Raw genomic sequence first — 72,089 nt, 5'->3', positions numbered from 1 at the left:
ATCAGAGCCTTGTTCTTTGAAAGAGAAGCTTTGTAGCTTTGAGGAAAGATCTTGAAATGGAAGACTAAAAGTTGGGAAAGATCATTGAGAATTAAGGAATTGAAATACAACTCATTCTACATCAACTGAATGAAGCAAGAGAAGAACTAAAGAAATCTTTGAAGAGAAAGAAGGAAATTGCTATTAAGGAGAATGATACGCAATATAGAGAGATGGACACTACTAAGCTATTTGCTAATGGAATCTCTAATAAATTTGATGCAACAATTGTTGATCTAATGGAAAAGAATAGAGCCTAAGCTAAGGAAATTAGAAATCTAAAGATAGAGCAAGAATCACAAGCCATACTACTCTATAAAGTGATTGAATAGAAGAAGAAAGCTATGGAAGACAAAGTCATGATTGAAGAAGATAAAATAATTTTGAGCAATAGACCTGAAGATAAATCATCAAATTTGACCTAGATTTCCAACATGCAATTGGATACTTTGAGTCAAATAATGAATGCTAACTATGAGCTGAATGCTAAGGACATTGATATGACAACATTGAAATTTCGGAATGAGCAATTGCAATGTAACTTGAAAAGGGAAAAGGAATTTTTTGAAAGTTTCAATAAACCAAATGAAGCCATCAAATACATTGAGAAATTATTGAGATCCCCTAGATCTAATATTGATACATTTGGATGGTGATACACAAGTACTAAAGAAGGAGAGTTATCCAAAAGTGCTGAACAAAGGAGAAACAGAGGTAAGAATTCCAAACCTACTTGTCATAATTGTGGTTAGAAAGGACATACCACTAATGTGTGTAGGAGCAAAATTGCAAATCAGAATGTCAAGCATAGGAAGATGGTTCACTGTCACAAGTGTTACAAATAAGGTCATCAGGCACATGAATGCAAAACCAAGACCATGCACACATAAGGATTTGGAGGATATTGTTAAAAATATCAAAAGTATGGACATAGAGCTTTTGAGTGTAGATCCAAACCCATGTGGTCATCAAACAGAAAAACAAAGGTAAGGAACAATGGGAACTCCTATAAATGGGATTATAATACAAGATATAACTGTCATTATTGTCAAGAGTATGGACATGTTCTTGATAATTGTATTAGGACACACTTCAGAGGTGACTACAAAAAGTGGTTGAGTCAAACCACATGTTTTAGTTGTTTAAAGACTAGTCACATCAACAGATATTGTCCAACAAGGTCAAAGGCACCAAGTTGTGAATTTGATAAAGGTAAAGGCAAGGTAGATGTTGAAAATATCAAAAATAAATGAACAATACATGGAAGAAAAAAGAGGATTGTAGCACATCAAGTGGAGAAGGGATCACTTCACCCAATAGGTCAAGTGATCACACTTCATCAAACTAGGCAATCAAGAGGTAAGTGGGAATCATATTTAAAGGTTATATCATACATCAATTCCAAAGGATTTAGTAATGAAAAGATTATATAAGCATGAAAAAAGATGCAAGATGTTATTTGGAATCCAAGAGAAATCTTTAAGTTTTTCATGTTACTGTCAAGCATGAAAAGTTTCCTATATGTGTCAAGTGAAATGCTAGAGGATGTCAAGCTAATAGACTAGCTAGTGGATGTCGAGCTTGTAATGGATGCTATATAAGATTGAAATTGGTTGATGCTGAGCTTATAGCTGTGTAAGCACCCAACATTAATTGAAATACTTCAAAGGGTATTTGATTGATTTCAACTCATTTTTTCATCATTTCAAAATCGAGAATGAGAAAGAAGAGAAACAAGTGATATGGAAATCCATCCAAAGTGATTGTAGAAGATTAGAGTAGTGATTCAACACCATTTCATTAGATCTTGTAAGGTATTTATCAAGTGTCGAGTAATGCTATTTATGTTTTCATAAACCATAGTTTCTTATAATGGTATCTAGCTCAAAGAATGTTGAGGGAAAGGAGACTTTGAATGTTCAACTAGTTAGTAATGAGGTTAATCAATCAATATTCAAAGGCATTCTTGATATTTCCTACAAACAAGATCCCTTTGATGCTTTATCTATGATACCACCGAAAGTTTTAATGGTGCAAGATGTTAGGAAATGTTATAACTAAAAAATTGGAAGTATTGGAGATATGGATATTAGGAAAGCATATGATAAATTCTATGAGAATGGTGTACTAAGGGAAGAATTTAAAATTGTAGAAAAGAAAGGGTTAAATTGTGCCTTAGATTTTCCAAATGCGTTCAAAACAAAATGGATTAGAATAGTATTGAGTAGGATACATGATAGTTCACTATGGTTAGACAATGCACCTATCAAAATAACCAAGCAGATAATCCATAGGATAATAGGGTATCCAACCCTAGATCAGCCTAAGACTCTAAGGAGTGATTCAAAAGAGGTTATTGAGAAAAAAATACAAGAGCCATGTGGAACAAGAGGGGAATGAAAATTGACACCATTACAAATCCATTAATAAATTTTTTAGTAAGGGTTATTTCACATAAGTTTTACCAATCTAGAAAATTAAATAGTGTGCCCTATACTGCAATAGATGTTGGTTACAAGATTGTGAAGAAATATCACACATATGATCTTTCAAAGCTACAACTACAACAACTGATTGAGAACTTAGGAGTTATAAGGACTAAGATTGCTCAATGTATATTTGGTTCTATTCTAATATACATTTTATTTTATTTTCAAAACACATTTCCCACATTTGGAACAGTTTCATGGAAAACAAATAGGTCAGTGGCAATATAGATTTGTGAGTTCATTGAACAATTAGGTGAAAAATTTGAGTCAGTTATGACTAGCTACTTTGAGGACTTTAAGCAGTCTATGAAGAAAAGACTGAGAATTCTAGTATCACTAATGGAAAAGCATTATGATGATATTTGTTTCCTAGTGGATGCTGACTACACATTTTTTCAAGAAACAACTCTAAGGGTAAGATGGCTAAGGCCATTAGGATATGAAATAAATGTAGATGAGGCCTCTCCAGCTATTACAACTTTACTTGCAGAAGATATAGACAAAATACCAAGGAATTTGGAAACTATGAGATGACTAAGTCTAAAATCACTATGGAACTAAAGACTTCCTCTTCCATCAAGAAGAAGGATAAGTTGGTAAAGAAATTGAAAGCTAAATTTGATGAAGGTGTCGAGCAAGAAGGGGATGAAGAAGATGATGAAGAAGAAGAAGAAGACACCCAAGCCCCACTTGCACTTACAGAAGGAATGGGAGAAGATCAAGAAGAGGAGGAGACATAAGTTGCTGAAGGTTCTAAGGGAGAAGAAGCCAAGGAAGCACCTACTCCCACTGATCAAAAGAAGAGAAATGCCAAGGCACAACTTATGGAAAGGGCTAAGAAAAATGCTAAACCAAGCCATCCCAAACCAACTGCACCTACTACAAGAGCTAGTGCATGTGTCACTACACAAAAGACCAAGAAGAAAGCCAAACCAATAGAGTAGGAAGGAGGATCTTAGAAAAATAAAAGGAGAAAATACATTGCACAAGCTAAATTTGATGAGGAGAAAATAGAATTAGATGACAATACCCAATTCAAAGTGGTGAGTCACAATCCACTATCAGATCTTGGAAACCTATGTGAAAATTTTAAGAATAGTGTAGATTTGTTAGGATTTACTCATGTTGATTTTGATAATCTTGGCAAAGTAGAAAATAATCAAGTAGATGAAGCTATATATGCCATGATGGAAAAATTTAAGAAAGCCCCATTAAAAATTGCCAACTCTATGCCTAAAAGTTTATATGAGAGAATTGAGCAGAAATGGGCTATTGTTTGAACTTGGAAAGATAGATAAGGGAGACTTCACTTGCACAAGTTATGCCCAAACCTAGTAAGGCACAAATTGCTAAGGCTACAAAGAAATATGCTATAAGGTTTTTTCCAAAATATAGAGCCTTCAACATTTTGCAAAATAATATTGAAGCTATTGTGAAGAAGTCCACATAGATGTAGAAGATCACCTATGAATTGCTATAGTAAAAGAAGGTGAACAAGAGCCTATTGAGGTTCAAGATGATGTGAACAATAAGGAAAATTTTGTGGGAGGGACATAAATGAACATAGATGACAAAGCAATAGCTGAGGTAGAGCAACAAGAAGAATAGAGTGTACAAGATACACAATTGCCTAATGTCAGCCTTCAACATATAACAATTGAGAATACTGAAAAAATCATAGTAAAGAATGTTTCTAATCTAGCTACTCAGAAAATCAATCCCCTTATAGAGGAAGATCTAAAAAAGATACTAGATCAATCTACATTGTAGGAAAAATTATGTGATAATCTTGTTTAGGTGAGTGTAGATGAACTAAAGAAAATAATGATTGATACTACAAGGGAAGAGGTGAATACAAAAGAACTGATGCAAAGCCACACCTTGGAAAACTTAGGAGGAATCAGTCACTCCACTAAGTTGCTTCAAGGGGCATCTACAACCTTCATGATCACACACTAAAATCAGATTCAATAAACAAAACTTTGAAAATAAAATCCCCCAAAATATCTTCTTGCTGCCTTCGGATAGACCTGCACTTAGACATGAATAAATTTCGAACTAAAAAATATTTACTCAATCTAACCATTTATATTTGGCATAACTAGGTTTCAAAAAACATATAAAAATTTGAGAGAAATCCAATGGTTCAAACCTGAGATATTGACCCCGCATCAAAGTACATTTTTTCTGAAAATAAATCTCCCAAAATATCTTCTTTCTGCCTTCGGATAGACCCGCACTCAGACATGAATAACTTTCAAACCAGAAAATATTTAATCAATCCAACCATTGATATTTTGCATAACTAGGTTTCAAACAGAATATAAAAATTTGAGAGAAATCCAACAGTTCAAACCTAAGATATTGATCCCGCATCAGAGTACATTTTTTCTGCAATTGTTATTCCCAAAACTGATTGCCATGAGAAATATATGAAGCATAACAGTAGAACCATAATCTTGCAAGAAAAACATAGGAGACCAAAGGAGACATAAAAATTCCCATTCCTCCCCAAGTTCGAATCATTTTTTTACATAAAAGATTGGCTTTTTAATAACCAAAGTCTGGCTAGCCTTGCTGTCCAGTAGTAATAAAAATGTTTTCTTTTCCATCTAAGAATAGGAATTTGAAAGACGTTTTGCCATCAATACCATGCAGCAATCATGGATATTCTTGTAACTGCTAAGAATAGGAATCATCAATACCATGCAACAATCATGGATATTCTTGTAACTGCTAAGAATTGGATTGGCTTTTTAAAGAAAACTGACTTTCCTCCAAATAGAAGGAATATGAAACGGTTTCTTTTATTCCATAGCCATTTTTTCATCATTATGATAACTCTTAAAATTGCCACCAACTTTCTGATGAGATTCTTTTAATTATTGACCACATGGCATTTCTATTACTAATTTTATCCTTTCTAAAACTAACACTAACATCATTAAACCTTTCCTCTAACTCTCTAACATATCCGACTAAAAACTATAACATTTATTTAATAAAACACCTAATTCTATCCACTAAGACATAATCCTAAATTCTTAAGATTGACCATTTAAAATATATGGAGAATCTTGGAGCTTTGAAATGATTTAGTAATGAGATGCGCCTGCATCAAGAACCACCTACTATCATCCCTCAACTCACTAATGTATAACCTTTGGACAAAATACCTAAAGCTACATTAGAAAAGGTTGATAGATTGAAAAGGTTGATAAAGTTGAAGCAGATAAAGTGGAAACTTAGGCCACTTCTGAAGAACAAAGTCAAATAGGTTAGATAATCTTATCTGCACCTCTAGCACAAGCACAAGGTGCATCACAAGGCATTGTGGAAAATAAGGACAAGCTTGAAGAGACCAAGTTGACATCAAAGGTGAAGGAGTTAGTATCCATTCAAGCTTTGGCAACCTTACCAGTATCTAGCACACCTTCAAGTCATACTCTTCAAAAGGCAAGCATAGATGCAACACCATTGTAGATCTTAGTGCCGAGTCCAAGCTCATCAAAGGTTGAAGAAGTAATACAATATGGAGATGTAAGCCTTGATGAAGAGATTGTGTTACCAAAGTATGACTATGACACAATGAAAATTGAGCAAATGGGCATACTACAAGAATCCCTAGCTAGAAAGAAGAATTAAAAAATTCTCAGAAGGGAGCACAAGCAGAAGTAGGCATTGCTAGATATCAAAGACATCTTTTTAGATGCATTTAGTCTACCTACTCCAGATGAGACCAAGCCACTCATTAAACAATTGGCAACTATATTGGAAAAGGTTATTGATGTAGACCTCGATACAAATGTTAAATTATTAGAATGGTCAGAAAATAAATTTTAGAATAAAGTAAATGAGAAGATATTACGTGACATAGCACTCACACAAGTTGCATTGGCAACAAAGGTAGAAAGTGTGAAGAAGGTACTTGGGAAATTTTTCTCACTATACACTAAATTGTGCAATCTAACACTCTTCACACAAGAGACAAGAAGTCACATTTTGAGCTTGGAAAGGAAAATTAATGCATCAGGTGTAAAATTTCCTATGAATCCATCTCAAGGTGAAAAGAACTTCATAACTTTGCTACAAAACCGGAGTCAATTAGTAGCATTGTCTATAGATGAAGCCAATATAAGGGCAAAACTGATTAGCATCCAAACAACATCCCCATCCCCACACATGGATATTTTGCACAAGGAATTAGGTTATGCTAAAATTCTTATGAAGAAAGACCCCAATCTTTCAACATTAGATGGCCTAGTCTACCTTGCTGCCGAGCTGACCATCCAAATCAAGTCTTTGAATGTAGCATGTAAAAATTAGGATACAGCTCTCAATATTATACTCAAGGTCCATAAATCTTTTCTGGAAAAACACACTATAAGTGTATAGCCCATTAACATCAGTGTCAAAAAGGGGGAGATATAGAATTTGGGGGAGATAGAGAGCAAAGGGGGAGATGAAATGAAAGAGTATCAGTTGAGACACATCTACTCAACAAGAGTCCAAAATTTTGAGTATAGAATAAGACCTATCAACTCAGGGGTAGTTATCAAATTTTAAGGACAAAATTATGAAAATTTGAATTTTTATACATATGCCGAATAAGAGATATGTTATGCTCATAAGGATAGGGATATTAATGCATGGCCAAGTGTTTTTGACACTCATGTCAAAGTGGGAGATTTCTGATCTCAACTTGGTTTTGACAAATGAGTGTCTACACACTTAAGTCATTTACTTAGTTCATACTGGACAAGTAGTACATTTCGAGCACAAAACATATATGATAGTGCATGCTGAGTCCATAGTGAGTGCTGAGCCACTCATGTGTCAAGTCACTGAAGTGTCAAGTAGATAGTGTATGTTGAGTGATTCAAGAGCAGAGAAAGTAGTTCATGCTGAGTAATAAAGATGTTGACTCATAGTATAGAAGATAGTGTATGTTGAGCATTAGAGACTTCAGATTCTGAGTAAGACAGTTTTGTCATAGTTATTTGTAATGGCACAAATAACTATGTAAAACATTTTTGAGCCAACTTAAAGATTTAATATGATATTTTGGAGATAAGAATGAATCTTAAGTTAGATTCCCAATGCATTACATGCAACCAATCAGAATAAGAGAAGGTTTAAGAAAAAAAAAGGATGAATCACAGCCATTGATTCATACCTAACCCTAAGTCACCTAAGTCTTCTTAAGGAGGACAAACCCTAAAATTTCTAAGGTGTATGAAGGAGAGATGAGAGAAATTTTCATGTACAAATAGAGAATTCATGGTGGTTTAGGAGTTATGATCTGAGATTGCATTGCAGAATTAGTTAAAGGAGAATAGGGGAAGAGAAGGGCATACAAAAAAGAGACATCTAATCAAGAACGATCGAGAATACATTAGTTTAGAGGTGATCTATCATCAAGCAATCAAGTGCTAACCACAAGATCATTGTTGAATCATTCTTGTTGGTGAATCAGTTAAATCTCTTAACATAGTAGTCCTAAAAGGAAGTATTAAAATCTTCTAACAAGGTGCTTACTTAATTGTGAGTTGGAGTCCTTTAGCAAGGCATGCTTCTAATAGGGTATTGAAATTCTTTAACAAGGTGAGACTTAACAGTCTTTGTAAGCCTTTAACAGGGCATACATTTCATAGGGTAGATCATGTCTCATGATCAAAACATTGTAACCTTCATTGGATACACTTTATTACTATAGCAATGAAGATTTGTGGGTGTCATCCCCACCCTAGTTTTACCTTCTTATTGCACGGTTTCTAGGTAATCATATTTGGTGTCATACATGTGTGAATTTTCACTTGTTTGCATATTTTAGATGTACATGCTTTATATGTTATTTTAGTTTACTTATTGAATGCATGAGATGGATGTGTGGTGAAAATTTTATGGGCCAAAATTTAAACTGTTGATTCACCCCCCTCCCCTCTCAAAAGTTTACCTTTCCTATTGTAATTCTAACACTTATATGCCCTAATAGGAAACCTTTATGTTGTAGCAGTGAAGAGTTTGTGGGTATTATAACAACCACAATTTCCCCTCTAACTAAGGGTTTCTATGTTACCAAATCATTGTGTCAATTGTGTTGATTTGGTGATGTATTTATGAGCTTATGATGAATTAGATTATATATGTTCACTTTTATTTTAGTTTATAAGATTATGACTAGACATGCAAATGCTAATAAGTTCTAAGGAGGGAAATAAATTGTTAAAAGGATAATAATTTTAGAAGGCATTGATTCACACCCCATCTCAACACATTACCTTTTCCTAAATTCCAATGACTAGTTCATTAAAAAGATTAAAATTGTTGTGATGAAGGAAAATGATCTACCCTAATATAAAAATGATGAAAAGAAGATCTTAATGCACAATATGTATACAAGATAAGAATTAATCTCTATCTTAATCTTTCTCATGAAATTTGAATTAGACTAGAAATACTTTATGAAGGTGATGAATACACAAAGAAGACTAGGTTATAGAGTTGGAAATGTAATCTTGAATATGATAGAATGTAAGAAGATGAATCCATAAGATCATATGCTTAGAGAAGAATTACCAATATTATCATGGGTATAAAGAGGTCTGGAGGAAAATATCATAAAATGAGGTAATGCTATAACTTTTTGAGATCTTTAACTCCGTATATTACTAAGGTGATTTCATTAGAAGAAGATATCCCTCTTATAGAATATTTAAAAAAAATTAATTTGATTTGAAAAATGTGATCATTTGAATCTACTAGGCTAGGAGATGATTTTACTAGAGTTGAAACTACTATACTTTCAAAACTAGTGTGCATAATAATAAAATTATACTAACAAAAATCTCAAGAACTAGAATAGACTATCCTAGAGATTTGGTAGAACTTCAAGAAGAAGAAATGAAGATCGATGAACTTTTTTCATTGATTGCAAAGAGAAAATATAAAGGTAAGAAAGATTTTATTTTTTGGAATTGTGAAGAATTTTGTAACTTTTATTTCATATGTCCAAAATAGAACAAAAAATTAAGCATATTGAATAGTGTGCCATGTATGGAAGTGGATGAAGCATGGAAGATAGTTATGAAAGATCATGAGTATGATCTTGTCGAGCTTCAAAGACTACAATTAGTAGAGAATTTGTCATTTATTAGAAAGACAAAGAACTCAATACATAAGTTAGGATCACTTCTTGTATATATTTTCTTTGACATCCACAAATATTTTCCTGGTGTTGGTGATATTTTTTGGGAAAAAAGAAAAATAGTGACAAAAATAGATAAGTGAATACATTACTCAATTAGGATAAAATTTTGAGAGTGCCATGGATTCTTATTTTCAAGAATTAAAGAAAAGAATGAAGATGAGATTGAAAATACTTGAAGAATTGATCAGCAGGTATTACAATGAAACATGTTTTCTTATAGTTACAATAACAAATTTGTGCAGGCAGTAAAGTCGAGGAAGGATTGGTTACAAATTTTTGATTATGAAATTGATAGTAATTTAGTGAGTGCAAACATTACTGCACTATTGAAAGATGAAATAGACACTGAGGTTGAATCTTTTGGAAGATATGAGGAAGCTAAGGCAAAAATAACTATGACTATCAAGATAGATTATAAAGGGAAGAAAAAGAAAAGAAATATTGAAGACCTAGAAGAAAAAATAGGCATGCAAGGCAAGGGAAAGGAATCATTGTAGATTACACAAGGTCTTGGAGTGGATGAAGAAGAAAATGGTAATGAGGAAGAAGTAGAAGAAGGAGACAAGGGTAAAGCCCTAGTTGTTGTCATTTTACCGAGTAAGAAGGCTAAAGGAACCAAGAAGAAGCTAGTAGTGAAACCCCTCTCTCCTCCACCACCAAATAAGCCAAGAACTAGGGCAACTACTAGTATTGAGCATATTGCAAAGAAGAAAGTAGTAGAGTCTAGAGAGACAAGTGCATCTAAACAAAAGAGAAGGAGATTGGTTAGAGGACCACCACATTTCAACACCCTATTAGAAGTGTTCCTAGTTAAATGACTTTAACTTACAATGAAGTAAGAATTTGGTTAAGAGATTTATGCAACGATCTACTAGAACTTGAAACCTATTAAGAGATTTTACTCATTCACCTGTAAGAATGTCTTAGCCTTGACCCTTCAATTAGCACTTCTTTGCTAGATAATAGATCACCTCTTTCTTGACATATGATTGATCCTCTCTCATTAGATGTATCACTTCTATTCTCTTTTCTTTTCTTTGTTCTCTCTAACTAATTCTACAATTCATATCTCAATTCATAACTCCTCAGTCACCATGAATGTTGTCTATGTATGCAAACTTCTCTCTTTGCTCCTTGTGATATTTTAGGGTTTACCTTCCTTAAGAAGACCCAAGTGACTTAGGATTAGGTAAGAATCAACATTTGTGATTCACCCATTTTGCCTCTTAGAACACCCCTTAATCTAATTGGTTGCATATATTGCATAGGGATTCTTAATGTAGATTCATTCTTATCATCTAGAATTGCAAAAGAATCCTTAGGTTAGCCCAAAAATGATTTACATAGGAGTTTTTTCCATTACAAATAACTATGTCCAACACTATTTACTTGGCACTTAAAGCCTCTGATGCTCGACATCCACTATATCTCCAATGTTGTAACTCTTCTTCTGAATGACTTAGCTTCTATTGTTCACTTAGCATCTAAATCACTCAAAATGTACTAACTTTGTTGACACTGGAGTGACTTGACTCTAACTATCTTCTCAGCACATATTGGTGCTCGACACATACTTGATAGTCTTCTCGATTTGCATTATCTGACAACTTGTCCTCGACATACACTAGTTGAATATGACTAAGTGTGTAGTCACTCATATGTCAAAACCAATCTGAGCTTAACAATCTCCCCCTTTGACATGAGTGGAAAAAACACTTTGTCATGCATCTATAATCTTGATTTAAGCATAACTTAGATAGTCTATAATCTTTACTCGCCCAACATACAAACTTTCATAACTTCAAAATCTTGCAAAACTGATGACTTATCAGTCAGATCTCAAAACTTCATAACTCCCCCTAAGTTGGTTTCTCTATGCTGTATTTTAATCTAATACTCCTACTAAATAAATTTGTATCAAATGTTGGCTTACTTTATTTCTTCTTGTACTCCCCCTTTGCATATTTTCTTCCTTTTCTGTCTCAATTTTCCCTTTTTTGACACTTATGTCATGGGTGGTACAGGAATAGTGTGTTCGTCCAAAAATGTTTGATGGACCTCCATTATAATTTTAACTACTGCATCCCAATTGTTTCACACTACCTCTAGAGATTGAATTTGAACATCTAGCTAGGCAGCAAGGTTCACTAAGCCTTCATGAGTAGAAAGTTGAGCATCTTTCTTCATCAATGTTTTTGCAAAGGCTAGTTCCTTTTACAACACCTCCATGTGTGAGGTCAACATGGCTTGAATATTTATCAAGGTAGCCCTTGTATTTGCACCTTGTGCATGTAATGTAGCTAGCTAGCCTTGAGTAGATAATAACCTTTGAAAATGAGTCTAAGTATCACTAGGAGACAAGTTAAGAATATTACCTATTGTCTTTAAATCTCCTTGCAACTGATCAATAGCCCTCTATGCTTCTTGTGTGAACAAGTTCACATCACAAAGATTTATGTATAGAGAAAATATATTCTCTAACACCTTTTTCACATCTTCCATCTTGATTTCTAAATCAACCTATCTGAGTGCAATGGCACTAGAAATATTTTCATCAAGTTTTGTTAAAAATATCTTCTCAAATGATTCTAGAATTTTGGTGTTTGTGTCAAGATCTACATCATTGATCTTATCCACTAAGTTCACCATTTGCTTAATAATAGGTTTATCTTTATTAGGTTCTAGGAGGTTGAATGCATCAAGAAATATGTCTTTGATGTCATATAACACTTCTCTTTTATTGTGCTCCATTTTGAGTAACTTTTGATTCTTCTTCCTTACTAGAGCTTCTTGCAATATGCTCATCTATTCTATGGTAATTGTTGCTAGATTAAAATCTTGAAGTTCATTCACCTCATCTAATTTGTCATCTCCATAAAATGTTCCTTCTCCAACCTTAGATGTATAGGACTAGGCCTTGATGATTGTAATGGTGTAGCATCTACACTCCACCTTTGAAGAGTTTGATTAGGAATAGGAGATGTAGAGCTTGGTAGGGTAGCCAATGTTTGAATTTCTATTTGTTCCTTTGGTTTCATAGTCAAAACTAACTCTTCAATCCCATACTTCTCCTTCTCTATGTTTTCTTCACCTTGAATCTATGAATTAGGTGCAAGGCTACCTTCCTAACCTATATGGACTTGTGTCCCATCCTTCTTAATTGTTAAAACTATTTGTATTGAAGCATTTGACACCAATGTGATGATATGTAATGTCACTATGTATTTTCTTTGGTATACCACAATAGTTATTGAAACATGAGTGTTAGAGGTGACACCCAATTGTGATTCTAGACTTGCTGTCTCTGTAGATGAAAGGGGTACAGTAGATGTGTTAGTGTTCTATTTCTTCCTTGTTGATACCTTGTTAATTTCATCTATACTAATTAATATAGGATTAGTGCAAAGTTTAGCAGCTAAATGTGAATCCTGTAGAATCCTCTTCAAATCATCCCCTATCAATGGATTGATGTTCTACATAGTTTTATCAAAAATATCCTTTAACTTGATAGTTTCTTGTTGATTTAATTGTTTCACATGAGGGGGACTAGCACTCGACATATGTACCTTAGGTACATTTTGATCTTGTTTCTACTCTTCTTTGGCTATTGCCTCTATATCTTCTTCATTTTTAGTGCCCCCCTCATGTACATTCTTGACAAATCCATGCTTTGTAATCTCCACTACCTCTTGGTCATCTTTTTCCTCACCTACCTCCTCAGGTGATTTCTCAATTTCCTTTTCTATCTATAGCCCATAGATAACTTTCTATATTTGGGTGCTCTATTTTACAACTTCCTCAATGTTGTTCTATAAAATGTTGAGAGCTCTATGTTTGGGAGAAAATTTTCCCTTGTATTTTCTAATGGCCATAGTCATAATCATAGATGGCTTATCCAATTTTGGCATTACTCTAGCTAGAGTAGTCTCCCTTATATTTTCTTTCAGTAGTTAAATTGTATTGCCACCTTTGCTCAAATTTGTCATATAAAATATTGGGTAAAGAGTTGGCAAGCTCAATAGGTGTGGTCTTAAATATAGCCATCATCTTGTACATATATTCCTCAACCTTATTCATTTCTACCTTTCCTAGTTTGTGAAACTCAACATGTGTGAACCCTGACAAATCTGCATTGTTCTTAATGTTATCACACAAGTTGTCTAAATTAGAAGAGGGACTATGGCTTACCACTTGAAATTTATTGTTGTCATCTGACTCTGTCCTCTCCTCATCTGATTCATCTAGAGCTATATACTTCCTCCTCTTTGGTTGATCTTGTTGAGTCTTCTCTATAGTAGCAATTGTTCTTTTGCCTTTGGGTTTGTCATCTTACTATGTTTTCTTTGTAGTAGTCATTGTGTTAGCCTTGGTGATAGGTATTGGTACCTTTTGTTATGTTGGCTTCATAACCTTCTTTTATTTCTTTTTTATTAGCTCCTTGGCTTTTCTTTTATTCTTCTCTATAGGCTTAGGTGCTTTACTGGCTTCTTCTCCCTCAACACCTTCATCATGTTCCACTTCCTTTTCTTCTTGGTCCTCTTCTTGACCTTGTGTTAGTGCAAGTGGAGCTTGAGCTAGTTTCTCATCTTCTTCATCCTCATCCTCATCCTCTTCTTCTTCTTCTTCTTCTCCCCCCCCCTTCACCAAATCTTTCTTTAAGATTCTTTACAATTTTGTTCTTCTTTCTCATTATAGAATCTATCTTCAAATCTATTATGATTCTAGATTTGGCTTCCTCCTAGTTGAAAAATTGGTTGCACTCTTATCTACTTCCCCCACAAGTAAATCTATGATGGTTGTTAATGTCTCATCTACATTTATTTCATAAGGTAATATCTTGAGCCATCTGACCTTAGGAATAACTACTTGTACATAAATATGATCAACATCAATGAGAAAACAAACATCATCATAATATTTCTCTACTAGTGACAGTGCTATCCTTAGTCTCTACTTCATATAATTCTTAAAGTATTCAAAAAAGCTTGTCATGAGTGACTCAAAAATTTCCCCAAGTTTCTCTATGAACTCTCCAATTTGAATTGCAATAGACCTATTGTTCTTCCAAGAAAATTTTCCAAATGAAGGAAATGTGTTCTGCACATAGAAGAATACATAGACTACTAATGAACTAAATTTTATTGCACACTCTTTTTCTTTCTTATGGCTCCTAAGTTTTCTAAAAACTCCTAGAGTTATAACTTGACAAGGTCATAAGAGTGATCCTTCTTCACTATCTTGTAGCCCAAATCCACAACCATACAAGATACATTGTTTAATATACTAGATTGAAAGGACTTGTGAGCAATTATTCTCACTATAAATACAATTAGGGGATCTAAAATTGTATCAATAGTCATCCCTCTTTTGTTCCATACAACCCTGATATTCTTCTCAATTACTTCCTTCACATGACTTCACATGGCCTTGGGTCTATCTAGGGCAGGATACCAATCTGCTAACCTACTAATTTCATGGCTTTCTCGACTTTTCTCCTAGTAATCGGTCGGACCCCTTACCCTCCATGGTCTGCCTCCCTACCACCACCGATTGAATCAAAAATGATGATTGGTTAGCCAATGATGTGGACTGTGCCCACATACCCATAAAAGGGGTCGGGTCCCCCCCATAAAATGATAGGCCATCCTATTAATTTATCTATATGGGGGGCAGGCCATACCCACCATAAAATTGTAGGGCCCATACAATTATAGGGGGCTAGAGACCCCCATAAAATGATAGGCCATAAAAGGGGATATAATAGTAGGGCCCATACCATTAAAGGGGTCTGGGGATGGATAGGATGGCTGGCTGGCTATAATAGTAGGGTAGGGTAGAGCCCATAAAATGGGTCCTTTTAGGCTAGGGGGCTAGGGGGCCCACCCTATTACTCATTGAATGATCATTTTAGTGATCTTGGTAGGGCTATTTTCCAACCATACTGAGTGATCATGTATTTTTCTCAACACTGTCTTAATCCATTCAGTTTTGAATACATTTGGAAAATCTAGGGCATGGATTAACCCTTTTCTCTCAACAATACTATTTTCCTCATTCAACACTCCATCAACACATAGTTTTCCATAAAAATCTCTGATTTTCATGTCTCTAATAATTCCAACATTACAAATGTAACAACATCTTACATCTTGTATCCTCAAAACCTATGGTGGTATCATCAATAATGCACTAGTTCGATCTCCCTTGTATACAATCTCAGGAATAGCTTAGAAGGGTGGTTATTTAATCTCATTGCTTATCAATTAAACTTTTTAAATTTATTTTCTTTCCTAAAATCTAATATTTTTGATGAGATCTCTATCTATATGGCTGATTTCTTAGCCAATGTTGCTATCTTTTATTTTATAGGTTTTTGGCCTTCTTTGTCAGACTTGCATGCATGGATTTCCCATTTTTGGGACCCCATCATTTCAGAGATAGCCCATATTTACCCTATGCCTAGGGGGTTCTTCATTGTTAAATTTGAATCTATTGTAGATAGAGATACCATCCTTCACCATGTTTTTTATTGGGAAGCAAAGTTTCCCTTGATGGCTAAACCTTGGCATAATGATTTCAACCCAGTGACAGAATCTTTTAATAAGTTCCCTGTCTGGGTTAGGTTGTTGAATCTTCCCCTTCATCTTTGGGTAGATCCTATTTTGAAGGAGGTGGGGAGATCACTTGGTGGATTTTACTTGATAGATAAGGATTCTTTCAACGTGTTTTGAACAACATATGCTCATATTTTGGTAGAGATTGATATTTCTAAGGGACTCCCAGAAATGATTTCGGTGGCTTCTACTTTAGGATCATGGAATATCCTTCTTGACTATGAGGGTATCTCCTTCTACTATAGGAAATGCCACATGGCTGGTCACCTAGCTACAGGCTACTCTGCTGGTAAATCTAGACCGAAAATTACCCCTTCTTGGTGGAAGGGGATCTCGAAAGATCACTACATGGTCCACAAGTTCCTCTCTATAGGGGATGATGACTCTCTTCATGATATTTTGGTGGAGGATTCTACTATTTTTCCTGGCATTTTGACAAAGGATCATCCTTTGGCTCCTTTGGTTGGAGCAGATCAGTCTTTGGATTCTGCTATCCCATCTTCTAGTGATTTGATGGAGGATCCTCCTTTGGCTCCTTTTGTGGATGTAGTTGGTATATCCTCTCATGATTTGAGGGCAGCCCCCTCTCTAGCTCCATCTTAGGTTGATGTTCCTTCTCATGTTTCTACTATAATTTCCTCTGCTGCAATTTTTTCCTTGGCTTTAGGGGTTTCAGGGTCTAGTTGTAGCTTTGCTAATTCATAGAGCTAGAAGGCTGCTGGTTTGGTGGGGGTTGGAAGGACCAAAGTAAAAGGAAATAAGGTCATTCCATCCACTTCTAATTTATCAAGGTCAGACTTTCTTGTGGCTCCTTCTCACATTGCAAATGTTCTAGTTGCGATCTCTTCCTTGGTCTCAAGGATTTTTGGGATTGGCTCTGGTGTTGCTGATTTACGTTGGTAGAAGGTTGCTAGTTTGGTGGAGGATGGATGGAACATAGTAAAAAGAAAAAGGATCAAGCCCTCCACTACCTCTTTTGATATGGCATTACATTCTCAAAAGAAGGGATCTAAATGCAAAGTCTGACTAGTTTTTTTGACTTGTTGTTCTTTATTTTTTCCCCAAGCTTTTGGCTAGTTGTTCTTTGTTGTATATCATGGTTGGGGAATTTTTCCCTTTTCTTCATTGAGTTTTAGGAGCCTAGTCAAAACCAATGTTGGTGGCTATTGTGTTGCCACAATGGTCACCTTTTGTTTGATGATCTATAGCATTGGCTTTTTGTTTGGTCATTATCCTTTGGCTGGGCTTTAATTGCTTATTTTTAGCCTTTTGTATTGTTTTAACTTGGGTTTCAAGATCCCTATAAAACTTGTTTATCTAATAAAAAAAAATAGTAGAAGAACTATATTCCATATCAAATAACTAGGCTTTGTGATAATTTAGACAATGTACCTTGACACATGATAAATACCTTATAAATCTAATGATTGGTGACAAGTAGCAACTAAATCTAGTTCACAAACACTTGAATTCTTCACCTCAATTCACCTTATGCTCTTTGTGCTCTCTTTTTTATTGAATGAATGCAAATGAGTCCAAAATTGACCATATAACCCTTAAATCTTGGCAATAAATGCTTAGTTCTTACACAATTGTAAGCTTGACTTGTTGTCTAGGGTAGAGTCAAATCAGTCCCCAAGTGGGAGATTGTTAGTTTGTGGTGATTGATCAATGAAGTACGATATATACTTTATAATTCTTTGGGGTTAAAAAATTTCTTCTCCTATTTTATCGTGCCTTATTTAGACAGGCATATTGTAACCCTAAAGTAAGAATATATTATATAAGATAGCTTAGGGTTAGCGATTTTTAGAATGTGATGTATAATGAGATAGGTTGTTCTTGCAGTGGTATTGAGTTGTAAGGTTTTGTACTATAATTACTGGATAATAAGAAAGTTTAGATGACTATGTAGGTGGGCATAGCCCAAGTTTTGGGTGAACCACATTAAATCTGTGTGTTATCTATGTTCTTATGGTTTTCTTCTTTTGTTTATGCATTTAACTATTTATTTATAGATTTTTCTAGATCTATCAAATCCTAACAATTGGTATCAAAGTGAGATTTGTTGTAGATTGACAGGACTTTTAGATTTGAATGAGAGCAATGGAGGATTCCAAATTCAAGATTGCAAAATTCAATGGCAAAAATTTTTAGTTATGGAAAATGTAGATGGAAGATTATCTGTATTAGAAGGATCTATGGATGCTATTAGAAGGGAAAGCTAAGAGATAAGGAATGATCATAGATGAAGACTGGGAGATCTTGGATAGGAAGGCATTGGGATCTATTCGATTGTGCCTTGTGCCATTTGTAACATTCAATATATCAAAGGCAAAAATGACTATAAAGTTGATGCAGACACTGGCTAAGTTATATGAGAGACCCTCAACTTTGAATAAGGTATTTCTTATGAAACATTTATTTAATATGAAAATTGGTGAGGGAGGATCTATAGTGAATCATTTAAATGAGTTTAACACAGTTACCAATTAATTATCATTAGTATAAATTTCATTCGATGAAGAGGTTAGGGCTCTCTTAATTTTATGTTCTTTGCCAAAAAGTAGGAATAGATTGGTTATGGCTATAAGTAACTTTGTCTTTGGTTCAAATACTTTGAAATTTGATGAAGTTGTTGGTGTTATCCCAAGTGAGGAAATGTGAGAGAAAAGCATAGGTGAAACTTCAACCTCATCAAGTTCTACATTGAATGTGGAGAATAGAGGAAGAACAAGTCAAATAGGAAAAGTCCCTTCAAATGAAAATTCATGAGGGAAGTCAAAGAAAGGACATTCTTAGATTAAAGGAAAGAAAGATTGCTAGTACTATGGAAAACTTGGTCACCTGAAGAAAGATTGTTGGTCTTGGAAAAAGAAACAAGGAGACAAAAATGAAGATGATAGTAAGGAAGCTAATGTTGCAAGTAATGATCTAAAAGATGCTTTAATCTCAAGTTTAGATGATGCTAATGATTCCTAGGTAATAGATTCTAGGGCCTCCTTCCATGCTACACCTCATAGGAAATATTTTAAAGATTTTGCTCAAGGTGATTTTGGAAAGGTATATTTGGGTCATGATGAGCCCTATCCTATTGTTGGAAAAGGAAAAGTAAAGATCAAATTGCCAAACATAAATAACTAGATTCTATAGGAGGCAAGGCATGTCCCTAATTTAAGAAGACATTTAATTTTTGTAGGACAACTAGGTAGTGAAGGTTGTGTAGTCATGTTTACAGACAATGTCTAGAAGGTAACTAAAGGTTCATTAGTAGTAGCTAAAGGTGCAAAGGTTGGCACATTGTACTTGTGTACTGGGAACACTTATTCCACTTTAGTTGTTACTAATATTAATAATGTAGGGAAAGCTACTGTAAATGTTGAAAGAACAGATTTAGTTGTGTGGCACCATAGTCTTGGGCACATGAGTGAGAGAGGGATGACAATTCTTAACTCTAAGAATTTATTGCCAAGGTTGTGAAATATTTATTTAGAGTTCTATGAAAATTTTGTTTATGGTAAACATAGAAGAGTTAACTTTCTCAAAGTTGGAAAAGAGAAGAAGACTGAGAAGTTTGAGCTAGCACACTCAGATGTGTCAGGAATGACTCATGTATCATCTCTCGGTGTCTCTTGTTACTATGTTATTTTCATTGATGACTCAACTCAGAAGACATGAGTGTATTTTTTGAAAAAAATTCTAATGTCTTTGAAACTTTCAAGAAATGGAAAGCTTTGGTTGAAAATGAGACAGGAAAGAAGCTAAAGTGTCTTAGATTGCATAATGGAGGTTAGTATTGCAACAAGTCCTTTGAAGATTATTATTTTGTTAATGGAATTAGAAGGTAGAAGGCTATTATAGGAACTCCACAAGAAAATGGTGTGTCCAAGAGGATGAATAGGACAATCATGGAATGTGCAAGGAGCGTGAGATTGCATGTTGGGCTACCACTTCATTTTTGGGTAGATGATGTAAACATTCTTATCTATTTGATAAATAGAGGCCTTCAAATCCTTTGGATGGTGGTATTATAGAGGAAGCATGGACTGGTAAAAATGTAAATTATTTATTTATGAAAACTTTTGGTTGTGAAGCTCTTCTTCATGTTGATAAAGAAAATAGAACCAAGCTTGATGCTAAATATCTAAAATGTACCTTCATTGAATATAGAATAGATGACTATGGTTATCAGTTATGGGATTTTGAAAATCTGAAAATAATTAGAAGCATAAATGTTATATTCAATGAGAAGGTCATGTACAAAGAATAGTTGCAGGAAAAGAAGCATGAATAGGTCAAAGAAGACTATGTGGTTTTGTATTAGACTCCTGAAAATTCCATCAGTACCTGATGCTCATCAACAATAGGTTATCCCACAAACTCTTGTAAGTGTTAAACATTCTACTCGGTTGAGTAGACCTTCTAAAAGGTTTTCTCCTTCTTTATACTCTATTTTATTGACTAATTCTAGTAAACTAGAGGAGTATAAAGAGGCAATATAGGTAGATGCTAGACAACATTGGAAATTGGGCATGGGAGAGGAGATGGACTCCTTGTTGAAAAATAAGACTTGGGACTTAGTCCATTTACCTGACGAAAAAAGAGTCTTTCCTAACAAATTGGTTTATAAGTTGAAGGAGGAAGATGGAGGAAAGAAAAGGTATAAGTCTAGACTTGTGGTAAAAGGTTTTGCATAGAAAAAGGGTATAGATGTTGATGAACTATTCTCCCTTGTTATAAAAATGACTTCAATTAGAACTATACTAAGTCTTTTTGTTGTAGATGACTTGCATCTTGAACAACTAGATGTGAAATTAACCTTTCTTCATGGAGATTTGTAGGGGGAAATTTACATGTAGCAATCAGAGGGATATGAGGTCAAGGGTAAGGAGAATTTGGTGTGTAGGCTAAGGAAGAGTTTGTATGGTCTAAAGAAGGCACCCCAACAATAGTATTTAAAATTTTATAGTTTCATGGATGAACAAGGTTACCATAGATTTTATTCTGATTACTGTGTATATTTTAAGAGATTGGATAATGGGAGTTACATCATTTTATTACTCCATGTTGATGACATGGTTGTTGTTGGGTCTAATATGCAATAGATAAATGAACTCAAATAGATAGCATGGCCATTTTCTATGAAGCATTTGGGTGCTGCTAAGAAAATCCATGGTATGAGGATTACACGGGATAGGAAAAATAAAACCTTGAATTTGTCCCAATGTGAGTATATAAAGAAGGTGTTGAAAAGATTCAATGTGTAGGATGCAAAAGCATTCAATACACCTTTGACTAGTCATTTTAGATTGACTAAGAGAATGTGCCCAAAGACATAGGAAGAGGTAGATAAAATGTCTAACATCCCATATTTATTAGTAGTTAGAAGTTTCATGTATGCAATGGTATACATAGCCAAATATTGTTCATGTAATGGGAGTTGTTAGCAGGTATATGAGTAATCTATGTATGGAACATTGGAGTGCTATCAAATGGATACTTCAATATTTGAGAGGTACTACTACAAAGGCATTATGTTTCACAGGATCTAGTTCCACTTTGAGTGGATTTTTTGACTTTGATATGATAGGAGATGTTGATACAAGGAGGAGAACTATAGGGTATGTTTTTACTATAAGGGGTACTACAGCTAGTTGGATTTATAGATTGTAGAAGGTTAATACACTTTCAACTACTGAAGCTAAGTATACAGCTACTAAAAAAGCTAGTAAGGAGATGGTTTGGTTACAATGTTTTATGGAGGAAATGGGTTAGAAGTAGGAAGATCGCCGATTGTACAGTGATAGCCAGAGTGTCATTCATCTTGTAAAGAATTTTTCTTTTCATTCAAGGACAAAACACATATATCTCAGGTACCATTTTATGAGGTTTTTTTTGGAGGATGTCTTATTACGACTTGGAAAGATTCACACAAATGATAATCCTGTAGACATGTTCATGAAGACAGTCCCCAAGGAGAAGCTAGTTTCTTGCTCAGCTTTTGTTGGGCTACTTTATTGATGATTGTGGAGTTAATACATAGTAAAGCCTTTTATCTAGTGGGAGTCCCATGTGGTAGTGATATTTCTATAGGATCAGTCTCCAAGTGGGAGATTTTTGTCTAGGGTGGAATATGATCAATCTCCAAGTGGGAGATTGTTAGTTTATGGTGACTAATCAAAGATGTACTGCATATAATTTATAATTATTTGGGGTTAAAAAAGTTTCCTACTCCTATTTTATTGTTCCTTATTTAGATAGGCATATTGTAATGCTAAAGCAAGGATATGTTATATAAGATAGCTTAGGGTTAGGGATTGTTAGAATGTGATGTATAATGTGATAGGTTTTTCTTGTGGCAGTATTGAGCTCTAAGGGTTTGTACTGTAATTACTGGATAATAAGAAAGGTTGGATGACTATATAGGTAGATGTAGCCCAGGTTTTGGGTGAACAATGTTAAAATTTGTGTGTTATCTATGTTCTTATATTTTTCTTCTTTTGTTTTTGCATTTAACTATTTATTTGTATATTATTTTAGATCTATCAAATCCTAACATGACTATCATAGCAATTTTAGCTCACTTGGCTTATACATGATTTCTTTTATTCTTGACAACCACTATGAGATCAACCAATAATATTAACTTTAATAGTTCAACACCAACTGAAAATTTTCATGCTTGACAAAAATATGAAAACTAACAAAACTAATATATTTCTTCTAGGTTCTAACCAATACATTGCATCTTAATCCATGCATAGATAATCTTTTCAATACTTAGATTCTTGAAACTGGTGTAAAATATATCAATGGTATATCAGTCTCACATACCTTTTGATTGCCAAGTCCAGGGTGATGTGATCACCTGATACATTGGATGAAGCAACCTCATCTGAACTTAATGTGATGCAATCTTCCTTTTTCTTCCATGTCTTGTTCATCTGCACTTTGACATTCTCAACATTAATCTTCCCTTTTCCTTTGTTGAATTTACTGCTTGGTTCTTTTTACCTAGTTGGACAATTCTTGATGATGTGACCAGTCTTCAAACAACTAAAATATGTGGTTTGACTCAACTATCTACTATAGTCACTTCTAAAATGTGTTCTAATGCAATTGTTAGCAACATTCCATACTCTTGAAAATAGTGATAACTATACCTTGTATTTTAATCCCAATAATAGGGTTTTCCACTATGTTGTCCCTTTGGCATGTCCACTTGGCATTAGCTCTACATTCATATGCTTTATGTCCATACTTCTGATAATTGTGGCAATGTCCTTTAAATCCTTGTGTTCTTGTAGTCTTAGTCCTACATTCATGTGCCTAATGTCCTTGCTTGTCACACTCATGATAGTAACCCATGAATTTCTTCTTAGGGTTATGATTTACATTGTTGCTCTTGCAAATATTGTTGTATGACCTAACTTTCCACAATTATGAAAAGTGGGTTTGTAGTTCTTACCTATGTTGCTTCTTTTTTCACCACTTTTAGATGATTCTCCTTCCTTAGTATTGGTGTATCCTAATCCAGTACTTTCATTGTTAGATCTAGGAGATCTCATCAATTACTCAAAGTACTTGATGGCTTGATTAGGCTTGTTGAAACTTTTAGAAAATTCTCTTTTTTCTCTTTTAGATCATTTTTTAGTTGTTCATTCTATAACTTCAAGGTTGTGATCTTAATGTCCTTACCATTCAATTCATGATTGACAATCATCACTTGATTCATTGTTTCCAATTACATGCTAACAATCCTATGTACCTCCGATGTCTTCTCTTCCAATCTGGTGGTCAATATCCTTTTGTCATTTTCAATCATGACTTTTTCTTCCTCAACTTTCTTTTTCTACTTGGCCACCTCACATAGAAATATTTATTGGAATTATTTTTCTATCTTGAGATCTCTAACCTCTTTAGTTAGTGCACCATTATTTTCCATTAGATCTACAATTGCTACATCAAATTCACTTGAGTTTCCATCTACAAAAAAATTAGTAGTGTCTTCCTCTTGGTAGTGTGTGTCATTCTCCTCAATGTCCATCTATTTTATTCTCTTTAATGAGTGCTTTAAATCATCTCTTTCTTCATTTAGCTATTGTAGGGAAAGCTAGATTTTGATCTTCTAGTTCTCAATGACTTTTCCCAACTTGTAGAATTCCATCTTCAAGTTCTTTCCTCAAAGCTAAAAAGATCTCCTTTTCAGAGAATAAGGCTATAATACCAATTTTTGGAAATCAATGGGAAAATTAAACTCTGAGAAGGTAAGGAGGGGGTGGAGGGGTGAATCATTCCTTTAGAACTTTATCGATTAAATCATTTACCATACATCCATCTCACAATTTGCATGTAAATTTAAATACCAAATTAAGTATGTTCATCCATAGCATGAAAATAATAAGCATTCAACACATATATGACAAAAGATATTTAGTTAGCTAGAAAACCTCCAATGAGAAGATAAAAATGGGGTGGGGATGACACCCACAAATCTTCACTACTATAGTTGTAAAGTGTATCCAATGAAGGTTACAATGATTGATCATAAACTATGATCTACCCTATTAAAAGCTTATAAAGATTGTTAGATCTTACCTTTTTAAAGGATTTCAACACCCTGTTAGAAGTGAGTTGGTTAGAGGACTTCAATTTACAATGAAGTAAGCACTTGGTTAAGAATTTATACAAAAGTCTAGTAGAACTTGAAACCTATTAAGGCTACTCTATTAAGAGATTTTTATGATTCACCTATAAGAATGCCTTAGCCTTGATCCTTTAATTAAAACTTCTTTGCTAGATAACATATCACCTCTTTCTTGATGTATGTTTGATCCTCTCTAATCAGATGTATCTCATTTGTTCTCTCTACTTTCCTATATTCTCTCTAACTAATTCTACAATTCATATCTCAATTCACAACTCCTTAGTCACCATGAATGCTTTGTACAAGCACGTAAACTTCTGTCTTTGCTCCTTGCAATCTTTTAGGGTTTTCATTCCTTAAGAGCTAGGTGACTTAGGGTTAGGTAAGAATCAATGATTGTGATTCACCCATTTTTCCACTTAAAACATCCCTCAATTTAATTGGTTACATGTATTGCATAGGGATTCTTAATATAGATTTGTTTTTATCATGTAAAATTGCAAAACAATCCTTAAGTCATCCCAAAAATGGTTTACATAGGAGTCCGTGCCATTACAATCAACTATGTCCAAAACTATTTACTCGACACTTAAAGTCTCTAATGCTCAACATCCACTATATCTTCAATGTTGTATCCCATCTTCTAAATGACTCAACATCCATTATTCACTTGACATATACTAACTTTCTCAGCACTAGAGTGACTTGATACTAACTATTTGCTCAACACATACTAGATATTCTACTTGGCTTGCATTATATGACAACTTTTGCTCATAATACACTACTTGAATATGAAAAAGTGTGTAGTCACTCATATCTCAAAACCAATTTGAGATTAGCAATCAGTTTGCAGTTCATGCTGAGCTACACAGAATCTACCAAGCATCAGAGATATTTTATAGTATAGCCCAAGTGTAGTAGTTTCTATTGAGATATCTAGTGGATGTGATGAGGACTCTAGTGTTAGCCAAGCTCTATAGTGTTAACCAAGCTCTAAAGTGTCTACCAAAGTCACAGGGTTAACTTAGTGAATCTAGTGTTGACCAAGTCATACAATATCAACTGAGTGATTCAACAACTATTGAGTTTCTCAGCATTCACTGAGTCACACAATGCTGATTGAGTTTGAGCTACTTGAAAGTGATCAGTATGGATTGAGCTTCTACTTCAACTGAGTGTCAAATTTTATTGAGCATTGATAGTGTTTTCCATGTATCATAACATCACCAAGTTTATCTTCAGAAACCAAGTTACAATAGTTGGGAGAAATTTTTGAATTACAATGAATTAGGTATTGTAGCCAACTTTAGAATCTAATGAATTGGATTGGTATATATGTAATGCATTGTATCATATCCAAATAAAAATTTGAAGAATAAGGAGTGTATGACTACAAATTGAAAAAGGCTATAAGCAGTACAAGGGACAATAGAAATTTATCTATCACAACTAGGTGATCATTGTAATACAAGGAATCTCATTCAAAAAATCAAAGATCAACCATTGATTCATCCTAATAGGTGCATCAGTCAAATTATTTAATAGGGAAGAATTAATAGTCTTTTGCTAAATCTCCTAATAGAGTGCATACTTCATTGTATATTTGTAAATCCTTTAACAAAGTGGACCTAATAGTCCTTATTACTCCTAATAGGGAAGATCACTAGAAGTGGTCAATTGTAAGCTTTAATAGGTTAACTTTATACTACAATACTAAAGCTTGTGGGTATCATCCCCATCCCAATTTTACTTTCTAATTAGAATGTTTTTGGGTCACCATATCTTGTGTCAAAGTGTTATGAATGTTTTATTACTTTCATTCTTCCATGCATGCAATTCAATCATAATAATATATGAAGGATTAATTGGTGAAGTAAGTTAAAGTTTTATTGGTTCTTGATTCACCCCTCACCTCTCAATAAACTAGCCTACCTTATATTTCCAAAAATTGGTATCATAGCTTTTGGTTCTCATAGAAAAAGTTTAACAACTTGAGATAAGATGAAAGGCAATGGAGGTATGTAGGCTACATAAGGCTATTGAGAATGAAAAATTGGATCTAGAATTAGCCATTGGACAACTGAAGAAAGAAAAGGAGCAAATCTCTCAATCATTGAAATAAAGGAAAGATCTTGTAGTACAAATGGATGACAATCTCTACATTTAAAGAAGTATTGAAGACTTATTTCTAGAAAGAAATTCAGATGAAGTTGATGCAGTAATCAAAGACCTATTGGAGAAGAATTCCAATCTTCAAGAAGAATTCAAAAAGATGAAAAGAGAGTAAGAAATTCAATTAGCCAGATTATGTGAAATCATGGATGAAAAAGACAAAGCCAAAAAAGTGATACAAGAAAAAGACAATGAAATTCAACAACATCAATCCCTTCAACAAGAAGACTTTATTGATCAACTCAATGATGCAAACCAAGAGCTTATCAATCTAAGAATAGAGAATGAAAGACTATATAATGATCTCATCATTGAAAAGAAAACCAATCAAAGAATGATGAAATCTCAAGGAAGCATGAATCAATTAAATGAGAAAATTCAGTATAGATACAAAGGCAAAGCTGGATTAGGATATATAGAAGAAGTTCAATAATCTAAGCAAGCAAATCAAAAGAACAAAAGACCTACTTGAAATCATTGTGGTAATCTAGGTCATACATCAAAAAAATGCTAGAGCAATGGTAAAGAAAAATTCAATGTAAAGTGTTACAATTGCAACAAGCATGGGCATAGAGCAAGTGAATGCACAAAGAAAACTAAGTTTGAAGGAAAGTGTCACAATTGCAAGAAAAAAGGAAACAAATCTTTAGAGTGCAAAACCAAGAAATGGAGCCCACTAGAACAAATTGTGAAAACAATAATTGGATGGGGATTACAACACATGGTGTAGATGTCACTACTATGGTGAGTTTGGAAACATTAGAGAAAACTTTGTGAAACATCACATAAGGAAAATAGATACTACAAATGAATGTTTTATTTGTATAGAACTTGGACATCTTGCCAAGAATTGCATGAACATAGGAAGAATTGAAGATGAAATGAAAGCCAAAGATGAAAATATCGAAAAAAAATGGGGTAGAAATGGGTATCAAAATCTCCATATAATGTAAACCAAAGTCATGAAATTGTTGACACCCAAGTCAGTGAGTTAGTTGGCCCAACCATTTCAACTTAGTTCAGTATGGAGATCAGTGGAACTATGATTCTAAAGAAGTCATCTAACATCAGTTCTAGCAAGTCAGTAAAAATATCCATATCAACATTCAAGATGCACAAGGATCACCGAGTACTAAGAGAAGTTCAAGACCTTATCAATCATGGTCAGGTTACATATAATTTCATAATGTAGACACTGAGTTGGTGACTCTACTGAGTACCAAGGTTAGACCGAATGGTGGTAACGTTACTAAGTTTTGATGTTCTCTGATTTGGTAGCTCTTACTGAGTCAAGAGAATTTACCAAGTTGAAGTTGTCTTTTGAGAATTAAAGACCAAACCAAGTGGAGGACAACCTTTCATAAAGTGAGTATATGTACAAAGCATTAATGGCAATTGAAAAGAGAAAATTTTTTAAAGAGAAGAAATTGAACACACTATTTCATCATGAATTTTTAGAGCATGGAGTGAAGAGAGAATTCAGAGTTTCTGAGCGATTTGAGAAATTTTTGTTGAAGATTCTCCCATTTTCAAAACCCTACTGAGTGATGGAATCTTTGAGTAGCAAAGTGAAGAAAGAATTAGAAATGTTGGTTCGTGGAGTGGATTACAAGGCTCCTACATTCAAGATGAGTCCAACAATTATGGAAGCATTAGACCCCACTGGAGTGTAATAAAAAATTCCACCCAATATCCATGATGTCCATTCATACTATCATTTTTCTATCCAAGAACTTGGAACCTTGGAAATGAATGAAGAATTCGATATGTTATGTGTGGATGACATTCTCAAACATGAGCACAATCATTTGGAAACAAAGGGCTTAACACATATTCCATACATGCCAAAGGACTTTCAAGTGAAGTGGATCAAATTTATTCTAAGTTGAGTTCATAATGGACAGTTTTGGTTACATCATCCTATCTTGATAACAAAGAAGATGATACACAAAATCATTGGATTTCCCATGTTGAATAAAGATAAGACCACTAAAACCCTAGGTTGGGCAGAACTGACAAATCATAATCTTTCCAAGTGGGATAGAAGAGGCATGAACCTAAGTAGCATGATAGACATAGAGTTGAAGTTTAGGATTCGTATGATTTCTCACAAGATATACAGCTCAAGCTGGTTGAACAATGTGCCATGTGAAGTTGTTGATCTGGCATATAAGGTGGTGAAGAATAACTTCTCTTTCAACCTTGTCAAGTTGTTGTTGATACAATTCAACACGAATATGGAGAGCATTAGAGTGTTAAAGAACAACTTGTGTAAGTTTGGTTCTCTTTTGACATGTCTATTTTTCCTTTTTAAAAAGTTTTTCCCTTCCAAAGGATCTCTAGTATGAAGAAAGGATGTTCTAGTATTATACCAAATCAATGAATAGATGGCATAAATGGGAAATTTTTTTAGCAACATTAAAATTGATTACTTTGATTCATTCAAGAAAAATATGAAAAATAGATTAAGGATACCTAGGAATCTTGTAGTAGAGTATGAGCAAGATATATGTTTCATGGTTCACCATGAAAAAGTTTATATTCAAGTAGTTAGACCTAGAGTGGCATGGGTTAAGCCTCTAGATTACAAGGTTAACATTGATGACACTAATGATATCATTAAATCCTTAAACCACTTATTTTGAAATATATGATGAGGTAAAGGCCATAATTGAGCTTGAGATAAAGCTACCTCAAGTAGTAAGAAGAGGAAGGAAGAAGATAGAGAAAATAATCAAGAATACCAATTCATCAAACTCTCCCCTAATGATTACCAAGGGTAAAGGAGATGATTTGGAAGATGAAGATGAAGAGGATGAAGTAGAGGAAATTTAATTTGAGAAATAAGAGCCTCCCAAGAAGAAGGGGAAGGCTATTATAGCCAAACTTGCTAAATCCTCCCTTGCATTATTTACAAGAAGAGTAGCCAATTCAAGGAAGAATTTGAAGTTGGGTGAAGATAAAGAAAAAGAAATTATCTTTAAAAGGTCTACACTAACACTTCAAGAAAAATTAAAGAAGTTTGAAGAAGGAGTAGGCATGGCATGTTTTAAGTCTCTTAAGTATGAGACTAGAAGTGAAGAAGAGAAAAGGCAGATTGAGGATACCCTTATGGAAAAATTGGTCAAGTGGAAATACTCACCTTATGAACTTTCACAAAAAATTTCTAATGAACTTTTGGAAGTAGTTAAGCCTAGATGGAATAGTGTAATGAAGATTACTAAGGATATCTTCGAACAAACTTTGAGACAACTTATGTCGAGTCTCTATGAAAAGGATGTGAGGGAATCCTTGAAGCAGAATGAGAAGAAGCTCACTCTCAAATTCAACACATGTCTGATACTTCTTAAGGAAATTGAATATGTGGTGCATTATACTTCTACCACATTGAAGAACATCTATGGGTTGCACAAACCTAGTGACTTTGTGGTGCACATTGATGACAAGAATGGTAAAGATGAGAATGTAGAAGAAGAAATATAAATAAAGGATGATGAGATAGATGATGTTGATCTTGATGATGATGAGGAGGTCAGGAAGCCACTAAGAAAGTCATCTATAAATATAGATTATTGAAGAAACTAATGTAAAGAAGATTGCAACATTAATTATGACTTCATTTCCTCACTCTCTAAGAAAAACCTTAGTGCAATTAGGTTTAAAGAAGGTTGCTACCAAGTTGGTTGTGGTTACCACTAGATCACCAAGTAGTCAACCAATTTCTAGATCTCTACTACTGAGTATTACATTGAATGAAGTGGGAAACACTTCATTTGTTGAGCATCAAGTTCTTCCAACATCAGGCTTGACTGAGCAACACAATAAGGTATTTCTGTTGTTAGTTCTATTTCTACTTTTATTGCTATTCCATCTATTTCTACAATTGTTTCAATACCAAGTGTATCCATAGGAAGTGCAATGATAGTTGAGAATCAATCTCAACCGAGCATTGAAGTTCTCAATAAGGGTAAAGAAATTATTTATACCATTTCAAAGGTTAAGGGTAAAGAAGAAGAATAAGAAATTGATCTAGATGAGGACATTGCTATTCCAAATTGGGACATCTCTATCATCACTCTTGATCAAATGGATACCCTGGGAGAAATCTTGAAGAAAAGAGATAAGCAACAGAAGCTTAGGGAAGAGAAGAAGAAGAAAAATCAAGTCCTTGAGGATATAATGAGCATATTTTTTGATGCTTTGATTATTGAAGTTGATAGAAAATAACCTATTCTAGATTAGTTAGCTAAAATTGTCTACAAGTATAATGAAAATTTGAATGGACAAGAAAAACTATTGCAAAGAGTTGAAAGAAAATTTGAAAACAAATTGTTGGAGAAAATTTTGCTAAAGATTGCAATAGATCAAGTAGAACTATCTAACATTCTTGCTATACTAGAAACATTTGTAAATAATATTGTTTCATTGTTTGCCAAACTGAGTGACACATCTATCTTCACAAAGGAGATCAAGAATAAATTGTCAAAGGTAGATAAGGATATGAAGGAAAGTGCACACTAGCTACCACTTGATCCAAGTTATAATCATGCACATTTCACAAAGATAAGATATTTGACAAATTTTTAGGAAACATTATTGAGGGAATAAGCCTGAAGTAGGGCCACACTTGCAAAAAATTATGGCATGATTCTTCCAAATATGGATGCATTGTAAAAGCACATTGCACATGAAAATACTCTCATCCATGTTAATAACTCCATTTATAACCACATGATGGAACAAACAAAATAATTATAAATAGCCTTGCATACAAGTAAGGTATTGCAAGAGAATTGGGGCACACCTATGGTACTAATTCTAAAGGTACATTACGATTTCTTGTCACATTTTGGTACTAACTTGTAGATATTATACACCTTTGGCATATATGTCAAAAAGGGGGAGAATATTATTGGAAAAGGGGGAGAAGTGTATATATATGTATAGAGAATATTTTATATAAAAGGAGAAGAGCACTATACTCTAGATGTATGTATATAGGAGATATATGTATGAGGGAGTAGTATAGCAATATGCAGATACATGGTATAGATAAGAAGAAAATATCTTTACAAAAGAAATATTGAAAAATTACAAAACTAGATTATCTTACCAAGCTACAATAGTGGGAAGTCAAAACTAAGTTGGAGACACCAATATGGTGATAAAGAAAGTTTTTTATTGACTTGTAATTTTGAGTATTCAGATTTTTGGTTTAATAAGTGTTTTTGTCACTAATGCCCAAGGGGAAGATTGTTGACATTAAGGTCAATTTTTCTATAAGTGACTCAATAATTAGTCAAATGGTTACATTGCTACCAAGCTCTATAGTTTCTACCAAGTTTATAATTCATCCAATAGTGTTGACCAAGTGTCTCAATTGCTATAGAGCTAAACAATCATTTTGAAGTTCATGCTGAGCTACACAACATGCAACAAGCATCATTAGTATGGAATGAGATTCTACTTCAACCAAGTGCCAAAGTTTGCTGAGCGTTGATAGTATTTTTTGTGTATTAGAACATCACTGAGTTTGTCTTCAAAACCTCAATTACAACAGTTGGGCCAACTTTGTGAATTATGATGAATTTAGTATTGTAGCCAACTTTAGAAGGTAATGAATTGGATTGATATATATATAATGTATTGTATCATATCCAAATAAGATTGTGAAGTATAAGGAGCATATGAGTATGAATTAAAGAAGGCTACAAGTAGTATAAGGGATAATAGAGATTTATCCATCACAGCTAGGTGATCATTGTAATACAATGAATCTTATTCAAAAAATCAGAGTTATAGATTAGAGATCAACCACTAATTCATTGTAATAGGTGCATCAATAAAATGCTTTAATGAGGTAGACTTAGCAATATTTTTCTAAATCTCCTAACAAAGTGTATACTTCATTGTATGTTTATAAATCCTTTAACAAGGTGGACCTAATAGTCCTTATTGCTCCCAACATGGAAGATCACCAGAAGTGGTCAATTATAAGCCTTAACAGGTTAAATTTATTCTGCAATACTAAAGCTTGTAGGTATCATCCCCACCCCAATTTTACTTTCTAATTGGAAGGTTTATGGATCACCATATCTTGTTTTAGAGTGTTATAAATGTTATATTGCTTTCATTATTTCATGCATGCAATTATACTAGAATAATATATGAAGGATTAATTGGTGAAGTAAGTTAAAGTTTTATTGGTTCCTAATTCACTCCTCCCCTCTCAATAACCTAGCCTACCTCACATTTCCAACAATTGGTATCAAAGCTTTTGATTCTCACAAAAGAATTTTAATAACTTGAGATAATATCAGAGCCAATGGAGGTATAAAGGGTAGAGAAGGCTACTAAGAATGAAAAATTGGATCTGGAATTGGCCATTCGACAACTCCAAAAATAAAAAGAGCAACTCTCTCAATCATTGAAAAGAAGAAAATTTCATGTAGTACAAATGGATGCAAATCTCTACATTGAAAGAAGTGTTGAATACTTATGTCTATAATGAGATAAAGATGAAACAGATGCAATAATCAAAGACCTATTGGAGAAGAATTCCAATCTTCAAGAAGAAGTCATAAAGCTTAAAAGAGAGAAAGAAATCTAATCAGTTAGATTATGTGAAGTCATGGAAGAAAAAGACAAAGCTAAAGAAGTGATAGAAGAAAATGATAATGAAATTTAGCAACTATCCATTCAACAAGAAAACTTTATTGATCAACTCAATGATGCAAATCAAGAGCTTATCAATCTAAGGATAGAGAATGAAAGACCATAGAATGATCTCAGGATTGAACATAAAACCAATGAAATAATGATGAAATATCAAGAAATCATAATCAATTAAATGAGAAAATTTAGTATAGACACAAAGACAAAGTTGGATTAGGATATAAAAAAGAAGGTGAATCATCTCAACAAGGATCTTAAAAGAACAAAATGCCTACTTCTAATCATTGTGGTAAGTTAGGTCATACATCAAACAAATGTTGGAGCAATGGTAAATAAAAATTTAATGGAAAGTATTATAGTTGCAAGAAGCATGGACATAGATCAAGTGAATACACAAATAAACCTAAGTTTGAAGGAAAGTGTCACAATTGCAAGAAAAAAGGACACAAATCTTCAAAGTGCAAAACCAAAGCAATATTTGGATGGGATTACAACACATGGTGTATATGTCACTATTATGGTGAAATTGGACACATTGGAGAAAATTGTGTGAAACTTCACACGAGGAAAAGAGATACTACAAAGAGATATTTTATTTGTATAGAACTTGGACATCTTTCCATGAATTTCATGAACATGGGAAAAATTGAAGATGAAAAGAAAGTGAAAGTTGACAATATTAGAAAACAAATGAGGCAACAATGGATACCAAAATCTCTAGAAAATGCAAACTAAATTCATGAAAATTTTGACACCCAAGTTAGTGAGTTGGGTGGCCCAACCATTTTAACTTAGTTTTCTATGAACATCACTAGAACTATGATTTAGAAGAAGTCATCTAACATTTGTTGCAGCTAGCAAGAAGAAAGAACCATATCAAAATTAAAGATACACAAGGATCACCTAATGATAACAAAAGTTCAAGATCTTACCGAGCATGGTTGGTTACATATCATTGCATAATGTAGATGCCAATTTTTTGACTCTACTAAGTACCAAGGTCAGACCAAATGGTGGTAATGTTACCAAGTTTTGATGTTCTCTGAGTTAGTAGTTCCTACTGAGTCAGGAGACATTGTTGAGTTTAAGGTGTCTTTTTAGCATTAAAGACAAAACTAAGTGGAGGATAGCCTATCACAAAGAGAGTATACATACGAAGCATTAATGGTGATTGAAAAGAGGAAATTCATTAAAAGGAAGAAATCAAATACATTATTTCACCACAAATTTTTAGAGCATAGAATGGAGATAAAATTCAGAGTTTCTAAGTGATTTAAACAATTGTTGAAGATTCTCCCATTTTTAAAATCCTACCAAGTGATGGAATCTTTGAGTAGAAAAGTGAAGAAAGGATCAAAAATTTTGGTTTATGGAGTGGATTGAAAGGCTCTTACATTCAAGTTGAGTCCAATACTTATGGAGGCATTAGAATCTAGTGGAGCATAATCATAAATTTTTTCAAAGGTACTTCTTTTCCACGATATCCATTCATTCTATCATTTTTCTATCCAAGAACTTGGAACCCTAAAAATGAATGAAGCATTTAGTAGGTTATGTGTGGATGGTTTTCTCAAACCCAAGCATAATCATTTGGAAATAAAGGGCTTAAAACATATTCTACATATGCCAAAGTACTTTCAAGTCAAGTGGATAAGATTCATTATGAGCTAAGTTCATAATGGAAAGTTGTGGTTAGATTACCTTATCTTAATAACAAAGAAGATGGTAAACAAAGTCATTGGATTGCCCATGTTGAATAAAGTTAAGACCACTAAAAGCCTAGGTTGGGAAAAATTGACAAAGCATACTCTTACCAAGTAGGACAAAAGAGACGTGAAGCTAAGTGGCATGAAAGACATGGAGTCGAAGTTTGGGATCCATGTGATTGCTCAAAAGATATATAGGTCAAGCTAGTTGAACAATGTGTCATGTTAAGCTATTGATCTGGCATACAAGGTGGTGAACAATAACTTGTCTTTTGACCTTACCATAGATGGCTGATATTATGGAATATTTGATCAAAGCTATGTATATCACAAAGTTAGATATGAAGAGTGGGTACCATTAGACTTGCAACAAATAAGTAGATTAGTCGAAGACTACCTTAAAGACAAGGGAAGAATTGTATGAGTGGTTAGTCATGCCTTTTGTGCTAACCAATGCACCAAGCATTTTCATGCAGCTCATGAATGAGGTACTAAAGGAGTTTCTGGGTAAGTTTGTCACTATTTACCTAGGGGATATTTTTATCTTTAGTAAGACATTGTAGGATAATTTCATACATATTTGTAAGGTATTTGATAAGTTGAGGGAAGAAATGTTGCTGATAAATTTGAAAAAGTATAGTTTTGTGAAGGAGTTACTCTACCTGGCGTTTGTAGTTTTAGCAAAATTTTTTAAAATGGACACTAAGAAAGTGAAGTCTATATTTGAATGACCTATTCCAATGAGTGTGACTGAGGTAAGATCTTTTCTTGGATTGGCTAGTTTTTGTATAAATTTAATAAGAGGTTTTAGTAGTAATTGTGCACCTTTGACTAAAACAATGAGATGGGATAGGAAAGATTTTAAGTTGATTATAGGAGTAGATAAAAAATTTAATCTATGGAAACAAAAAGTTATAGAGAAGCCTATTTTAGAAATTTAAAAATTTAATAAGGTCTTTCAAGTTGACTATAATGTCAGTGATGAATAGGAGTTTGGGGAATTTTATAAGATGTTTGATTGGAGATAAGCCAAAGGGCTAGGATATGATCTTACCATAGGAAACAATTGTACATAATAATTCTATCAATAGGAGTACTCGTAAATCACCTGCCTAGATTGTATATGGGAGAAGTCTAAAAATTACTTCTCAATTAAGTTAGTTGGATAAAGGAGAGATAAGTAATGCTAAAGAAGAGAATTTTGCTAAACATTTGAAGAACATTCATGAGGAGGTCAAGAAGCACATTACAAAGATGAATACATAGTATAAGGCTAAAGAGTATGTGAAAAGGAGGTATAAGAAATTTCAAATTAGAGATGAATTCATGGATCAATTTCAAAAGGATCATTTTCCAGTGGGTACATATAATAAGCTAAAAATGAAGAAGTTTGGATCATGCAAGATAGTGAAACAATATGATTATGGAAATACCTATGAAATAGAGTTTCTTGTTGAACTTGTATGTGTGAAAACCTAATCTGTCAAGAGCACACATAAATAATAAATGTTAACATCATGCGCATATCATAATATCAAAATCAAGAAAACTACTAACTAATATTATGTTTTAAAACTAATGCAATTGATAAATAAGAGTCCTCACACAACCTCAAAGAAGCTCAATAAGGGTTCCCATAAGAGGCCTTGTTGGTGTGGTTAAGTGTGAGGGATGTGGGTATGCTCTCCTAGACAAAACTATGAATGAATCTCTTGATGATGAAAGTATGTGAATAAGATATGAATCTAAGCTAGATGAGTGAGGAATGCTTCAAGAGGAGGCTATGGAAGAAGCCACTCTTCAAAAATTCTAAGAAATGGGGATGGATGCAAGATAGTAAACTAGATTATCAATAAAAATGACATAAAAAATAAATCTAGCAACTACCAAAGGTTAGTAAAAATGTATGAAGATCATTAAAATCTCTGGAAAGCTCTAACTCTAAACTAGCATGATAACAATGCAAATGAGGGAGATGTTAAATGCTCGAGACAAGGGCTTTATTTATAGGTTTGAGAGAGGCCTTGGGGAGGTGGCATCTATGTGGCATCCACATAGGTGCCACAAGGGAAACACATGGGCTAAAGGACAAGCCACACAAAAGTCAAAAAGAGCCTTTCTGGTTGAGAGGCTCAAGGTATGCTCACACATGTGTGAGCAACCACTTAGCTGCTAAAGAGGTTATTAAGAGAGGTTTACTATAATAAAGTGGATTAGTTAATGGATAAGCTTACAAGGATGAGAGTGATGGGTGTAGACTAGGTTTTAGGATGGGATTAGCATTAAATTAAGTAAGATTTAACTTAATCATAGGATTAAAGAATTTAATAAAGTGGATGGAATTAAATTAATTAGAATTTATTTAAAAGGAGATTTATGGAGCACTATGTATTAAATTATTTTAATACATTAGAGGGAAAGTAGTCAAATTAAATTTAAATACATTAGGGAAATGAAATTATTTAATTAAATAAGTAGAGGAACATGACGAAATATAATTAATTAATAATTAATTAATTATAGTGTCAAGGGAGATATTAAATAAATTAATATAGTATTTAGGAGAATTTTAAGTGTCTACAGAACCAAATACTTCACTAGTATTTAAAATTTTAGATTGATAGATTATTATGAAGGAGGTGATGGAGATGAAGTTGTAGAAGTGCAATGGAGTATCCCAGTAGCTACTTTAGCTACAAAGAATATTGAGGAGATATTGGACAATCATGTTGTAAGGAATACAAGCTGGAACACAATGTATGAAGAGTATCTAGTAAATTGGAAAGGGATACCAATAGAATATTAATCATGGTTAGCAATGGAGGTGTTTGATCATCTTGGTTTTCCTTTAAATACCCAAGACATGATGGGTCACTTCTCAAGTTACACTTGGTGTCTGATGCAACAACATCTTGGGCATAAGAAAAATCTTGCATCACCATAAACTATTTCCTTTTTATTTCTTGAATAAGGGTTATTTTAGTCCAAATTTATTTTCTTTGGAGGCTTCCTACATAATATATCATTCATACCATCTTAGAATATTCTAATTTTAGAGGTGGATGTTCATATCAAATATATCAGCCTCTTAGCTGAGGCTCAGTGCCATGTCATGAGCATTCAAGAAGCTATTGCATATTTTTGGGGTGTAATTTTGGTCCAAAAAATTTAGGATCAATTTTGAAGGCCTTAGAGGCCCTGGATGGGCTCTGAAATGGCATTGACTAGAGTTTGAGTGAGTTAAGCCCTATATATCAAAAGTTGATGATTCCAAAAAGGGGTTATAATAGCCAATCGGAGAAACAATTCAAAAGTTATGGTCTTTTGTAGTTGGGCTCACTGAAGTTTCCAAAATAAATGTCAAAAGTGTATTGGGATGACTCTATATATGTTTTAGGGTTTTTCATCGGCAAGGTTTACGACTTGATGTCAAGAAACTTCTCGAATGATATAAAATTGCCAATATAAGCAAGGCTCGTAGATTGTCTAGAGCAACTCTAGATGATAGTTCACAATTCTATATTGTAAATTATTCTAAGGAATGTACCCATGTGGGTTTGCATATCGTATTTCAAAATTTGGTAATTTTTCATTTGAGGCGATAAAAAGAAGCCCATATTTTCTCTAGAGTAACTCTAGATGATAGTTCACAATTCTATATTGTAAATTATTCTAAGGAAGGTATCCTTGTGGGTTTGCATATTGTATTTCAAAATTTGGTAGTTTTTCATTTGAGGCAATAAAAAGAAGCCCATATTTTGTTCACACAAATTGTTGTTATTTCTTTATTTCTTTTATGTGTTTGTGGTATTAAGGGGAGAATCCTTCATTAAAAAATGACCCTATTCACATCTCTGAAATGGGTTACAAATTTGATACTATGGAAATCCTCCTTAAACCATTCTCCTTTCTAGATAAGTTTTAGGAAAAGAAGACCATTGATGGTTTCCTTTGAAGAGAAAATATTATAATTTCCTATGACATCTAAAATTTTACCACTCACATGAAAATAAGGAGCAATTGAAGTTTCAAAATGATTTTACTACCTCTAGACAATGAGGACAATGCATAAAAAATAGTTTCTCTACTTCCCTATTCAAAATTGCATCTTCAAAAGGTTTCTCCTCATGAACAACCTTCATGTATACACATAAATTCCATATACATAGGTCATCTATTGCAAGTAAAAAATGAACTAACAAAATTGTCTAGCAACAAACAAACCTCTATCGAATACCAAAGTAGAAATACAAAATATTGTATAAAGGTAATAGAACACAACCAATCAATTTTTGTTGTTTTGCATGATTCTTAACAAAAGGAATCCTTTCAAATTCCTCTCTTGAAAAGTTAATCTAGGATTAACTCCAAGGTTCTAGGTGATCTTGTGACCTACTAGAATTTTCTCAATTGAAGATGAATGTATTTTTTCATAGGAAGTTCTTTTCTTGTTCAAACCAATTCAGATACGATATATAACTTGCTATTTTAAAAGTAACCACAAAAGAGATATATGTGTTGTATTTTCTATTTTATAATGAATGTAATCTATCAATGAAACTATATGAATTGTTAATTTAATTGAGTGTTAGAAAATCAAATAACAAAGATAAGATAATGAGATATTAAAGAAAATAACTTGAAAGAGAATTTCCTAATAGATATAAACCACGGTAACAACACATCTGCGAATTAAATTGTCAAAATGATCGGGTAGGAAACCAATGAAAATAGGAGCAACACTTCCTCAATTCCACTAATGCAATTGTTGATGGGAACTTAATAATAATTGAATGAATTTTCACTTCTCATCAAATCACAAGGCCACCAAAAGTGCACTCATGTGAGACAAGAAGCTATGTAGGAACAATAGGGTGATGTCTTATCCAATACAGTACATTAGAGGAATTCATCAACATGCGGCAAACATGAGAACTAAAAGATTGCACAATTAAATCAACACAAAAAAACCATTGGCTCCATCATAATTAATGAACATGCATCCAAAAAAATAACACACTCTAGCAAGAATAACTACACTAAGAATGAGAGCACCAATAGCATATATTATTGCATCAAAATAATAGCCTGTATTACATATTACATCAATGTATTTATAAGAAATCATCTCCTCAATTTGTGCTTAGAATGAGAGATCTCTTAATGCCAACATATGCTTAAAATCAATAAAACCAATCTAATTATATACAAACTAACTCTCTAAAAGGTTCCAATTAGGCCTCCACCCTTGTTTATATCAATTAATGGGTGTGTGAGCCTTTACATGACATAAAACAAAGGAGGAAGAAGTAGATAAGAAGAAGGAAGTTGTAAGAGGATCTAAGAGTCATTGGAAGCTCTAAAAATGGAAGCTTTACCTTCTTTGGGTGTTTCTAGGAGTTGAACTATCATCAGAATATGTTTCTAGTGCATGGAAAGCTCTAAATTAGCAACTGGCAATTAACTGTCAATGGACTATTACTTTTTCAAAATTATTGGTGCACCTCCATAAATAGTGCACCTACACACCTTGATGATAGGTTCAAAAAATCCTAATTTTCCCCAAGTGTCAAAACTAAATTTATAGCTTCTAGGTTTTTTACCCCTTTATACTAGAGCAATGTCTGGATGTTTTCTCTTGAATTTCTCTATAATCTCTTCTACTTGAGAAGCTTTCAACAAATCTAATGCTTTATATTTATCTTTAAATATTTTTTGATAGTTATTGATCTCCATATGGGTCTTCAAAAAATCCTCTAGTTTAGTGTCTAGTTCCAACAATACCTCTTCTATCTTAAATGCTTTCCTAATATCTTCATTAGACGAAGCATCCTTGAAAGTTCTTCAGAATTGTTGGACAACTGATTGCACTGACTTGAGATTTATTTTTGATTCATCTTCAAAAATCTCAAGAGTAGTAGCATTGTAGTACTTCTCTTCTTCCAAAATATTCTCTTGAGTTTTGTCTCTCAACCTCTAAATATCTTCATGAAGTCCTTCCATGACCTTATTGCTGACAACTATCTTCTTGATCCAATCTTTGAGATTATCAAGCTCTTCTGTTGTTTATACCTCCATGAGTGCATGATACCTTTAACCCTTTATTATTGTCAAAATCTGTAGGTCTTTTTCCTAGGTATGTACCTCATCCATTAACCCAAAATCTTGGTTCACTATGGACACTAGTTAATCTTTACTTGATTGAATGTAATTCAACAAGTTCAAATTACCCTATATTATTTGTATGCCCTTCTGTTCAAAATTTTCACGCCATTGCTGACATGCTCCCAAAAATGGATCCATTTTAATCACCCCCTTTTATTTCCTCTCTACTATCACAATAAGAGTGATCTTTGGATGATCTAGGTATATTGGGCCCACTACTTTGTGCAGATATCCTCTCATAATCTCATTTTGTTTCCCTGGCATTGCTAATTCTAACTTATTCATGTCCATATTCTTGAATACTTCTTTTATGCATGTAGTTTTTAAAACTTTGGTAGTATCTATGATGGGCTTCCCTAACAAGGCTTCCTTGATTTGGTAATCACTAGGAGTCACAACTTTTGTATCAACATGTGGAGGATGGATGGCTATATGTGCAAGCAAGTCTTGATCTTGGTTCTTCATGATGAAGGCCAATGGTCACACATCACCCATAGGTGGCTCAAGCTTCTTGATATCTCTTGCTAGCTCATCCATTCTCTCCTCAACAATTACATTCAACTGCCTAAATTATTGAACCATTACCTCCCTCTTTAGCCAAGTAGGTGTAGTGCCCATTGGAGACATATATTTGATTGATGAGGGGGTTTCACTATAGGTCCCTTTCCCTTAACAGTCCTCTCTAGAGTAGCTTCACATTAAGAAAGATCACCAATTTGAGTCAATGTTTTTTTAGCTTAGACTAAGGTCTCAACCTAGGTATTGTGAGGAGTTTTTTGAGGTTCCTCATGTATTTTCCCCTCCTTTGATACTTGATTGGCTGATATTTATTGAGGTTCTTCTTCTTCCTGTGCCTATTCTTCTACTTCAATAGATAGAGGAAGTGGTGTCACTAATCCTTTGTCCATAAATGACAAATCCTGAGATGGCGATGAGGGTAGGCGAAAAGGTCCTTGAGGCAAAGGTAGTTTTTGATTCCAGTCCTTACCAAGGGGTTGAATTGTAGTGCCCACCTATAGTTTACTTTTCCATTATATTTAACAAACTCTTTTATGCCTATTTCATGCATGTCTTAGTTTCAAGGATATTATTTCATAACATGGACTAGAGATATATCAATGATGATTACTTAATTGACTATATTTCATGTGTTGTTTAATGATTATGGTTACTAGTGCACTTATGATGCTTTAACGATTTGTAGTTAATAAATGTGATTTATTTCATAGCAATGTCAGATGATGCTTTAATGATAATTACTTCATATTTTTAATGATGCATTATTTTATCTGAGCATTTGATGTTTGACTTATAATTATTATGGTACTTACCCCATACTTGCATTTGTATGGTGTGTGTGTCTATTTTATCTTTCTATTTTTCATGTTTGATGTGGTTAAGGGAGGGAGTTTTAGTCACCTGCTAGTCAGGATCTACAAGATGTACCACTCCTCCCCATTGTTTGTTTAGTTTAGATATATTTATATACATGGACATGCTTGTCTTTTATATAGGATTGCAAGTACTGGGCATCAACTTCCCCGAATTGCTAGGATGAGCATGCCCTATCACAATAACTTAATAGTAAGAATGGGGAGATAATGTTTAGGTCCAATCCCAACCATAGCCTAAATACTTGTCTTGCGAGGAGGACTCGTAAATGACTTTCCACAATTTTTAAACCTATGATTTTATCTTTGTCTGTGTTGTTTGATTTTGAGTTTTGGTCTATTTTGGTAATGTTGCTTTTATGTGGATTTTGCTATGTGAGTTATTTGGTAAATGATTTAATTATAATATTTGGGTTAATCATATAATTAGATATCATTTGAATAAAAAGAAAATATTAAAGCATGAGAATATTTAATTAATTAAAAAACTTAATTAAATATGTGCTTTAATTTAATAGTCTTGATTTAGAAGTCTAAATTTAGGAAATTGGTTAAAGAGAAATTGGAATATGATGATATTTAATTAATTATTAATTAATTAAATATGTACTTAGTTTAAAAGATTTAATTAAAAAATTTAATTTAAGAAGTTGGAAAAAAAGAGAATTAAAATATTAAAAAATTAATATTGCTTTATTATAATTTTTTTTAATAATAATTAAATTAAAGTTGCATTTAAACGATGAGCTTTGATTATTATTATTAATTTAAATAATAAACTATGCTTTAATTTTTACTTGTACTAATTAATAAGTGGAGGAAAATAATATATAAAAGAATATTTTAATTAAAAAGTTTTTAAAATGTGCATAAAAGAATTAAATTTAAAAGATTTGATTAAAGTTATAATTTAGGCATATTTATATTAATTTAATTTAATAATAATTTATTTAGGAGTTTTATTTCTAATAAAATCTAAATAAACTCTAAATAATATTATTAGTTAAATTAATAAACATTACATTAAAAATGTTGCATGATTTAATAAGGGAGAGAAGGCTTTAATTTAATATAGTTTATTTTAATTGAATTGTATAAAGTGTGTGCATGAAAATTAAAATATAGTAATTAAAGACAAAGAGTTTTCACATGATTGCATGATTAAAGTCTTGATTTGGGGGGGAAAACTCTTTATTAAGTAAATTAGAACTCATTTCTAGATACACAGGTTTTGGGGAGCAAGATTCAGAATGTTGGTCTTAGATTGAGTTTGACAATTGAGTGTCAACACACTTAAAAAATTTCTAAGTTGATGTCAAGTATAATATAGATGCCGAGCTATAGTATGTGTCGAGCCAAAAATTCAACAAGTACCAAGTTATTCAAGTGTTGAGCAAGTTTCAAGTGTAGAGTGACAATTGATGCTGAGCTAGTATATGTGCCGAGCAAAGTATAGGTTCCAAGAAAGACAAAGTTACTATAGGAGTTGAGGAAGACAAAATTCCTATATGTGCTAAGCATCAACAATCAGTAAGTGTCGAGTAACACATAATCAACATAAGAGCTTGTGCCTTCACAAACTCATATGTAAACCATTTTTGAGCTAACTCAAGATGAATCTCGAAGGATCTAAAAGATAAGATCAAATTTATTACATTCCCTATGCAATCAACATGTAACCAATGAAAAAAATGGAGAGGACATGCAACCAATCAAAAAAATATAGATAATTCAGTGGGAAAGATGGATGAATCTCGATCGTAGATTCATACCTAACCTTAAGTCTCAAAACCTTTTTAAGGAAGTCAAAACCCCATAATTTAGTGTTGTATGAGAATGCATGAGAGAATGCTAGTGAAGTTTTGTAAAAGGGGTGAAAAGACTTAGAAGAACAACAACATTGTAGAATCAGGTTATTAGAACAAAGTATTAGCACTACAAACATAGTTATATCAAATTAAGAAGGATCATATTAGATTGGATAGAACAAGGATCTAGAATCAACAATTGAAGATTATAAGTCATCAGGTCAATACATTCTACTATACTTTCTAACCATTGTATTAGGAGAATGAAAATCCTATGATGACAGGTTGGTTTAACAACCATTTTGTAGAGCCTTTAACAAGGTGTTAAATCCTTTAATACGGTGACATTCCAAGTGATTGTTTGTAAATCCTTTAAAAATGTCACTTTTAAGAGGGTGTAGAGCCTTTAATAGGGCAAGCCTTTTACGGGGTAGACCATTGATGATGGTCAAACTTTGTAACCTTGACAAGTTACATATTGTTGCAGTGATAAGTTGTGGGTGTCATCCCCACCCCATTTATACCTTCTCATATTGGAGGGTTTCTGGGTGATCAAATCTTGTGTTATCTATTTTCATGCATGTCTTTACTTTTATGTTTATTAGAGATGTTAGATGCATGTGATTGATTTTAGTTTTATAGGTTAAATTTTGGTACTTCTAATTCAACACCATCCCCCCCCCCCACTCTCAGAAGTAAATCTTCCCACCTATAAATTCAAACAATTGGTATCAGAGTTGAGCTCTCACAAAGAGAAGCCTTATAGCTTGGACAAAATATCTGAAATGGAAGTTTATAAACTTGGGAAGATCATAGAAAACTAGGATTTTGAAATACATCTCGTTCTACATTCTCTGGAAGAAGCAAGGGAAGAATTGAGGAAATCCTTAAAGAGAAGAAGAGAGATTTCCATAGCTAAGAATGATACACAATACAAGGAGACTGAAACCTCAAAAGTGTTTGCTAATGGAGATTCTAAGGAGTTTGATGTAGCAATAACAAATTTGATGGAGAAGAATAGAGCTCAAGCAGAAGAGATCAGAACTCTCAAGATTGAACAAGAATCTCAAGCCATGATGCTTTGTGAAGTGACTGAATAGAATAAAAGAGCTATTGAAGATAAATCTATGATAGAAGATGACAAGAGAAACCTTTCCAATAGATTGGAGAAAAAATTAATTGAGTTTGCAAGAATTTCCAACATACAGTTAGACACCCTAAGTCAGATGATGAATGCACATCATGAGTTGAATGTTAAGAACATTGAGATCTCCACACTAAAGATGTAGAATGAACAATTGCAAAATGACTTGAGAAGAGAAAAGGAAATTGTAGAGAGCTTCAACAAACCTAATGAAGCCATCAAGTATTTTGAACAACTACTAAAATCACCAAGATCCAACAATGACACTTCAAGACTAGGATACACTAGCATTAAAAAAGGAGAGTCATCCAAGACTATAAAAGAGAGAAGTGACAAAGGTGAGAATACTAAACTCACTTGTCATTTTTGTGGTCAAAAGGGACATACATCTAAAGTGTGAAAGAATAGGAATGCCAATCAGCATGATAGACCTAAAAACATGGGTCACTGCCACAAGTGCAATAAGCAAGGTCATCATGCACATGACTGCATGACAAGAACTATCAGAAAATCAAGATTTGAAGGTCACTGCTACAATTGCAAGAAGTATGGACATAGAGCTTCTGAGTGCAGATCAAAGCCTATGTGGATACCTAATCAACTAGCAAAGACCAAAAGTCATGGACATCACTATAATTGGGACTACAACACTAGGAAAAACTATCACTACTGTCAAGAGTATGGACACATTCTTGAAAATTGCATAAGAACACATTTTAGTAGAAACTATAGAAAAATGGTTGAGTCAAACTATATGCTTCCATTGTTTGAAGACTGGACACATTAGCGCAAATTGTCCAACAAGGTTAAAGGCACCCAACTCAGAGTTCAACAAAGGAAAAGGGAAGGTAGATGTTGAACACATTAGATGAGAAATGAATAAAACATGGAAGAAGAAAGATGAAAATAGCACATCTAATGAAGGGATGACTTCACCTAAAGGGTCAAGTGGTCACACTTCATCCAACTATGCAAAAGAAAGTGTGTGGGACTAATATACAAATGCTTTATCATACATCAATTCCAAGACAATTAAGTACTGAAAAGGATAGATCAACATGAATAAAGATGAAAAGTTAAAACATCACATTTTCACAAGTGTTTTCGAGTAAAGAAAGTTTCCATTAGATGCTAAATAAACTTCTAGTATATGTTTAGTTGTCTGCCAAAGTCAGTAGAAGCCAAGTGATTAGTTGTAGCTGAGTCAGTAGTAGATGCTGAGTGAAGCAAAATTTTATATTGAAGCTGAGTAAGGGAAACTCCAGTGTATGCCAGGTGTTGGAAAGACAATGGAAGCTGAGTAAAGTAGAATTGCTTAAGGAGTCGAGTGGAAAACTGCAAGTGCACTAAGCATTAAATGCTATAAAATGGAGGGTATATGATCACATTTTGAATCATTTTTCACCATCACAAGAAAAAAGAAAAGAATGAGAAGAGCACAAAAAGGATTTTGCAGCAAAGAATCAAGCATTTGAGCATATTTCAATAGAGATTTAGCACAGTTTTGAATTCAAGGTATTTATACTTGTGCCAAGCTACATAGTTTTGAAATTTCTTTGTGTTGAAACCCTAGATTGTACAAATGGCCTCTAGCTCTAGAAAACCTTAGGATAAAGAACCTTTTAAAGTCTAGTTAGTATCAAATGAAGTTAAGCAACCTAATTTTAGACCTATCCCTAAAGTTGCATATAAGAATGGCCTTGCCAGAGCCCTATCTATAATTTCTCCTAAGGTTGTAATGGTTCAAGATGTTAGGAGATGCTATAACTATAAGATTTGTACTATTGGAGACAAGAAAATTAGGGAGATATACAATAATTTGTGTGAAAATGGGGTTTTGAAAGAAGAATTCCAAACCATTGAGAAGAAGGGCTTAACTTGTGCCCTAGATTTTCCTACTATTTTTAAGACCGAATGGATCAGAATTTTGCTAAGTAGGATACATGATGGTGGTTTGTGGTTAGAAGATGGGCCAATCAAAATATCAAAAAGGATTATTCATAGGGTAATAGGGTATCCAACCCTAGAATGACCTCAAACCCTAAGGAGTGACTCCAAAGAAGCTATTGAGAAGAATACTAGAGCTAAATAGAACAAGAGAGGCATGACCATTGATACCATTAAGGATCCTCTTGTTGATTTTGCTATTAGAGTCATATCCCATAAATTCTACCAATCAAGAAAACTCAACAATGTTCCCTATATTGTAGTGGATGTTGGTTATAAACTCTTTAAAAAGGATCATACTTATGATCTAGTTGAACTGTAATTAAAAAAGATCAATGAAATTTTGGGAGCTATAAGAAGAACAAAGCAAGCTCAATGCAAATTTGGAGCAATTTTGATATGTATATTCTTCTATGTATAGAATGAATTCCCTTCTTATGGAAAGATAAGTTGGAAGACAAATAGGTCTATAGTAGCCTAGGCAAATGAATACATAGAACAAATGGGAGACAATTTTGAGACTATTATGATTGGTTATTTTGAAGATTTCAAGAAATGGCATTATTGCCTAAACATGGAAAATGAAATAAAAGAGTCAATATTGGCTCATGTGATGCCTAAAGTCACAAAAGGCCAAATAAACAAGGCTAATAAGAAGCATGGGAGAAAATTTGCACCCAAGTATAGAGCCTTCAACATATTGTAGAATAAAATTGAGGATGTTGTGAAGAAGTCCATACAAATGTGGAGATTAATTTATGGGATGAGAATATTGAAAGAAGGAGAAGTAGACCCCTTTGAGTGTAGAAACAATGAGGAGGAAGAAGAAAATGATAAGGAGGAAATAGAGAAAGAAAAAGAAGTTACAGTGGAGAAAGACACACAAGAAAGTGAAAAGGCAACTGCTGAGGAGTAGCAACATGAATAGAGTGTGCAAGACACACAACTGTCACCACCTAGTCCTCCACATGTAACAACCACACCTATAGAGACAATAATTATAAAGGATTTTCTTGATACCTCTAGTTAGAACATTAACCCATTGATTACAGAGGATCTTAAAAAGATCCTTCACCAAACTACTTTACAATCATAGCTATGTATCAATCCAGTTTTGATGAGTATGGAGGAACTTCAAGAAGCTGTAGCTGAGATTACAAAGGATAAGGTGAATACACAAGAACCACCTTCACATACTCCAACAACTACAAGTGGAAAACCACAAGAGCAAGTAGCACAAGATACATCAGCTAGGGTTGATTCCACAGTCACAATGACTTCAACTATCGAGGAGCCAGCAAAGGAGAAAATAGGATAGAAGGATACCTCTATCATTACAACACAAGGAAAAGGTGCACCTCCTTAGATTAAAATCATTGATCAAGGAAGAGTTGAAGAGAACAAGGATATCCCTAAGGAGAAAGAACAAGAGGCAATTCAAACATTGATAAACTTTCCTACAACAAGGATTCCCACAAGAACAACACAACAACCAAGCACTGATGCAGTACCACTTTGGATATTAGCACCAGGCTTGAGCTCTACTAAGGTTGCAATGGTACTTCACTATGGAGACCCTGCACTTGATGAGGGGATAGTCATTCCAAGATATGACTATAAAACTATGGACATAGACCAACTTAATGAAGTGCAAGAGGCACTAGAGAAGAATAAGAAACAAGAGATACTCAGGAATGAGTATAGGCAAAGGAAAGCTCTAATTGAAGTCAAAGACATCATTCTTGATGCATTCAACTTGCAAGTACCTGATGAAACCAAACCCGTAATAGAGAAAATAGCTAGTATAGTGGACCAGGTATAGAATAAAGACCTAGACACAAATGCAAAATTGCTAGAATGGTCTGAAAAGAAATTCCAAGTGAAGGTGAATGAATGCATATCGAGTGAGATAGCACTGTCATAGGTGAAGCTGGAAAAGAAAGTTGAAAAGGTAAAAGTAGTACTTGAGAATATATTCTCATTATACTCCAAACTGTGTGATCCATAAATTTTCACAAAAGAGACTAGCCAGAGGATTATGAGCATGGAGAGGAATATGAAAGTACCAAGCATGCAACTACCCAAGAATCCAACTCAGAGTGAGAAGCATTTTTCTACAATGCTTCACACTCAAAATGAATTAACTATGCTCATAACAGATGAGGTTAACATAAAGGCCAAGTTAATACAAATACAATCTACTATAACCCATCACATGGAAGTTTTTAACAAAGAACTGACCTATGCAGAGAATGTCTTGAAGAAAGATCCCAATCTTTCTACATTAGAAGGCTTAGTACACCTTGCAGCAAAGACAACCATCCAACTTAAAGCACTAGAAAATGCATTAGACAATTAGGATGCTACTCTAAAGATCATAATGGAGGTAAAAAAATCCTTTTTGGCTAAGTATTCAATTAATGCATAGAACCCTTTGACATAAGTTTCAAAAGGGAGAGATAATAAATTAGGAGACCCAAAAGGGGGAGATACCCAAAGGGAGAGATACAATAAATTGGGGGAGATAATAAAATTTTGAGTTTTGAGGAGAAGATAAAACTAAGGAAGAGATAAGAAGATAAAGCCAAAAGGTTGCAAAAATTGCAAGGGAAGATATGAAAAAAGGGGTGCGAAAATGGAGTAGATAGAAATAGGGTAGACAAGGGAAGGAATGATAAAGTAGAGATAAAGAGCATCAGAACAATTAGCATGAGACAAATCCAGCATAAGGAGTTTTGGATATAGAAATGGAACATCAGCTCAGGGGGAGTTATAAGTTTTAAGGTATATAGTCTTCTACAAAATTTTGAACAATTTTGAAGTTTTGTACATATGTTGAACAAGATGTATATTATACTCATTGAGATCTAATTCATAATGATTAGTTAAGTGTTTTTGACACTCATGTCAAAGGGGGAGATTGTTGGTCTCAGATTGGTTTTGACAATTGAGTGTCAACACACTTAAGAAATTTCTAAGTTGATGTTGAGTATAATATAGATGTTGAGTTAAAATATGTGCCAAGCCAAAAATTCAATAGATACTGAGTTATTCAAGTGCCGAGCAAGTTTCGAATGCTGAGTGACAAATGATGTTGAGCTAGTATATGTGCCAAGTAAAGTATAGGTGTCAAGCAAGAAAAAGTTACTATATGAGCCGAGCAAGATAGAATTCTTGTATGTGCTGAGCATCAACAATCAATAAGTGTCAAGTAACACAAAATTAGCCTAAGAGTTTGTGCCTTCACAAACTTAGATGTAAACCATTTTTGTGCTAACTCAAGATGAATCTTGAAGGATCTAAAAGATAAGATTGAATCTATTACATTCCCTATGAAATAAACATGTAACCAATCAAAAAAATAGAGAGGATATGCAACCAATTAGAAAAATGTAGAGAATTGAGCGAGAAAGATGGATGAATCTCAATCATAGATTCATACCTAACCAGAAGTCTCAAAACCATTTTAAGGAGGTTGAAACCCCATAATTTAGTATTGTATGGGAATGCATGAGAGAATGCTAGCAAAGTTTTGAAGGAAGTAATAGGGGTGAGAAAACTTAGAAGAAGAACATCATTGCAAAATCAAGTTATTATAATAGAGTATGAGCACTATGAATAGAGTTATATCAAATCAAGAAGGATCAGATTAGATTGGACAGAACAAGGATCTAGAATCAACAATTGAAGATTGTAAGTCATCAGGTCAATACATTTTACAATACTTTCTAACCATTATATTAGGAGAATGAAAATCTTATGATGATAGGTTGTTTTAACAACCATTCTGTAGAACCTTTAAAAAGGTGTTAAATCCTTTAATAGGGTAACATTCCAAGTGAGTGTGTGTAAATCCTTTAAACAGGTCACTTTTAATAGGGTGTAGATCATTTAACAAGGCAGGCCTTTCACAGGGCAGACCATTGATGATGGTCAAACTTTGTAACCTTGACAAGTTACATATTGCTACAGTGATAAGTTGTGGGTGTCATCCCCACTCTAGTTTTACCTTCTCATTTTGGAGGGTTTTTGAGTGATCAAATCTTGTGTTATCTATTTTCATGCATGCCTTTACTTTCATGTTTATTAGAGATGTTAGATGCATGTGATTGATTTCAGTTTTAGAGGTTAAAGTTTGGGTTAGAAAGTATAGTAGAATGTATTGACCTGATGGCTTACAATCTTCAATTACTAATTCTAGATCCTAGTTTTGTCCAATCTAATCTGATCCTTCTTGATCTGATATAACATTGTTCATAGTGTTGATACTCTATTCTGATAACTTGATTCTACATTGTTGTTCTTCTTCTGAGTCTTCTCACCCCTTTTACTTCCTTCAAAACTTTGCTAGCATTCTCTCATGCATTCCTATATGATACTGAATTATGTGGTTTTGAGACTTAAGGTTAGGTATGAATCTACGATCGAGATTCATCCATCTTTCTTGCTCAATTCTCTTCAATTCTCTTCATTTTTCTCATTGGTTGCATTCTTCCCACCTATAAATTCCAACATGGAATTGGATCAAAATAATTGTTGAAAGTTTTAAAGGGTTTGGATTTGCATGCAATCATAGATTGTCTTAGAATTTAGCTATGGTTTTGAGGTAGGATTTGAAAACAAATTGTAAAATTTTATTGAAAGATTTGTCTACTTTGTGTCTTCTTGGGTGTTTGCATATTGCTTATTAATTTACTATATTGATTTTTGAATAAAGAATTATGTTGTAGATTTTTAAAAAGGAAAACTTATTAATTAAGAAAACTTGACTGAGGAAAATTATAGAAAAACTATAGAATATGATTGTGACTGTATTCTTATGAACCTTTTTCTAATATAACAAAAATTCAATTATTGAAAATTGGAAGAAAATAATAAATTAATCAGTTTCAGTTTCAACTTTAAATTTGTCATGAGAATTATGTGATTATCATGAATTTTCTAAATATAGATGAATACTATTCTTTTATCTAAATTTTTTTAATTATAATATTTATTTGAAAAGCAAAAGATTAATTGAGAGGAAAGCACTTTGCAACTAAACGTATACATGCATGTGAAAACAAATATACTAAAAATACATAGTATAGTATGCTTGCATGATTTGAGAGATCAAAGACATCCAAAAATACTAATTGCATGTTTATTTTTATTTTATAAAAAAATATAATATAATTTTCAGATTTATTTATTGAAAAATAATAATAATAATTTATTAATTTTTAAAATTAAATAAATATTATTCCTTTAGCTAAAGTGAATCTTAGTATTAGTGATTTTTTAAGTGTAGTTAAACTCTTAGTTGCAAATAAATAATTTTATATTTATTAATGCAAGAGGGAAGTTAATAAATAAATATTTATAATTTTATTACATTTTAAGACAACTTGTGGTAGAATTCACTTTGTAATCATTTAATTAATAACTATTTGACTTTAGGAGAGAAATTATAAATAATTAAATTAAATTTATAATTTTATCTCTAGTTACATTATGAATTAAAGAAAAATTAAATCTTAATATTGGACTTAAATAGAAGTCAAATTAATATTTTAGAAATGAAATTGATATTAGTATGTAATATAATATACATTTATGTTATTAATTAAATTGTTTATGATTTAAGATTATTTAAATTAATAACATGATAATATTGTATGATATTTTATATACACGAAAAGATTTGATATTTAAATATTTATTATTTTAAATAAGTATATCAATATAACAATTTATATTAACATATATATTCTTATTTTATTTCTAAACATATCCTTATGACCCAAATTAAATAAGAGAAATTAGTGGAATTAAATCATGTGGGTGAAAACTATGTGTTTTCTAATATTCTATTTATAGTCTTGTGATGTTTATTTTCATGATAGTTTTTTCTTTGTGAGTTATTTAGTTGACCAAATTAGGATGTGAACTAGAGGTAATTTTTGAGATTTCTTTTATGATTATTTGACTAGATGTTATAATGAACTTTATTATTTGAATTGAGATTTATGTTTTATGAGTTTTATGCTATTGAGCAATTTTGAGAACTTGGGTTTTGAGAACCAATGTTATTTTTTTTGTTGCCTATTAAGGAATCAAATTCGATCAATATTACTTTTTGTGGTACGGGACACTATTGTGGTTTGCAATTTTTGAGAAGGTAGTCTAAGTGCATGTCTATGAGAGTGGCTTGCAATGGGGGCCATGGTCCAAAGTGGCTGCTAGGGTAACTCATTGTAAGTTGTGTAATAAGTGATAATATAGTAAATAAAATATCTTGTCTAGCCCTTTTCTTTGAGATACACTAAAAAGATAAGTTAGAGATTTTTCCTCGTCCATGCCTTGAGTGCTTGTATAGACTAAAGATGAGATGAAAATGATACCTTGAAAGGTATGGCTAGTTTCCTCATCATTATAAGAGGGTATTCTGGTTCTGCATAGTCACTAGGGGGTCGAGATCTTAAAAGACTACCAAGGTAACTCTAGAGTTGGCTCAAGTGATGACACTCCATAGTATGTAGCTTGAATCTTCTTCATGATTTTTTTAATATTTGCCTCTAGTGGTGTACTTGTTGGATATTACTTTTGATGGCATTTTTATTGTGAATTGTTACTTATTGATTTGATGTCATTTATTGTTGATAGTTGACTTTTATTAATGAATGATCAGTTATTCATTGGTGGTGATTTATTATTGGAGTTAGTGATTGGTAGTTTATTTTTATTAATGAAAAATGTTATCTATTGGTCATTGTTCTTGTGACACTTGACATTAATTTTGAGGTGGTTGTATATTTTTGGTCATGGTATTTGTATGTTGACGTAGTATGTGGTGATGGTATTGGAATGAGTGTTCTTTTGACTTTGGTTATCTTTTCTTCTTGAGTAGTTTGTGTTACCCTTAAGGTAGATTTGGCTATCAGGATTCCTCGCCTAGGATTATTTTATGATTTGATTATCTATGTGTGGATCGTACATTATCTCTCGTACATGGTGGCAATGAGAGCTTGATTAGGTGACCACGCAGTCAGGAGGTAGTGTATTATTACCATTTGGGTCTCCCTCAAATTGATAGATGTTGGATGCTCCTTGATATAGTGGTACTATTATCATTCTTTCTCTTATCTTGAAGACTTCTGTTTATTTGATGTATCTATGTATCATGTGTTTTGAGAACTTACGAGATATTGTATTGTATATTGATATACTTGTATCTATTTTAACATACCTTGTGACATGTGCAATAGATATCATTCATTAGATGTGCTTTCATATTATTAGTTGTACTTATGCATTTGCTTATATGATTATGTATTTGTTTATTCATTTTATGATTATGGACATTGTAATTGAGACTTAAACTTATTAATAAAACTTTCTGAAATGTGACTCAACATGAAGGAACCCTAGAGGACTTGTAATATTTATGTTCTTGACTTTTGATTTATGTGTATGCATTATAAAATTTTATGTTTTCTAATAGATTGAGAGATGCTGATATTTTGTTTGGAGTATTTTAGAGGATCTATTTCAGTATTTATTAAAAAGATGAATGTTGGATCAATATGATTTTTGGTATATAATTAAACCAGAATTATATTGCTCTAAGTGATCGAAAATGTATACATAGTTAATTTATTTGTATTAGTTTCTTAAATGATCCTTTGTTTGACATGGTAGATAGCACTCTTTTACTTTTAGTTACCCTATTCATTGTAGTAGGCTTCGAAGAGTAAGCCTAATTCTAGGGGGCATGGAGATACCAGATGTAATGCCCCACTCAAGAACCCAAAAGAAATAAACCTAATATGTTACAAAGTTTACTGAACTATTTAAAAAAAAAGTTTAAACAACATCAAAGTAACAATAATGTAGAAGTAATATATACATACACATCAAGAACACATACGCAATTAAAAATACAATTTTGATTCCTCAAGGGTTCCTTCACGTTGAGTCACATTTAAGAAAGTTTTATAAATAAGTTTAAGTCTCAATTACAATGTCCATAATCATAAAATGAATAAACACATACATAGTCATATAAGAAAATGTATAAATAAAACTAATAATATGAAAGCACATCTAATGAATAACATCCACTGCACATGTCATAGGGTATGTAAAAATAGATACAAGTACATCAATATACAATATAATATCTTGCAGGTTCTCAAAACACATGATACATAGATACATTAAATGAATGGAAGTCTTCAAGATAAGAGAAAGAATGATAATGGTACCATTGTATCAAGGAGCATCCAACATCTATCAATTTGAGGAGGACCCAAATGGAAAGAATGCACTACCTTCCGATCACGTGGTCACCTAATTAAGCTCCCACTTCCACCATGCAGGAGAGATAATGTACGATCCACACACAGATAATCAAATTGTAAAATAATTCTGAGTGAGAAATCCTAATAGCCAAATCTACCTCAAGGGTAACACAAACTACTCAAGAAGAAAGGATAACCAAAGTCAAAAGAAAACTCATTCCAATACCAACACTACATACCAAGTCAACATACAAATACCATGACAAAAAATATACAACCACCTTGAAATCAATGTCAAGTGTCACAAGCACAATGACCAACAGATAAAAATTATCATCAATAAAAGTAAACTACCAATTACTAACTCTAACAATAAAACACCACCAATGAATAACTCATCATTCATTAATAAAAGTCAACTATCAACAATAAATGACATCCAATCAGTAAGTAACAATTCACAATAAATAGACTATCAAAAGTAATCTCCAACAAGTACACCACTAGAGGCAAATTAATAAAAAACCATGAAGGAGACTCAGGCTACATACTATGGAGTGCCATCACATAAGCTATCTCTGGAGTTATCTTGGAAGTCTCTCAAGACCCCAGCTCCCTAGTGACTCTATGCAGAACCAGAATACCCTCTTATGATAATGAGGAAACTAGTCATACCTTTCAAGGTATCATCTCCATCTCATCTTTAGTCTATACAAGCACTTAAGGAATGGATGAGGAAAAATCTCTAACTTATCATTTTAATGTATCTCAAGGAAAAGGGCTAGGCAAGATATTTTAATTACTATGTTATCACTGATTACACAACTTATAATGAGTTACCTTGGCGGCCACTTTGGGCCCCAACCCCTATTGCAAGCCACTCCCATAGACATGCACCTCGACTACCTTCCCAAAAATCACAAACCACAACAAAAAGTGATATTGATTGAATTTGGTTCCTTAATAAGCAACCCAAAAAATAATGTTGGTTCTCAAAACTCAAGTTCTCAAAATTGTTCAATAGTATAAAACTCATAAAATGTAAATTTCAATTCAAATAATAAAGTTCATCATGAGATCCAATCAAATAATCATAAAATAAATCTCAAAAAATGCCTCTAGTTCACATCCTAACTTGGCCAACTAAACAACTCACAAAGAAAAAAACTAACATGAAAATAAACATCACAAGACTATAAATAGAATAGTAGAAAACACATAGTTTTCAGCCACATGATTTAATTTTACTAATTTCTCTTATTTAATTTGGGTCATAAGGATGTGTTTAGAGATAAAGTAATAATATCTGTGTTAATATAAATTGTTATGCTGATTTATTTAAAATAATAAATATTTAAATATCCAATTTTATTGTGCATATAAACAATCATACAATATTATCATGTTATTAATTTAAATAATCTTAAATCATAAATGATTTAATTAATAACATAAATGTATATTATTATATTACATACTAATATCAATTTCATTTCTAAAATATTCATTTGACTTCTATTTAAGTCTAATATTAAGATTAAAAAAAAAAAAAATTCATAATGTAACTAGAGATAAAATTATTAATTTAATTTAATCATTTATAATTTCTCTCCTAAAGTCAAATAGTTATTAACTAAATGCTTACAAAGTGAACTCTACCACATTTTTTCTTAAAATGCAATAAAATTATAAATATTTATTTATTAACCTCCCTCTTGCATTAATAAATATAAAATCATTTATATGCAACTAAGAGTTTAACCAAACTTAAAGAACCACTAATACTAACATTCACTTTAACTAAATGAATAATATTTATTTAATTTTAGAAATTAATAAATTATTATTATTATTTTTAAATAAATAAATCTGATTTTTAAAAAATAAAAATAAAAAATAAAAATAAACATGCAACTATTATTTTTGCATCTCTTTGATCTCTCAAATTATGCAAGCATACTATATTTAGTTTTTTTCTATTTTTAGCATATTTGTTTTCACACGCATGTAACCATAACTTAGCTTTCTATTTTTAGCATATTTGTTTTCACATGCAACCATACTATACTTAGCTTTCTATTTTTAGTATATTTTTTTTCATATGCATGTATATGTTCAGTTACAACATGCTTTCCTTTCAATTAAACTTTTGCTTTTCAAATAATGTGAGGCCTCGCCCCAACCCATCGTAGCATAGTGGATACATTACTATTTTTCTTCTCATGACTTGATATGTCAGGACACTATTTGATGCACCGAACATTATTATGCTATTTTATTATGTGTGATGCTTTACCTTAAGATATTTGATTTCGTCATTTAATGCTCTATGAACATACATGATGATAAAGTAAATGAATGCAAAACTAACACTTTGATTTTTTCAATTTTAATGGTCGAAAATATGAGTAGAATGAGATGAACAATTGATTATTAGAAAAATGGATGTTTTTAATTACATGATTTTACTAATACATAATTTACATATATGCATGTCATTTCTTGAGCTACTAATGTGTGCAATGAGTGTGCAGGATACTTAGCTGGAAAATCTAATGAAAAGACGAAACTGAACCCCTTGCTAATTTGTGCTATTTTGCATTGTCTTACTTGAAGGTTGTTATTGGGTCTTACTATTCTCCTAGCTTTTGTTTAGTTTCTATTAAATCTTTAACGCCTAAAAACATTAAATTTAAGTACCCTAGGGGTAAGGGTATGGGTTGGGAGTACTTTTCACCCCCTTAGCTTCCTTGGTTGACTTTTAGGGTCACTCAAAAACCCTACTTTTGGTTGATTGCGAAAATTGATGTCTCCTTCATGAGTTGGTGACTTAAAGTCCACTTGGAGTTACCTAAAGTCTAGTTGAGTTAGGATCATATTTAGAGGCATTTTGGAAAATTTTTGGGGTTGTTACCTAATCTCTAGTTTTAGAGAGAAGTTTGAAAATTGAAAGAAAGGAAGGATAAGCTCTTCTCAACTTGTCATTTTACCATAACTTTTTTTGTGAAGGTAGGGTTCTTCACTCTTTTGATCATGTTCTTCATATTGTTCATACTTTGGTTCATGCATAAGGCATTGTGTTGTTCTTGTATTTCTTGTATGTTTGTTGAGGTTGTTTGGGGAGGGATGTTAACTTGTTCTTGGATGTCATTCTTATGCTTTGCTTTGAAATTTTGAGGGGATTTCATGGGAATTGTTTTGGCATTACTCACCCTTAGATAGAGAAGAAGTGGCCATGTATGGGAAAAGGGCCTTAGTTGGACCTCAATAGTGTAGAGTCTCCTCTCATGGTGAGAAGAGGGAAAGAGGGTAGGGTGTATGGGCGCCTACTTGTCATCAGATACCTTGTTGAAAATTTGAATTCTTAAAGAAGGGAAGGAATGAAAATCCTTGTTGTATTGGCCTTGAAAGGGCATTTGTAGAAGAATAGAAGTTCTTGAGTTTTAGCCCCGAAAGGGTTATGTTTTGGAATGGTGATTAACGTCTCCTATTGAGAAAATCCACCTTTCCTCTAGTCTGGTTCAATGTTGAACCTATTGTGCAAAACTAGGTTGGGGATGCATGCTTGAATTTTTCATCATATTATGTTGTTTTACCTTTGGGTCAATTCTCGTCTTTCCCATGATTGCCTTGTTGCATTGAAGATATTGGAAAGAATCTCTTGTGAAGCACCTAGAAGAGAATTCATTTGAATTGTAACATTATGCAAAATGTATTTAAATTTTGATATATTGGCAAGGATGTCGAGTTTTCTTACTGGTTCTTTCCCGATGGAACCTTGAACTAGGTTAATTAATAGAGAGAAAAGATTGAGAAAACCTCCTTACATTGTATCTTATGTTGTTCAATTTATGCATATGAGTGTGGAAAAATGGAATTAACGATGATGTTTCAAATTATGCAATCTTCAATTTGCAAATATGTTAAGGAAAGTAATTAGATATGTTGAAGTTTTTAAAAATTCAATGTCATATGTATTAGGAGATAGTAAATAATCCTACATTGAGGATAACAAAGTTATCACCTTCCTTGTTAAACTATGTTGAGGCTAATCAAATTAGACACAAAAGAAATATACATCTCCTTGTGCCAATTAAGTGATTGTAAAATCCAACTTGGGAGAAAGCATACATCCTAGTTATGAGATCAATTGTAAAACATTAAAAATATATATACATATATTTACCCTCGTATTAAAATGTATGACCTAAGGAAAACATGTCTCATAACAAAAGGAGCTTATGCAAGTTTAAAAGAAGTCAATCAAACACAATACCAACACTTAGAAAATTTAGGCCTTGTAAAAAAAAATGTTCACCCCCAAGAGCAATTTTCTCTTTGGAGTTTGTATGGGGACACAAAATTTAATCCCATTTTCAATAGAGCATATTCCCCTTTGATTCTCTTTTTAAAAATCCTTATTCAAATTCCTCATTTATAGAAATAAGTAAAGTTGGGTTTAAAGCAATATTTATATTTTGGAAATACCCCTTTTTCTATGAACTCACCTAATAAACTTTTAACCATTATTACCCTCCCCCTTCTCCTAAATCTCCACCTAACTCCTCACACCTATCCCATGATCCTAGCCCATGGGAAGTCTGAAGGAGTAGATCTTTAAATTATAATTATTGTTCATTAACCACACACCCCCCCCCTTTTCTAGGCGATAGATTGGACTAGGGGCGCAGGTCAGAAGAGCAAGTAGAATAAGCATTAATGTAGACTTGGCAACCCAACCACCTTACCAAATCCTCTCCATGCGAAGTTCTTCATCAGGCTAACCTTGGACAATGTGAGATCTCCTTGGTTGGCATCTATGGCAAGTGGCATATCAGTTCTTAACATTCTTATCAAACTCCTTTTTAACACATCCCCACTCTCTTTCCTAGGTGCTCAACTTATGAGGCTTGCTTTGCATTAGCAATGAGGGAACAAGATCTATGCCAGTGTAGCTTGGGGATAGCGCCAGGGGTCTTGGGGTCTGCCCAAGGCTCATTGGGATTTGGGGGTTGAGTGGCCAAGTGGCCAAGTAGTTAGGTGTAGGTAGTTTGTAGAGCTATTTTTAGTTTTAGTAATAGTTAGTTAAATGTTTCTTTTTGTTATTTAGTTTTGAATATGTTTAGTTTATATAATTTTTTTTAAATATGTGTTATTTTTTTATATTAGTATTATATTAGTTAATTAGTTAATGAAAGTTAGTATTAATAAAGGATTGTTATTTTTTATTGTTCGAAATTTAATTAATGTGTCTTAGTATTGAATAATTTTCTTTTGATTTTAGTATAATTAGAGTTATCAATTTTAATTAGATTTATTTTTTATAGTATATGTTAATATCATTGTAATTTAATGTTAAGGTGTAGAGATTATTACTTTTAAAAGCAATTAGTAGGAATGTTATTTTTGTTTTATTTAATTAGTGTTCCAACATTATCACTTTTAGACTAATATGAAGAGAAAGGAATTGATTAAATAAATGAAAAAATTATTGATGATGCTTTAAATTGACTAAATTGATTATTTAATATTAGCCTTGATTTAAAAACATTGTTAGATTAGAGTTCTACTATTTACAGGGGCATCCAAATCATTAAATCATATAGGTTAATTGATAATTGGCTTAATCAAAGTTATAATGAATAATGCAGATAGGATTTAAATTTATCGTAACTATTGTTTTAATATTGTTCTAAGTAGGTAAGATTTTTGGGGTAATTAAAAGTAAATGTGTGCTAGATCCTTCAATTAAATTAATTTGGTTTGTTTACATTAATTAATCAATTGAGCAATAAGAGTTCTAATTGTCATTTTAAGAGTGATTATGAATAATCATGTGATAGGTCTTTTAATTAATTGAATTTTAGTTTGTTTAAGAACATTTAAGCAACCTAATCCTTCAAAGTGTTTTTATTTGAGTAGTAGTCTCACAATATTGTTAGGAGATCTTATATCCATCTTGTAATGTACCCTAGTCTTATTTGAATTTTAAACATATCAAACTCTAGCAAATTAATTTAAATTTTTTTTTTTTTTTTAAATTGGTGTATTTTGCCCTATATTTTGGGCACGACAAATAAATATTGCAATGAAATAATTTTACATATAAGAATAATATTCATCTATATTTAGAAAATTTATGACAATCACGTGATTCTAATGACAAATTTAAAGTTGAAACCCAAACTGATCAATTTATTATTTTCTTCCAATTTGCAATAATTGAATTTTTGTTATATTAGAAAAGGGTTCGTAAAAATACAGTCACAATAATTTTCTACAATTTTTCTATAATTTTCCTTAGTCAAGTTTTCTTGAGCAATAAGTTTTCCTTTTTCAAAATCTATAACATGATTCTTTATTCAACAATCAATACAGTAAATTAATAAGTAGTACACAAACACCCAGGAAGACATGAAGCAGACAAATTTTTTTAATAAAATTCTACAATGGGTTTTCAAACCCTACCTCAAAAATAAATTCTAAGACAATGTATGAATGCATGCAAATCCAAACCCTCTGAAACTTTTAACAATTCTTTTGATCCAATTCCAAATCTTGCTCCCCAAAACATGTGTATCTCGAAATGAATTCTAATTTCCTTAATAAAGAGTTTTTTTCCCAAATCAAGGCTTTGATCATGCAATCATGCGAAAATCATTTGTCTTTAATTATTATATTTTATTTTTCATGCACACACTTTATGCAATTTAATTAAAATAAACTTTATTGAATTAAAGCTTTCTCTCCCTTATTAAATCATGTGACGTTTTTAATATAATATCTATTAATTTAACTAATAATATTATTTAGAGTTTATTAAAAATAAAACTCCTAAATAAATTATTATTAAATTTAATTAATATAAACACACTTAAATTATAACTTTAGTTAGATCTTTTAATTTTTAATTCTTTCATGTGCATTTAAAAACTTTTTAATTAAAATATTCTTTTATATTTTCTTTTCCTCCACTTATTAATTAGCACAAGCACTAATTAAAGCATAGTTTATTATTTAAATTAATAATAATCAAAGCTCATTGTTTAAATGCAACTCTATTTCAATTATTATTAAATAAATAATTAACATAAAGAAATATTAAATCTTTAATATTTTAATTATCTCTTTTTGTCTAACTTCTTAAGTTAAATTTTTTAATTAAATCTTTTAAACTAAAGTACATATTTAATTAATTAATAATTAATTAAATATCATCATATTCTAATCTCTCTTTAACCAATTTCTTAAATTTAGACTTCTAAATCAAGATTTTTAAATTAAAGCACATATTTAATTTTTTTAATTAATTAAATATTCTCATGCTTTAATATTTTCTTTTTATTCAAATGATATTTAATTATATGATTAACCCAAATATTATAATTAAATTATTTACCAAATAACTCACATAGTGAAATCCACATAAAAGCAACATTACCAAAATAGACCAAAACTCAAAATCAAACAACATAGATAAAGATAAACTCACAAGTTTAAAAAGGTGTAAAGTCAGTTACGAGTCCTCCTTGCAAGACAAGTATTTAAGCTATGGTTGGGATTGGACCTAAACGTTATCTCCCCATTCTTACCATTGAATTTGATAGGACATGCTCTTCCTGAAAATTTAGGGAAGTCGATGCTCGATATCTATAATCTTACATAAAGGATGATCATGTACATGTATATAAATATATCTAAACTAAACAAGCAATGGTAGGAAGTGGTACATCATGTAGATCCCAACTAGTAGGTGACTACGACTCCCTCCCTTAACCACATCAAACATGACAAATAGAAAGATAAAATAGACACACACACCATACACATGCAAGTATGGGGTAAGTACCATAATAATTATAAGTCAAACATCAAATGCTCAGGTAAAATAATGCATCGTTACAAATATGAAGTAATTATCATTAAAGCATCATCTGACATTGCTATGAAAGAAATCACATTTATTAACTATATATCATTAAAGCATCACTAATGCACTAGTAACCATAATCATTAAACACCACATGAAATATAGTCAACTAAGTAGTCATTGTTTATATATCTCTAGTTCATGTTATGAAATAATATCCTTGAAACTAACACATGCATGAAATAGGCATAAAAGAGTTTGGTAAATATAATGGAAAAATGAACTCTAGGTGGGCACTACATGACTCCTTAGAGTATCCCTTATTTTATCCCCCACCATCTTAGTGCCTACTAGTACAAAATAAAAACCTAAGAGGTTAAAGACATTAGTCTCTTGACCCTCCATATCTATGATCCACTATTGTTGCTCATCCTCGAGAGTTGTAATCTAAATAAATTCTATTGGACTAGATGGTGGCATTAGAGTAGAAATCCTTCTTCTTTTCTCTTTTAAGGCATTGGTTGATTGAGTCCTTTGACTCAAGGGAACATTCTCAAGTTATTCCTCTTCTTCTTTGTTAGCCTTAGGAATGGTTCTAGGTACCTATCAGGGAGGAGTATTCTTTTTCTTCATTTTTTTCCCCTTTTCCATGGCTCTCCCATAGTCAACTGAACCTTGGTCTTCTTAGGAGTTGGGGGGGAGGCTTCTTCCTATTTTTTCCCTTTTGATGACACCCTTTGTTCTTCCTCTTCTTGTCCCTCTTATTCCTATTTTGGGGAAGATCTTTGCTCAACCTCTTGATCTTGAGCCATTGACTCATCTTGGGGTTGTACTCGTACCAGATTCTAATGTGGTTGTTGAGGTAGTTGCACCTGAGTTGCTTGTTTCCTATCTTTTTAAAGAGCTCTCCTCCTTTTAACTCCCATATCTACCTTGAAATAATCAATTTCTCACTCATGTCTATAAACCATTTTTGGTCTCACTAGGGATTGAGTCAGGAAAGTTGGCACTATGACCTTTACACCTTTTCCTTTCATCTAGTGATCCTCTAGTGCATCTTCATGCATGAATTGCCTCCCTTCCAGATGTTGTACCATCCTAGTATTATCAAAATATGGGCAAGGGGAGTTGTGCTCTTCCAAGGGATACTGATCCCATTATAAATTGAAGGTTTCTATATCCTATTTTTGTTTGACTTCAAATGCACCTATGGTTATTGGCCACACCCATGTATTCTTGTGTTATTTTCTCACTCTATCATATGCAGACATGAGGTTTCTAGAAATCTCCAACAAAATGAGTCTATCTGATAGATATCTCGTAAGTTTCTTTGGGTTCACCTATGTGCTTGCTATGCTCAAGTATGTGAATATTTTTAATTAAATGTAGTAGGTGGAAATTTCTATGATCCTTGATGCTTCCTCTACTAACATTCTTTTAGCATAATCACCCTCTACAAATTAGATGATTGTGAATATAAAACTGTCTTTCACTATCATGTATTCCTTGCTCTAATTTGAGAGCTTCTTCTTCACTAGTTGTGGATACACTAGATATGGAAAAACATTTGCATCTTGAATGGTTCCCTTTTTGTGAAATCCAAGGTAGTCAATTTTCTTTTTTACCAATAAGTACACCAAATATGATGTCATATAGAACCTAGGGCTAGTCTTGAATCCCACCAGTTGCTCATCTAGGTTATCACTGAGTATTGTATCCCAATCAATAGGTATCTTGGTTGTCCTAATGGTTTCAATGAAGTGGACCATCCAAATATTGAGATGTCCAGCTACTGGTAAGCCCATGACTTTGCTCAAAATAATTATGGTATATCCAATGCCATCCTTCATCAAACCCTGAGCCATGTCTTCCTTTCCAATTCTATGGCCCATAAGTGTTCTATCAATCAAAAAATATGATTACATTATTTCTTGTGCCTCTTTCTCATTCTCTCGATACCATCTTTCTATTCTTTCATAAGATATATGTAAGTATTGATCGAATCTAAGAAAATGGAAAACTTTCTCAATGTTGCAAGGTTAGAGGTCTAGGACTATCTCCTCTATGACACTCTTGACAACTGTTTCCTTAGTAACGTAGTGGTCTACCAATGTCATAATGAGTTGAGAAGACTACATAGATGTAGGATACAATGTCATATTGACTAACCTTGATCTAAAAAGTGCTCAAACTATTGTAGATCTTTCTCTAGGCTTCTTGTAAATGGCGAGGAATGCATTCCAATTGATATTTCCTAGCTCAGTATCTCAAATTTTTGCATGTTTATCCTGAAAATGAGATTTCTTTGGTGCACCTTGATATTTGAACACTATCATTTTGGGTGCCATATTTTTTGTGAGAGAGGATGATGAGGATGCCATTTTATCCATACATAAGAAATACATTAGTTTGGAGAGCTAAAAAAAATCCAAAACAAATGTTAATTGTAAAAAAAAAAACTAGTCCAAATTACAAAAATAGTTGAAAACCAACTCAATCCCCTCGATAGTCCTGGAATGCAAAATAGTGCACCTTCATAGTGCACTAGGTGTGCTTAATGGCACCTAATTGGTTAATTTATGCATAGTTTCACACCTACATACCTTGATAGGGTGCACACATGTGCATGTGCACTCTTGTGCAGTTGCATGTGGTAGTCACGGGGACTTAGGATCTTCTCTTGCTTTGTTATGCATTAAGGGTGTGCACATTTGCACCTTTATAGGGTGCACATGTGTGCACCCTTACACCATGTCTAGATTATTTATGAAAGTTCAAAATGTTTCATAGATGCACACCTTGACAAGGTGCACATCTGCACATCATTGCCTTTGGTGATTTGCTTCTTTTTAAGTCATAGGATTTAGGATTAAAAGGTGTGCACATGCACACCTTGGATAGGCCTTTTTGAAATGTTTTATGTTTTATTTTCAAGGTTTAGGGTTGTGTGTCATGTGTGATCAGAGGTGTGCACCTTGGACTAGTGCACATGTGTACATTCTTGGTGTCTTAACATTTGTTGTGTCTTGCAGGTTGGTGCACCTTGGGATGTGCAAAGGTGTGGGAGAAAAGGAGCACAAGGATGAAGTGAAGAGAGGGGAGGGTTACCCAGGCTTATATAGGCTCACGTAGGTGTGCAACCTTTGGGGGTGTGCTCCTGTGCATGTGCATAGATGCACATCTCCAAATGGAGAAAAGTGTGCATGTGCACTGGGTGTGCTAGTGCACCCTTTTTCACTAATGACCCTTAACTCTCAAAATTATCATTTTTGAGGTTCTAAACTTCTCAATTGGAGATAAAGGCTAAATTGAGACTCTAGAAGGAGTCCCAAAATGATCTAGGCCCTAGACTAGGGTCCCTCATTTCTATGAGAAATGAGTCATACATTGTGAAACCACAACAAGCTGTCACAACACTCCATTGTGGTAGTGGTCCAAAAGGAATCATGAGCTCCTTCCATTATTTTAGTTTTTCTCCCTCCCAAACTAAAAAAGAAGAAATTGCATTTAATTGTAACTAAATTGGCATTAATTAATTTTGCAAGTGATTTCTCTATGCACTTTACCACATCAAAAACTTAATTGCATTCTTTGCAAAAAAATGTGTGTATTCATCTCCCACCATATGGCCAATACTAGAAAAGTAAGAGTGCAACTTACAAATACAATTGAATAAATAAGATAGATGCAAAATGGGCCATGACTAAAATAAATCTCACAATGTATTGGGAAAGGGCATACTGTAACTTAATTTACTAAGCACATAAGACTAGAATTAGTTAGAAAAATAATAATTTTATATTAGAAGATTAGTATCTTCTATAACCTGATTACATAACACACAATTAAAGGGAAGGGTGATGGAAAGCCTATTAAGCCTATCACTAGTGAGGATCATATTCTTCATTTCAAACCAAGTGATAAACCTAGCATTCAAAAGAGAATAATTATTCTAGTAGAATGAAAACACTTTGTGAGTGATCTTTGGATATTGGTTTTGTTGAATAACTCTAGACCCATCTTTGCTCGAATATTTTCCATCTTTATGTAAAACCCACATAAGAAATTCTTCTTTGTCTAAACTCCCTATCCTTGAGTAATATTTGAAACAACTCTTTCATATTTTCTGAGAGAGGTAATTTTGAAAGGTCTTTCCTTGAAGTTTTCTCTAGGAATTTATCAACATCATTTACATTATAAATGAGCCTGACACCCCACAAGGTAATACAAACAATCATGACATTGGAATCTAGCTAAAGACTATTTATAGGTAGAAATCCTATCCATGAATCCTCCCAAAAATTAATATGATCCTTTTATGTACTTCCTAAGAGATATATTTTTGTACCAAGCTTCTACAATGTCATGTAAAATTCTAGAAAATGGAACCTTTAGGATAATCTTGAATAGTAAAATTTCCTTGGATCTAAGTTACCTAAATACTTTTGTTGCATTATTCAACACCATTTCTTTTCCAAAATTGTATATATATCTGCCAAATATTTTTTTTCTCAAAATGCCTTATTTCTAAGCTTCAATTCATATATACTAGCCCCAATAATGGCTTTATTTTGTGTCATATCTTGCAAGATACTAATGAGATTTTTTCTCTTCTGACAAATCTCCTTTCCACAAAAATGAGAATGAGATCATGGAGTAAAAATTATTAGAGGACATTTTGAGTGATTCTATAACTCAGTCCAAAAGTGTGCCTTTAATTATAAAATATGTATTTTGGTTCTTGCTAGATTTTTTATGACTTTTGAGCATTAAATTCTTTTGGAAATTGTGTTCCATTCTCATATGCTAAATAATATGACTTATGAATTCTATGAGAATTCATTATCTTGGAAAAGTGTTTCATTAAACTTGATGTCTTATTGTACTTCTAATGTAGAGGATAAAGTGTGGTGGGGCCAAACAAGTTCACACTTCTATATTTATAAGGGAAATACAAGGTTCCCCAAACCTTCAAAATAAAAAAATTTCCCTCTTCAACTTTGAAACCTTCCCAAAGGCCAAGGTGTATGTATTAGATCATCAAAAGGTGAGTTCAAGGGGTTTCAACTAGTTTTACACTTCCAACCAACCCCTAGTCCCCAATCACTACAAAATTACCTAGTAGACCTAATTGCCCCAATTAGGTCTCCAATGAGAAAGAAGTTATGATTTCTCACAACCTCTCCAAAATAATTCACAAAAAAAATAGTTTTTAGACACTCATTTCAGTCTTCTTCAACATATCTTAACCTTGGTATAGGTTGTTTTGGCTCAATCAACATATCCTCCTACTGTGCACCCTTTTTAGGCATAAAATAGGATTATTTTCCAAAGCAACTACTATTTTTACTTGCTCTCAACACTCAATAATTTCAAAAATCTTTTCAAATGGTTCAAATCTAAGGAATATCAAGTCAATTTGATGCTCTAGCCTCTACAAATAAAAAACCCAAATTAGTCTCCTACAAACACTCAAATCTAGGAATTCCTCAATGTGTGACTTCTCAACCCAATTTCAATCAAAAAATAGTTGATTCACCTTCTCCATGACATATGTAGATGTAATGCACCATAAAATACCAACCTCTGATGACTAAAACCTTTTCTTTTTCTCCTTAGCCATGCATATCATGCACTTTCAACCACATAACTTCCATTAGTGATCACCATCTTTGCAGTCTTTAACCCAAAAATTGTTAGAAGGTTTACTCACATATATTTATAGGATCATTCCATGAAAATCAGATTCCTACATCCATGGAATGATTAGATTCATCCTAAACACTCAAAACCTCATAAAACAATGAAACCTTCACAATAGCAATCATCACTTTTGGCAAAAGGAACTAGTATTTGGCTTAATGCATAAGAAAAAAGATGGAAAGAATTAAAATATCTTTATATTTCCATTCAAGTACATAGAAATAAATCCAATCAAGATATTACACAAAAAAAACTTGCAAAATGGAGTTTTTATTGCTTCTTTAACACCAATCCGTACAAATACTAATGGATCCATACTATTACTCTTCTTCTTGATCCTATGCCTTAACCTAAGTTTATAGAATGGATTACAAATCCCTCAACCAATTTACATAAGTTGGAACTCATTACAACATATTTAAACATCTAAAAACTAGTTTCCATCCTTAATGGGATTTGACCTTGGAAATCAAGAATTTGAAATCCAAACCTTATCTTATTGCTCATTCTTGCAACTTAGTTCTTTCTACCTCTATGGATTTATTCCATGACCCTTCTAAGACCTAATTGACCTTCCTAATCAACCTAATTTGTTTCTTCCTTCATTCCTTTAAGTAACTATTTGATCCATACCACATTTGTACAATTCACTACAACTACCACATATTCAACTTCCTCTACTTGTACTTTTTCTGTCATCAATGTTTCCAACCAATCAACATCTATATAGGCTCCCAATTCAAAATTTTCATTCTTCTTATAGTATAGACCATAGTATTATGTACCTTTCAAGTATCTCATAATCCTTTTAATAGTCATTGAGTGATTCTCCTTAGGATTTACATAAAAACTTGCAACAATCCCAAAACCTATTGTAATGTTAGCTTTTCTATGAACTACATATTGCAATTTTCTAGTCATAGACATGTACTATATTTGATTTAATTTAGTAGAATTACCAATTTTGGATAGTTTGTGTCCTATCATCATAGGAGTACTAATTGGTTTTGAATCTTCCATACCAAAAGTTTTCAAGATTTCCTTCACATACTTGGATTGAGTGATGTAAATACCACATTTCATCTGATATACTTGCAATCCAACAAAAAACTTTATTTCTCCAAACATAGAAATCTCAAATTGTTTCATCATTTTATTTGTAAATGTCTTACACAATGCATTTTTCCCTCCAAATATAATACCATCAAAAAATCCTTTAGGTTGTTCAATGTAAACCTACTCTTCTAGTATACCATTCAAAAATGTTGACTTAAGATCCATTTGATAAACAATAAATTCTTTGTAAGTAGAGTAAGCAAGTAGATTTCTTACTCCTTCCAATCTTGTAATTGGGGAAAATGTTTCTCCATAGTGAATTCCCTCTTCTTGTGCATATCCTTTGCAAACTAATCTTGCCTTATTCCTTGTAACTTCACCATTCTCATCCAATTTATTTTTGTACACCCACTTGGTTCCAATAATAGTCTTCTTCTTAGGTCTAGGTACTAGTGTCCATGTTTTGTTCTTCTCAATTTGATCAATTTCTTCTTTTATGGCTTTACTATAGTCTTCATTTTATAATGAATCCTTCACTAATTTAGGCTCATGCATGCTTAACAAAAATGTGTCATTTCTCAAACTATTCATTGTCATTGGTATGTCTGCTTTGTCTCCAACGATTTGTCTAGTAGGGTGATATTTTTTATTATCTCATATTGGTTTTGACATATGAGTGACAACAAAATTAAGTCATTTACTTAGTTCATGCTGAACAAGTAGTGTGTGTTGAACATAAGTTATTAGATATACAGTATATGCCAAGTATCTAGTAAGTGCCAAGTCACTCAAGTGTCAAGTAGACAATAGATATTGAGTCATTCAAATGCTGAGTAATCAATGGATGTTGAGTCATTCAAAGGCCAAGTTACATCATTGAAGATACAATGGATGCCTAGCATTAGACACTTCAAGTGCCAAGTAAATAGTTTTGGATATAGTTGTTTGTAATGACACAAACTTCTATGTAAAACATTTTTTAGCCGACTTAAGGATTATTTTATGATTCTAAGATGATAAGAATGAATCTTAATTGTCAATCCCTATGTAGTACATGTAGCATAAAAATTGAAAGGATGATTTGAGTGGCTAGATGGATGAATTACAATAGTTGATTCATACCTAACCCTAAAATTTGTATAAATGTGGAAGGAGTGAAGAGAGAAAG

Source organism: Cupressus sempervirens, chromosome 8 (genome assembly GCF_028749045.1).
Source record: "Cupressus sempervirens isolate cs-2001-9-10 chromosome 8, ASM2874904v1, whole genome shotgun sequence".
Taxonomy (NCBI): domain Eukaryota; kingdom Viridiplantae; phylum Streptophyta; class Pinopsida; order Cupressales; family Cupressaceae; genus Cupressus; species Cupressus sempervirens.
The sequence above is the reverse complement of the archived record's forward strand: the minus strand, read 5'-3'. Positions refer to the sequence as shown.